This window comes from Lepisosteus platostomus, chromosome 28, assembly GCF_059453375.1.
Source record: "Lepisosteus platostomus isolate fLepPlt1 chromosome 28, fLepPlt1.hap1, whole genome shotgun sequence".
NCBI classification, from domain to species: Eukaryota; Metazoa; Chordata; class Actinopteri; order Semionotiformes; family Lepisosteidae; genus Lepisosteus; species Lepisosteus platostomus.
The window spans coordinates 12,495,403-12,567,491 of NC_142638.1; the positions used below are offsets into that span (position 1 = coordinate 12,495,403).

The window sequence follows — 72,089 nt, forward strand, 5'->3', positions numbered from 1 at the left end:
AGGTGTATTGCAGACATAGGCATAGTACGTAATACAGGCTTTATGAACTCTAATAATATTATTTCGGCTGTGAATTCTTCTTCAGCTGTGAGGGTCTTCAGCTCATAATGAAACACTTGGAGTTTGCAATGTACGGCGCTCTGAACGAGTTCAACTTTAATGCAGGAAAAATGGATTTCCCAGAAGCTATACTGATTCTTATGGAAGCCCGTTTCCGCCAGGGAGTAGAAAAAATGCGCCCTGGTATTCTCTGGGATGCAGTGCAGTTAAAACTGTTCACTGTTACTGACCATACTGCCTGCCTGCGGGCACTTTTCCTTTCCGTGGGGGAGGGTGGACTGTCTTTCATTAGAAGGTTAGCCTATTCTACTCGGAGAATGTAGAGGGGGTGGAAAGTGCCCGCGGTCATTTAATTAGTATTACAATTCGCACTGATTCCCCTGCGAAGATATGGACATAAGAATATTCGTGCGTGGTCAAAAAATGCCATAAAAACGACAAAATGAAGGCTGTGAAAACATTCACAATGTGCTGTATACACAAAGCACGTGGTCTCACAACTCGAGGAGGTTTCGTGAAAACTTTATATCGTCACACAAAATAAAGTTTTTTTGTTTACAAAGACGATTACAAAGAATGTGGACCAGGGTAATACTTTGAGTTTACAGCTTGTCCAAGGTCATTCATTATTAATACTATTAGGGATATCTTCGGTAAAGACTGACAGCAGGAACATTCCTGTTCTTTACTCAGCAGCTTATTAAAAACAGGGTGTTCAAAACGTTTTTTTTACCCAGAAGAGTGACACAGCTTCGCGTTGTGAATCTGTTATTCCGTATTTACAAAGAAAGTGGAATACAGTAATACTACCTGCTATATAGATACATATTTTTAGATATTCAGATCCTTAAATTAATATCATTATTCATTTCTTTAGATACGTGATTCCATACTATATTCCCTATTACAAAACCAATAATTCCAGTCCTGAAATCTGATTGGCTGACACACATTCGAAGAACATACTGTAACACTTAGTTAACATGTCTGGTTTAGTTGAAGAATCGGCTAAGGTAAGTTTCAGGGTTTAATGGTGGGATGGCACCTGTGCTTTTTTCCCCCAACCGTTAGAATATGATTCGCACAAAACCCAAAAGAAATACTGCACAGTTCAAGAACCTAGCAACTGTAAAATAAGCTTAAAAACAACTGAACTGAAATGCAAAAAAGTTCAGAGAAAGGCACAAAATATGTTTACTTGGGGTTTAAAAAATTAAAACTAACTAAAACATTCCAAACAGAAGCCGGCCTACCTTCTTTTCTTTGTACCTGATAAAGATGAGGATGGCTTTAAAGATACAGCTAAACTTTTGCAGAACCATTCAAGCGCATTGTTACTGTTTGCTGTAGAAGCCAAAAATATGAGAATCTCAAAATCTAAAAATCTCATGGCGTCAGAATGTACAACTTTAAAAAAATAAATAATAATAATAATAAACATTAATTTATATAGCGCCTTGAAAGGTGGCTTCTTAATAGAATGACAAAACCAACAACAATAAATAATACACAAGATATGCATGATGACAATACACAGTTAGAGGAGACAGTAGATAGTGGTAATAAACACAGTGAGAGCAGAAGGATAAAGAACAGGGGTGAGTTTCCCGAAAACAACTAATCTTAGAGACTTTCAAGCAACTTTACGATGTACGTATGTACGTATGTAAACAATCGATTGACAATTCTTTCATTATATGGTGTCGGTTTTGGTCCTTCAGTGGGATGAAATAAAGTTGTGAAAAGGAATATGAAGTAAACTTGACATCATAGTTTAAGCAAAAGCATATAGATAGGCACAAAAAGGGACCTTATTGTTTCTAAGAGCAAAGAAAAGAAATGACTGACATGCCGTAAAAGAAAACCAAGATTAACTGCGTGGACAGTGTATGCGTCCCGCACGACGTCCTTGATTTAAAGCAATATTTTTTGGCGCGCTGCCATAGTTAAGAATCAATATTTCATGAGAAAAAACTGTTATTTAGAGTTATTGGGTGTACTGAAACTCAATGGAAACATTAACTACTAAGCTTGGCATGTGTCACTCAACAAATACAGCACCTACTGTATAATCAAATTTAAAAACAAGTAGATCTAAGCTTTACCGTCAACAATCACGACAGAACATCAAACGGTGTTGAACTACGCGGTATCGACCGCGGGTTTGGGTACGGAATGGAGCAGGCGTGGGACTCAGGACTGGGGCTGAACAACACATTTATTAACTCGAATCGGGAAAGGTACACACACAGGGACAGGGGTTACAGCGCTGCACCTTCACTAACACACACACACACCTGAAGGGAAGAGACTGTATCCCAGCCTCCGTCCCGCTATACAGTCCGGTAGAACCCAGGTGCTGTTCTCAGCCCGCCTTGCGTGCGCATGACTAAAGCGCCCTGCGTGGCGCTACATTATAAATACATGTTAGGCCCAATGATTTCACTTAAATAATGCATTGCTGCACTTCATACTGAAAATAATATCATCTAGTCAAGTATAAAAATGAATATGAAATATACCCAAGATGACTCATAAATTCATCACTGTATAAATAAATGTTCTTTTTTCGAATTTCCTCTGACACAGTACAACACAATATCAAAGTCCTTCATATAAACTCTTAGTGTCCTGTATTCCCAGAGGATGCCCCTGCCGTGAAGTGACTGTGCTCTGTCTGGCGATCTCTGGCGCTCAGGGTGGGCAGGAGGAGGCCAGTTTAAGAAGCACTTAGTGATGAACGAGCGGGTCGGGGAGCACGTAGATGACGAAGGATTTAACGTGCTACTTCAGTTACGATGGGTTTTGGGAAACACTCGTCAATTAACGATCGAGCTTAAGAGCGAGTTTACGATGTTCTTAGCGCTACGATGCTTTCGGGAAACAGAATCATAATATCTAGAAGGATTACCATATATAAAAATAGAAAGAATGATATATGATATATACAAGTGATTATATCATATCATATATTATTAACACCATACCCACCATCTATGTACATTCACATGACCACACATATCAGATCAATATCAAATCAATCACAATGATTAGAATGCGCGCAGAAATCGCCCCTTTCTCTTCCCATCTTTCAGCACATTATACGTCCTCTCCACGATACAAGCCGATATCCGTTATCTTACTCTACAATGCACCTTTTCCCGTGTTGTACGTTAACATTTGGTTCATAAAATCGACACACCTGAAATACTAAATAAGAAAGAAAACAATTATAACACAACGGATGACAGAGCCTCTAGAACAGAAAACCCGTTGGCGTCACACACGCTGAATGTCTCTCTCTCTCCTGCTCAGCAAAACACAACATGTGGGTCAACACCGTGTGAGGCATTAAACATCACCTTCGTGCATTACCGCGATTCATCTGGCACACAACTGTACTACTACAGAAATAATATATATAATGTCGCCACACGAATCTGTAATGAAAATAAAATTAAAAATGCCGCTGGCGTCTCACCCGACTGGCGGCCACAGCGCGTCTGAGGGCTCCCCAGAGAAACGAGCCGCCTGTGACCCCAGGGGCACCTTCACAAACCCCAAGGGCTGTCGCAAAGCCAACTCCATACAGAAAAACGGAACTCATCTGGGGGAAGTTCACAAAATAAAATAAAATAAAAGATGACATCATATAACCACGGCTCAACGCAGCTGGCTACACGTGTGAGAAGGTGCAGTACTTGAAGTGCGCTGGGCAAACTTCCGAGGTCAAATTCTTCCAGCACGGTTGTACCTTTAAAGCGGAGACGACGGCACCGAAATTTTTTGGCGCGCCTTCTCTTTAAAGCCCTGGCCAAACATGAAGACAGTACGTACAGTTATAATTCAAACGGAATTAAAAACTACACATCCCAGTTACCATGGTGGTGCTTGTGATCATTGCGTTTAACCAACGAAACAGGGCGAAAAATCAGTCACATGACTTTGGGGCAGAGTTTCGAAAGCTTAACTTATCAGCAACAAAGCGAAATTTACACGATAGGCTACCTCAAACTGTCAGTTACACGACTGTGTATGTCGCTTAAGCCACTCCTATTTGGCATTTTAGTTATGGAGGCGAGAAGACGCCCCCCCCGGGTGTCTGATTTGCCGCCATCTTTAACCGCTTCGTGTCCAAATCGCAGTAGCTACGCGTACGAAATAAAGTTCATCCCAGCTACAAAACATATATATTTTTGTGGTAAGAGGGAGCAAAACATCAGTATTTACTGCTATTAATTAGTGTACGATTTATAGTTGAAATCTGAGCCTAAATATAAAGTTAAAATCTCGACAAAGCAATGTAGGAAATACAGAGAAAATAAATCCTTTCTGACATCTAAAATCAGTTTCGATCAAGGTCTCTAAAACGAACAAGAAAAAGAGGATTTTCGGAGGGCAATTACGCTGTATTTATATAGAATAAGTGATTTATGAGCAATCTAATTTCTTGTTCGTTTAAAACAGTGAAATGTCAGCTGCAAAAGATCGCCCCAGAAACAGCACTCTCTCTGCCTGTCATAGACGTTCAGGAAAGGCTGAATGAAGTCGTGGTGATCAATAATAACAGTTGTAGGACAAGAAACAAAAGATAGTGAAAACTTAAGATTTTTAAGGCTAGAACTCAAATTCATTCTACAAATTAAGGCAAATGAAAATTCAGGACGTTAAAGTGCTAGAGGTGTAAAAAAATACAAAAATGCACATGAGCAAAAAGTTTTAGAAATGGAGCAAACAGAATAAAAGCCATGCCTATAGTGCAGAAGAGGGATGCAGGAACACTTGCTTAGATATACAACAACATTATTTTATTAAACCTTTACAATTTCTTGCATTAGTAATTATCTTTTCGCATACCCCAGCTTGCTCTCCATGAGATACACAGACACACAGATGAAAGAGATAGGGAGAGAGCCTGTGGTCAGAGTACAGGGTCAGCCATTGTACAGCGCCCCTGGAGCAGTTGGGGTTAAGGGCCTTGCTCAGCAGTCCAACGGAGTAGGATTCTTCTGCTGGGTGCGGGATTTATTGTTAAATTATTACTTTAAATGAATACTTTGAGTTACTGAAACAGCCCGCTAATAAAATTGTCGCAATTTTGTTCTCGTTTGGAAGAGAGAATCAAAAATGAGACATAATGATGGTTTCCGGCTTAGACCTTTAAAGGTACCCCCATCACGGAAGAATTTGACCTCGGAACGTTTACCCAGCGTAATATTGTATTTCATTTCACTTTGACCGATTGTCTTTAAATCAATTGTTGTCAGAATATCCCCACCTCCAAACAAGAACAAAATTGCAACGATTTTATTAACTGGCTGTTTCAGTAACTTAAAGTACATATTTAAAGTAATAATTTAACAAGATATGTAAATGTTTTAAGATATGTATATGTTGTGAATGTCTGTAGATTGTATCTTATGATTTAAATACTTTTATTTTTTCACAATCTGGCAATGCCAGACAGAATTCAAATGGCCTTGCAGATCAGAAAATCAAGGAACAAAACAATTATTGCGCCCAGCTCCTCAATGGGATAGCTTTAACTTGCTAATGCGTTGGTGTAACAGTCCGGGTGTGGCAAGCTTCTAATGTCTCCAGACTTCGCGAAAGGAACCCGTCTTTCATAGGCACTCTTTCCCCTAGTTTAACAGTCTGTCCAGAAACAAAACATTCCTGTTAAACAAGAGGAATGTAAAACAAATTGTACAAAAGTAAAAAACAATTACTTTTTGACAATGAAAACTGGTGTGTATCTCTCTCTTTGCTGGCGCGCGGGCGCGGTGGGGTGCTGTACCACCCGCACAGAACATTAAAGTGTCCCTTTCCATTCAATGGGTGTCTGAGTTGCTGTGTCCTATCTTCTGACAGTCGCTGTTGTGAATGTCTGCAGAGTGTATCTTATTTTTAGCATTGTAGCGCTTTCGCCCTGGGGGGCGGCTGAAGAACACCCGGCTGGGGTGCGCGGTGAGGGGCAGGACAGGAGTGGTCAGGGCGGGGTTTAGGTAGGCCGCTGACTATTGCAGCTGCCACACAGTGAAAGGGGCATACGGGCTGGGGAGATTGCCCGTTTTCCATGTAAATAGTTCCCTGGTTCCGCACCCCTCTCTCCCTCCCTCTCCAGATACAGCTGTATGAGCTCCACCAGTCAGGACAAGAGGCTCCACTGAACGCACAGAGGGGTGGTAGAGGGGAACAAGTTGCAAGCCGTGGGGTTGAAGCTGATACCCTGGATCCTCTCCAGACACAGCTGTATGAGCTCCACCAGTCAGGACAGGAGGCTCTACTGTACACAGAGAGGGGCGGGAGGGGGGAACAAGCTACCCAGCCATGGGGTTGAAGCTGATACCCTGGATCCTCTCGAGACACAGCTGTATGAGCTCCACCAGTCATGAAGGAATGCTCTACTGTACACAGAGGGGGGCAGGAGGGGGGAACAAGCTGCCCAGCCGTGGGTTTGAAGCTGATACCCCGCTTGATCCTCTCCAGATACAGCTGAATGAGCTCCACCAGTCAAGACAGGAGGCTCTACTGTACACAGAGAGGTGCAGGGGGGGAAACAAGCTGCATAGCCATGGGGTTGACCCTGATACCATGGATCCTCTCCAGACACAGTTGTATGAGCTCCACCAGTCAGGACAGGAGCCTCAACTGTACAGAGAGAGGTGCGGGAGGGGGGAACAAGCTGCCCAGCCGTGGGGTTGACGCTGATACCCTGGATCCCCTCCAGACACAGCTGTATGAGCTCCACCAGTCAGGACAGGAGGCTCTACTGTACACAGAGAGAGGCGGTGGGGAGAACAAGCTGTAACCCTGGCTTCTCACACAAACCTTAAAATCACGTAATAGGTTTATTCCATGCTGAAAAAAAGAAGAAAGAATACACATTCCATAGGAATCAGTGCCTTTATATAGCGCCTTTAAAGGTGGCTTCTCAAAGCGCCTTATGGGATAAAAACAACAAAAACAAAAACAATATTGTTTTCCATTGCACTTTGACAGATCATCTTTAAATCAATTGTTGATTTAAAGTTTGACAGTAAATGTTTATATTGTAAAGCATACAGCCGCCATTTCTTTCTAAAAATTAAAACAATTGTTTGCGCAGTCTAAGAGGGGGGGGGGTCTGCTGACAATCCCCCATACACTCAAGTGAAATATTAATAACCCCAATGTAAACAGCGTATTTACAATTTGTTGATAATAAAAATGTTAAGTTCTCTAAGACTTTGTGATACTTTACCCAGGGAGCTGTGTAAGCATGCGTGGTGACTATTCATTGTTATTAAAAAATGACTTAGATTCGAACATGTTGTGATATTTAGAAATATAAAAAGTCAATTAATTGTCCATAATATTGCTATTTTATTTTTTCAAAGAAATGCTTGTTAAAAGAAAAGTCATGGCACAGGCTGGATTTGAACAGCCAACCTCTCGCTTACAAGTTCAGCACATGAATAGAATTATATCATTATTAATTTCTTTAGATATGCGATTCCATATTATATTCCCTATTAATCAAATTCTAAAAGTATGCTTGTTTGCTCCTGTATTGAGCGTATTTGCAGAAAAGCTTAAAATTACCACTTTTTATACACACGTTATTTCACATGTTAGTTTAAGACTTCGATGCTTAATATTGTTTAGGGAGAAATGGAATACTGGTGTGTATTTTTGTACCGAGACCAGCCATATACAGTTTACATACTGTAATACTGTATATTTATGTTCCAAAATTAATATCATTTATGGCCTTCACACGCGTTATGCTCCTATTCTTTTTATGCTCAGCTACTAAGATTTCCCTTCAGTGGTAAAATTCCATATAAATATTTAATACTTAAACAGGCACAGTAAAGACATTAAATATACATATACATACTGTATACAGTACAGTTTGCATACAGTAATATGTTTATGTTCTTAAATCAATATCTCTTATGAGCATGCAAAAGGCATGGTGAATTGGAGATTCTCAAAAATGACTGTACTTTGCATGATTGGAAACAAATGCTTGATTGGATCAACGAAATGCTGTGGTGTTACTTTTACAAAGACGGTCAATGAAAAAAAGAATGTGGACCAGGGCAATACTTTGAGTTTACAGCTTGTCCAAGGTCATTCATTAGAACATGTGGTATTATGAGGTACTATGCGAGAATACACGGTATTAATATGGTAACTTGTGTTACACCGCGATAAGCACACCGCTTCTGGGAAAACTGGCCTCAACACTGTATTGGATAAGGCACTTAGAAAACAGATTCATGCGTGGACCACAGCAATGTCCCGTTACTGAGAGCCAGCAATCAACGGATGTGTCTGATCGTGAATGGTTTTCCCTGTTGTTTGTTGTATTACTCGGTGTTGCATTTTAAGCTGTGCATGAGGCAGGACCCGGAGGCTGCTGCTTCTGCTGGGATTGAGGAAGAGCTGAGCGCCATGTAAGGCAAAGACACTGCGTTCCACTTTATCAGGTGCCTGGAGTGTAAGAGCTGCAGATAATATTGAGTCACATTAATCCCAACATATTTCAAATATTATGAAAATTAAATAAATTAAATCAAATAACTTTCATTAAAAAAATCAATCACACTTTACCTTGCTTTTTCAGTTGTTTTAAAGGAAAATTGATGCAGAGAATGTGTGAATACTACTTTTTGATGGTTCCAAGGCCAATGTGACCTGTTCTATTGCCTGCTAATTGTACGTTCCAGGTTGAACAATCATTTTTAGGAGGTCAAGGTGTATGAATGATAAGAACAGCTTGAAATTTATTTTCACGGTCGACACACATTTTCGCAAAGGAAAAAAACTGAAATAACCACAGTTACGCAAACACCAGTCCACCAAAAAAAAATCATTTTATTAAAACAAGGTAACATTTTTTTTATCATCATACGGATGAACTGTGCTAAATATATTTCTAAAAAGAAAAAGCAGGACGTGAGTCGTGAGCCAAGATCATGACTCTTTTACTCTTCTTCACATCAGTTTTCATCTGTGAGGAGGAGGAGGAGGGCGGCTCCTGATGTGCTGACACTTGGGGATGTGCCTCTGTGCCGGCCTGGGGGCAAAGCACGTAGTCGGGGTTTGGATTCGCGGGGGGCTGGGGCAGGTTCACAACCTTCCCTCCTTGCGTGATCACCTGCTGCACCTCCCTGGCCTGTTTGATGCTCCGAATGAAATCCTCGTGCTTCTGCCTCCAGTTGTTCTTTCTCAGCTGGGAACAGGAAATGAAACCAATGAAACAGCTTCCAGAAAAAGTCCAGACTAGCACTGCGTACACAGTCTGGTCGCAAACCATTCACAAGGCAAGAAAATATCAATACAGTAATAATGTAGCTTTCTGGGCCTACCTTTCATGTCATTGGGTAGAGAGTACAATTTAGTTATGGTTTTGTTTCCCGTGAGTGCTATTTGCTTGATATCTCATGTAGATTTTTACAACAGAATTCAGAAGTGACTAAGACCCATTTATTCTGTCTGGCAAATGTGCCTTTGCGGCAGTTTTTCAGAAGAGTACTTCATAAAACACTTATTTATTGTTTACATCGATTTATAAGCTGAGTCTGACTCTAGGAGAAAACAAGGGAAGCTTGGAAAGAGTTTAAGGATAGCCCTTACCACGATTGGCGGTCTAACCTTCTTCTTATGGATGTATGTCTCCAGTTCTGTTCCCTTGGCCCTGTGCTTGAAAGAGTCAAAAACCTTCCTCTTTGAATTCTGAAGCTTCTTGCAGATCTTGCTGTGTTTCTCCAACCTTTCTACAGCAAACTTCCTGTGACACAGTTCACAGGGCACCAGCTGAGGGTTTCCACTCTGGCTATTCTCATATGGAAATTGCTCAGCGGTAGGGCACATCAGACTTGTAGGGGACAAATATCTGTTTTCCACTGACAGAGTTTGTTCATCCAGACATGCGGTGTTATTTCTGAAGTGGGCCTGCGCGGCCTGTGCCGCTGACACGTCACTTTCAGGGAGCCTTGCTTTCTTGAGGTACTTTCTCCTTCCACAGGGGACGTCTTCTAGCCCATGGCTGCAAGGGCTCACTTGACGTCTCTCCTGATGGGAAAGCGCAGAGGGAAAGTGCGATTCTGCGCATCCGCCGTCTTCCATTGGAGAACCATAATCAAGGTTGTCTCCTTTGAAAGGAAGGGCTTTCCTTGGAGTGAAGGCTTTTTGCTTCTCCATTCTGCAGGTCAGAAGAGGCACGGCCTTAGAGCGGTGCTTGGCCCACGGTCCTCTGGGGCGAAGCTCGCTCTGCCTCGCCTGGAGTGTCTTCCTTCGGGTCAGGAGTCCTCTATTTTCCCTTCCGGCCACCTCTCTGGAGTCTTCCATCTCTCTCTGAACCATCCTCAGCTCCTCCTGAGCTCTAAAGAGCTTCGCCTGCATCATGGCCTCCTTCTGGCGAATCTCGTCCTTCATCATGGCCTCCTTCCGGCGCATCACATCCTGCAGACTGGCCTCCCTCCGGCGATGCTCCTCCTTCAGCGCGGCCTCTGCCTCGGCCACTTTTCGTAGCTCCTCTTGCAACTGAAAGTGCTCCTTCCCATTGGCATGAGAAGGGCATTGCCCTGGAGGGGTCGCCACCATGGGGAGGACAGTCCTGTCCTGAGGTTTGCGTACTCTTGAGCCCCTCCTGCCCGGCCTCTCGCAGGGCCTCTCATGACCATCCTGAGGCGGGGTGGGGGCAAACAAGGAATCACTCTGTGCGTCCGGGCGGTCCACAGCCCGAACCTCACCAGGGCCGGAGACTTTCCTGTTACCCATAGGCTTCAGGGGGTAAGACCGATCATACCCCACAATGTTCTTCTCGGGGCCCTGTTGGGCTTGGAAGCGATAGCTGTTCCCCATCTTCTTCTCCGCAGCGTATTTGACATATTGGAAACATTTTCTCATCTTCTGTAGAGCTGCCTCCTGCCGCCGATTGTACATGGCGATCATTTTTTTCTCCTTTTCCTGCATCAGTTTCTCTTGGAAGGTGTCCTTCAGAAGCTGTATCTTGGGAGGCGGGCAGTATGTGGAGATCAGATCCTGTTGCCTTAAGGGCGCGGGTCGATTCGAGTCTGTGTCCTTCGGGGAGGGGGACAGAGCACCAGGCTTAGGACTGGGCTCCATTGGCAAATGAGATATGAGCTTTGTTTCCCAGGTATCTGGAAAAGGCAAAAATGGCAAATAAATGATATCCTGCACAGTCTAGTATGGTCTAATAGAAAAGAATAAAAAAAAACAATTCAGGAAATACACAACTTTTTAATATTAAACCTAATGGTGTTGAATGCTGCATGCTGACTCAGTAGGAGACAGATCCTAAACATAAACATTATAATAAACATTTGTTTCCCAAATAACATTCTCAATGTTCAGAATGCTTAAAGTCATGAGCTTTTTTAAAAATGTTTAACTGAAACCTGGAAATGTGCTATTTCATTTCAAAGCTTGTATTATATCTATGATATAAATGTTTTTTTATATAAAATTAACCCATTATGCAACAGGGGTTTGAGCAAAAGTCACTGTGAATAAGGGAATTTATCAATATTAATTAGCCGTTTCACTACATTATAGATAGCTGAAGGATTATGATACAGTATATCGATTTCGCTACAAATTGACAAGCATATTTGATGACACTTACCAAACAAGTTTTAAACAGCGGAGAAATAGTTCACCACGACGATAGCAATGCAATGTTTGACTGCATCTCCCTATGTGATATATCTGTATTTGGGTATATACAGATCACGTAATTCAGGGAGCACTGTTACGTCAGGTCACCAACCATTATTACGACGCTCATATGTCATAGAGCTCCTTAGGATGTTTGTATAATCTTTATCCAAATTTTCATATGGCCGCAGTTACGGCGTTTATTTTACAGTTAATGTAACAGGGTGTCATTATATTTTTCTGTCTTTATGGTGGCAGACCACTTAAATAAATCTGAGTAGGCGGTTTCTACAAGTGGGTCAGATAAAATATTAAATATACAGTAAAAGCTCACACCTATTCATACCCTTTATGTACTGTATATCTACAATTACGTATACTACGTATACAGTTATCGTATACTATAATACGATAACTACCATTACAAAATGTCTCCCTTTTGATTTGAAGTGGTTCTTTTAAATAAGTAAATTGCAATCACTTAGCCTACATCTGAGCTCCTAATTCATCGCGACGACGGACTGAGACTCCAGTTGGATTTGTGAGAAGTAAAGGGGTGTGCCTGTTTTAAAACCGATTCATACGTCTTAAACACATGGACATAGATAGCAGTCTGTGTTATATAATTTATCTTTTTATTTTATTTAAATTTAAGTATCACATACACATTTTCAAAGTAACTGTACCCCTTTTAATTATGATCCCCATCGCTCACAGCTCCGAAGGTGAGACGAGGGCTACTTCAGATGGGATTTCCAATATTTCTCTCTTAGCTTGTATACCGGTGGAAAGGAGAGGGGTCTTAAAACGTGTTGATAGTAAGATTGGGATGTATTTGCAGTCTAGATATAGTTTTTTTAATGTTCGGAGCCGCCACAGATTCATTTTCTTACGACTGCTTTTCTGGATGACAATGACAATGCAAACGATGGTGTTAAGGCGAGGCTGTGCCTTAAGGCTCTTCTGCTTACAATGTTCAGCGCGTAAATCGCAAACGAGCGCCTCTCTTACGATGAAAATGCAGAAAATAAGACCACGAGATTTAAACCTACGGCTTACAAATTTATGCGTAAACACTAAAACCGTATCTTTAGCAAAACTGGCGAGACAATGTGTTTTATCATTTAAAAAAGTACTGGAAAATAATTAAAGGTTATCACGATAAACAGAGGTTACTGATCTACTACTGTACGCTGTGACCAAAAATGAGAGTCCCCCGATCCTCGCAGCCTTCATGCTTTGGTCTTGGCCTGGCCGTTTTTTTTAAGATAATGGGGTCAAGTTAAGAAATTATGCAAGTTTCTAATCAAATCCAAGGGCGCCTCGATCTCCTAAACATCTTTAGAAGGCCGACGGACCACACTGCACGGTCCGGGTCCGTTCCCTGACCCGGTTCTGGATAATGCCAGCTTAAAGTGAAAAATTCTACTGTACATATTATGTTTCTTATTATGGTATATATGTATAATGTGGCGCGACCGCTTCACGAAGCTAGAAAGAAAGTTATCCGCCATTTTTATTTTACCTGCAATTGAATTTGCCATTAAAATCACGATTAATACCGCAGCTGCTAAATTACTTACCTAAAAGCGTTCAGATACAAAAGCACTTGAGCTGTAATGTTTATATACTGTTGGCCCGATGACCTACTTCAAGAAGAATTGTTACATAGACCGCCAAGGACTGTCATCACACTTTACGTCATAAAGCGCTTTAAAACTTTTGACAAGTTCAACACCTCATATTTTGTACTGTTTATCATGGTAAAAGCAACTCAAAGCAATTCTAAAAATGATCGAAAGGTAAAAATACAAGCTTATACGAGCTGTCGTTTTAACATTTATAACATATATTTAAACAAAACATATATAATCTATTTTAATAAAATAGAAAAGTGTTCTTAGTCTTCACTTAAAAGCTGTTAGAAGCTGCCTTTCTGACAAGAGAGTTCTGTGAGTTCCACACTCTCAGTGCATTAAAGTCAAAACCAGTTGCTTTTTATTTCCTGTTTTACGACAGAGCAAGGAGGGTGTCCACAGACCACTGTGCACCTGCAGACTGATATGGGGGGTAAAAAGTCTAGAAGTTAGTAAATAAGATTTTAACATATGTTCTAAAACACACCGGACACCTGTACAGTGATGCCAACACAGTGATCTGAGCTCCTTCTTTGAGTTAAATCCTAGCATCTGCATTTTTTACAAGTTGTTGCTATGGCAGAGCATGACCAGAGCATAACAGAAACCACCCATTTTCTAACCGCTTCATCCAATTCAGGGTCAGGGGGTCAGGGGGTCGCGGGGCACGGGGGAGCCAGAGCCTCAGAAAGTAATAAGCAGGAGATACCTGGGACTGGATGGTAGTCCAATGCAGGGAAGACACAGACACTCACCAATTATCCCAGAAGCCAATTAACCTACCAGTAGTTCTTTGAACTGTGGGAGGAAGCCGGAGCACCCAAAGCAAACTCATGCAAACATGGGGAGAACATACAAGCTCCATACAGATAGCACCCCAGGTCCAGAAGTGTACCCAGGGCCTCAGCACTGTGAGCTAGCAATGCTAAACGCTGGGCTACTGTGCATGCTAATTTCTAGGCATCAGGTGATCAATCAGGTAGTGTTTCTCAGATAAAAGGACACCAGTAATTTAGTATGAGATTCAAATTGACCTCAGAACAAAATATAACTTATGTTATATAACTTATATAGAACTTACTACAGCATAACTGTCTTATTTGTAGAAAATATTAACAGCATGCCTATTAAACATACAGTATCTAGCAATCAGCAATCAAAATAAAAACATTTCCAAACATGGAAACTGCCCAGTTAATGAAGCATTTCAAAGACATTAATCTATTCAGTAATTACAGTTTCAAGTAGATAACAGATTTATATTCAGATTACGAAAGTATCATAACAACGGCTGCTTGTGTAAGGAATCCATGAATACCACTGTACATGAGAATTTCACACCTATTTGTAATCAATACACAAAATCCTATTGAATTTCAGGTACTTGTTTATTCAGCATTGCTTGACTCCGCGGACTCCTTGTTGTTTCAATATTCTAGCAATAGGACTAATCGCCAATACAGTGCCGTTGTAATCTATTCCTTCTGCCAGCAGAGGACGGTATTCGCACAGTCAGTTCAGGATAAGATACGGTCCTCGCAGTTCACAGTACAACTGGCCACAGCCGTACTCGGAATATGCTCTCGATAACCTCGTTTAGTTTAAGAACGGCCGTATTTCATATCAACCCACAGATGCATTGCATAAACACTAGAATTCTGGTTGTATTTAAATTGACCTTATACGTTTTGGATTATGTTTAACCTTCTTCAATTTCTTTAACCATATTTTGAGATGATTACGTTTACAGAAGCAAATATTATTCAGTGCTTTTTCTTCACTCCTTTAATCAAACCCACATTTCTTTAAGGAGGGCCATTGTGAAACTCCCCAAAGTGAGCTGAATTAATCTTTTATTCTTCACACCTGCGAAGTCATTCCTTCATTGTGTAATATGAAGGCCTTTCATTATTCACGTATACTACAACATCTGAAAATAATGGGTCTTGAAATAGTTGAATGAAAGAAAATCCTGAATAACTCCTCCAAATGCGTGTTACACTTTCATCAGGTACACACACTTTGAATGTGATGAACTATAAAAAGTTATTTTAACCATACCCAATGGAGCTCGGGAGTGCGATTGCATACACAATCATGTTTTCAGTGTTTGGACATCAGCCGTACATCAGAACAATCATTTCACTAACACAGCTCCATGTTGAGTGACTTCCCTCCAAAAACACAAAGTCACTTTCCCTTAGCAATTATTGCATGGACTTAAATTATCTGCCTTCTGCATCAAGCCCTGTATGATATACTGTACAAAGCCAAGCTTTGGGATAGTGCTTTGTTTGGATCCTTGTCTTGATCCTTTTGGATCCCAGGCTGCTCATTTGCAAATGAGTTTTGACAAAATAATTATAGTGACTATAGCAATGAGGTGGCACTGTGGTTCACAGAGCTGGGGTCCTGGGTTCAATTCCTGGGGTGCAGTCTGGATGGAATTGTATGTTCTCCCTTCATTTGTGTGGATTTCTTCCAGGTGCTCCAGTTTCTTCCCATAGTCCAAAGACATACAGTACTAGTAGGTTAAGGTGGAACTACAGTCCCAATTTTGCAGACACAAAAGTATTTAATTTCAGTCACAAAATAAAATCATTGACATTATAGAAAAACTTTACAAACTCAAAATTGAGCACAAAATCATGAATTTTGTGAAAGGACTGTAAGTTACGCCATGTTGTAACAAATTCGCATTCAAGTTCCACACAAATTGCGATGTGATGCAGCCCTTCCTGCTCACTAATCACTGTAATGACTAATGCAATGTGATGTAGGAGAGAAAGGGTATAGGTTATGCAGCAAACATTTCACTGCAAAAAACGTTCCATTCCAAGGTTCTTTATGCAGAGTTAACAATGTAGTATTATTTATTGGCAAAAACGTAAAAAAGTTGAGAGTTATATTTCCATTGGATTAAACGAGATGTATTCACAAGCCTGCTCCTTTACAATGTCATAGGGCCACAACAGATTATAGGAAGTTTTGCTGCCTCGTTCTGAATCGCAGAACATGGTAATTCTTTAACCTTGAAATGTAGTCTATTTTGTGATGTAATGATGCAATGTCCCTTTACTGAGAGCCAGCAATCAACGGATGTGTCTGATCGTGAATGGTTTTCCCTGTTGTTTGTTGTATTACTTGGTGTTGCATTTTAAGCTGTGCATGAGGCAGGACCCGGAGGCTGCTGCTTCTGCTGGTGCTTCTGCTGGGATTGAGGAAGAGCTGAGCGCCATGTAAGGCAAAGACACTGCGTTCCACTTTATCAGGTGCCTGGAGTGTAAGAGCTGCAGATAATATTGAGTCACATTAATCCCAACATATTTCAAATATTATGAAAATTAAATAAATTAAATCAAATAACTTTCATTAAAAAAATCAATCACTCTTTACCTTGCTTTTTCAGTTGTTTTTAAGGAAAATTGATGCCGAGAATGTGTGAATACTGCTTTTTGATGGTTCCAAGACCAATGTGACCTGTTCTATTGCCTGCTAATTGTACGTTCCAGGTTGAAAAATTATTTTTAGGAGGTCAAGGTGTATGAATGATAAGAGAAAAACTGAAATAACCACAGCTACGCAAACACCAGTCCACCAAAAAAAAATCATTTAATTAAAATAAGGTAACATTTTTTTTTCATCATCATACGGATGAACTGTGCTAAATGTGTTTCTAAAAAGAAAAAGCAGGACGTGAGTCGTGAGCCAAGATCATGACTCTTTTGCTCTTCTTCACATCAGTTTTCATCTGCGAGGAGGAGGAGGAGGGCGGCTCCTGATGTGCTGACACTTGGGGATGTGCCTCTGTGCCGGCCTGGGGGCAAAGCGCCGGCCGCAGTGAGGGCAGGGCACGTAGTCGGGGTTTGGATTCGCGGGGGGCTGGGGCAGGTTCACAACTTTCCCTCCTTGCGTGATCACCTGCTGCACCTCCCTGGCCTGTTTGATGCTCCGAATGAAATCCTCGTGCTTCTGCCTCCAGTTGTTCTTTCTCAGCTGGGAACAGGAAATGAAACCAATAAAACAGCTTCCAGAAAAAGTCCAGACTAGCACTGCGTACACAGTCTGGTCGCAAACCATTCACAAGGCAAGAAAATATCAATACAGTAATAACGTAGCTTTCTGGGGCCACCTTTCAGGTCATTGGGTAGAGAGTACAATTTACGTAGTTATGGTTTTGTTTCCTGTGAGTGCTATTTGCTTGATATGTAGATTTTTACAACAGAATTCAGAAGTCACTAAGACACATTTATTCTGTCTGGCAAATGTGCCTTTGCGGCAGTTTTTCAGAAGAGTACTTCATAAAACACTTATTTATTGTTTACATTGATTTATAAGCTGAGTCTGACTCTAGGAGAAAAAAAGGGAAGCTTGGAAAGAGTTTAAGGATAGCCCTTACCACGATTGGCGGTTTAACCTTCTTCTTATGGATGTATGTCTCCAGTTCTGTTCCCTTGGCCCTGTGCTTGAAAGAGTCAAAAACCTTCCTCTTTGAATTCTGAAGCTTCTTGCAGATCTTGCTGTGTTTCTCCAGCCTCTCTACAGCAAACTTCCCGTGACACAGTTCACAGGGCACCAGCTGAGGGTTTCCACTCTGGCTATTCTCATATGGAAATTGCTCAGCGGTAGGGCACATCAGACTTGTAGGGGACAAATATCTGTTTTCCACTGACAGAGTTTGTTCATCCAGACATGTGGTGTTATTTCTGAAGTGGCCCTGCGCGGCCTGTGCCGCTGACACGTCGCTTTCAGGGAGCCTTGCTTTCTTGAGATACTTTCTCCTTCCACAGGGGACGTCTTCTAGCCCACGGCTGCAAGGGCTCACTTGACGTCTCTCCTGATGGGAAAGCGCAGAGGGAAAGTGCGATTCTGCGCATCCGCCATCTTCCATTGGAGAACCATAATCAAGGTTGTCTCCTCTGATAGGAAGGAAGGGCTTTCCTTGGAGTGAAGGCTTTTTGCTTCTCCATTCTGCAGGTCAGAAGAGGCACGGCCTTAGAGCGGTGGTTGGCCCACGGTCCTCTGGGGCGAAGCTCGCTCTGCCTCGCCTGGAGTGTCTTCCTTCGGGTCAGGAGTCCTCTATTTTCCCTTCCGGCCACCTCTCTGGAGTCTTCCATCTCTCTCTGAACCATCCTCAGCTCCTCCTGAGCTCTGAAGAGCTTCGCCTGCATCATGGCCTCCTTCTGGCGAATCTCATCCTTCATCATGGCCTCCTTCCGGCACATCTCATCCTGCAGACTGACCTCCCTCCGGCGATGCTCCTCCTTCAGCGCGGCCTCTGCCTCGGCCTTAGAGCGGTGGTTGGCCCATGGTCCTCTGGGGCAAAGCTCGCTCTGCCTCGCCTCTATTTTCCCTTCCGGCCACCTCTCTGGAGTCTTCCATCTCTCTCGGAACCATCCTCAGCTCCTCCTGAGCTCTGAAGAGCTTCGCCTGCATCATGGCCTCCTTCCGGCGCATCTCATCCTGCAGGCTGGCCTCCCTCCGGCGATGCTCCTCCTTCAGCGCGGCCTCTGCCTCGGCCACTTTTCGTAGCTCCTCTTGCAACTGAAAGTGCTCCTTCCCATTGGCATGAGAAGGGCATTTCCCTGGAGGGGTCGCCACCATGGGGAGGACAGTCCTGTCCTGAGGTTTGCGTACTCTTGAGCCCCTCCTGCCCGGCCTCTCGCAGGGCCTCTCATGACCATCCTGAGGCGGGGTGGGGGCAAACAAGGAATCACTCTGTGCGTCCGGGCGGTCCACAGCCCGAACCTCACCAGGGCCGGAGACTTTCCTGTTACCCATAGGCTTCAGGGGGTAAGACCGATCATACCCCACAATGTTCTTCTCGGGGCCCTGTTGGGCTTGGAAGCGATAGCTGTTCCCCATCTTCTTCTCCGCAGCGTATTTGACATATTGGAAACATTTTCTCATCTTCTGTAGAGCTGCCTCCTGCCGCCGATTGTACATGGCGATCATTTTTTTCTCCTTTTCCTGCATCAGTTTCTCTTGGAAGGTGTCCTTCAGAAGCTGTATCTTGGGAGGCGGGCAGTACGTGGAGATCAGATCCTGTTGCCTTAAGGGCGCGGGTCGATTCGAGTCTGTGTCCTTCGGGGAGGGGGACAGGGCACCAGGCTTAGGACTGGGCTCCATTGGCAAATGAGATATGAGCTTTGTTTCCCAGGTATCTGGAAAAGGCAAAAATGGCAAATAAATGATATCCTGCACAGTCTAGTATGGTCTAATAGAAAAGAATAAAAAAAACAATTCAGGAAACACACAACTTTTTAATATTAAACCTAATGGTGTTGAATGCTGCATGCTGACTCAGTAGGAGACAGATCCTAAACATAAACATTATAATAAACATTTGTTTCCCAAATAACATTCTCAATGTTCAGAATGCTTAAAGTCACGAGCTTTTTTAAATATGTTTAACTGAAACCTGGAAATGTACTATTTCATTTCAAAGCTTGTATTATATCTATGATATAAATGTTTTTTTTATATAAAATTAACCCATTATGCAACAGGGGTTTGAGCAAAAGTCACTGTGAATAAGGGAATTTATCAATATTAATTAGCCGTTTCACTACATTATAGATAGCTGAAGGATTATGATACAATATATCGATTTCGCTACAAATTGACAAGCATATTTGATGACACTTACCAAACAAGTCTCAAACAGCGGAGAAATAGTTCACCACGACGATAGCAATGCAATGTTTAACTGCATCTCCCTATGTGATATATCTGTATTTGGGTATATACAGATCACGTAATTCAGGGAGCACTGTTACGTCAGGTCACCAACCATTATTACGACGCTCATATGTCATAGAGCTCCTTAGGATGTTTGTATAATCTTTATCCAAATTTTCATATGGCCGCAGTTACGGCGTTTATTTTACAGTTAATGTAACAGGGTGTCATTATATTTTTCTGTCTTTATGGTGGCAGACCACTTAAATAAATCTGAGTAGGCGGTTTCTACAAGTGGGTCAGATAAAATATTAAATATACAGTAAAAGCTCACACCTATTCATACCCTTTATGTACTGTATATCTACAATTACGTATACTACGTATACAGTTATCGTATACTATAATACGATAACTACCATTACAAAATGTCTCCCTTTTGATTTGAAGTGGTTCTTTTAAATAAGTAAATTGCAATCACTTAGCCTACATCTGAGCTCCTAATTCATCGCGACGACGGACTGAGACTCCAGTCGGATTTGTGAGAAGGGGTGTGCCTGTTTTAAAACCGATTCATACGTCTTAAACACATGGACATAGATAGCAGTCTGTGTTATATAATTTATCTTTTTATTTTATTTAAATTTAAGTATCACATACACATTTTCAAAGTAACTGTACCCCTTTTAATTATGATCCCCATCGCTCACAGCTCCGAAGGTGAGACGAGGGCTACTTCAGATGGGATTTCCAATATTTCTCTCTTAGCTTGTATACCGGTGGAAAGGAGAGGGGTCTTAAAACGTGTTGATAGTAAGATTGGGATGTATTTGCAGTCTAGATATAGTTTTTTTAATGTTCGGAGCCGCCACAGATTCATTTTCTTACGATTGCTTTTCTGGATGACAATGACAATGCAAACGATGGTGTTAAGGCGAGGCTGTGCCTTAAGGCTCCTCTGCTTACAATATTCAGCGCGTAAATCGCAAACGAGCGCCTTCCCTTACGATGAAAATGCAGAAAATAAGACCACGAGATTTAAACTTACGGCTTACAAATTTATGCGTAAACACTAAAACCGTATCTTTAGCAAAACTGGCGAGACAATGTGTTTTATCATTTAAAAAAGTACTGGAAAATAATTAAAGGTTATCACGATAAACAGAGGTTACTGATCTACTACTGTACGCTGTGACCAAAAATGAGAGTCCCCCGATCCTCGCAGCCTTCATGCTTTGGTCTTGGCCTGGCCGTTTTTTTTAAGATAATGGGGTCAAGTTAAGAAATTATGCAAGTTTCTAATCAAATCCAAGGGCGCCTCGATCTCCTAAACATCTTTAGAAGGCCGGCGGACCACACTGCACGGTCCGGGTCCGGGCCCTGACCCGGTTCTGGATAATGCCAGCTTAAAGTGAAAAATTCTACTGTACATATTATGTTTCTTATTATGGTATATATGTATAATATAGCGCGACCGCTTCACGAAGCTAGAAAGAAAGTTATCCGCCATTTTTATTTTACCTGCAATTGAATTTGCCATTAAAATCATTATTAATACCGCAGCTGCTAAATTACTTACCTAAAAGCGTTCAGATACAAAAGCACTTGAGCTGTAATGTTTGTATACTGTTGGCCCGATGACCTACTTCAAGAAGAATTGTTACATAGACCGCCAAGGACTGTCATCACACTTTACGTCATTAAGCTCTTTAAAACTTTAGACAAGTTCAACACCTCATATTTTGTACTGTTTATCATGGTAAAAGCAACTCAAAGCAATTCTAAAAATGATCGAAAGGTAAAAATACAAGCTTATACGAGCTGTCGTTTTAACATTTATAACATATATTTAAACAAAACATATATAATCTATTTTAATAAAATAGAAAAGTGTTCTTAGTCTTCACTTAAAAGCTGTTAGAAGCTGCCTTTCTGACAAGAGAGTTCTGTGAGTTCCACACTCTCAGTGCATTAAAGTCAAAACCAGTTGCTTTTTATTTCCTGTTTTACGACAGAGCAAGGAGGGTGTCCACAGACCACTGTGCACCTGCAGGCTGATATGGGGGGTAAAAAGTCTAGAAGTTAGTAAATAAGATTTTAACATATGTTCTAAAACACACCGGACACCTGTACAGTGATGCCAACACAGTGATCTGAGCTCCTTCTTTGAGTTAAATCCTAGCCTCTGCATTTTTTACAAGTTGTTGCTATGGCAGAGCATGACCAGAGCATAACAGAAACCACCCATTTTCTAACCGCTTCATCCAATTCAGGGTCAGGGGGTCAGGGGGTCGGGGGGCACGGGGGAGCCAGAGCCTCAGAAAGTAATAAGCAGGAGATACCTGGGACTGGATGGTAGTCCAATGCAGGGAAGACACAGACACTCACCAATTATCCCAGAAGCCAATTAACCTACCAGTAGTTCTTTGAACTGTGGGAGGAAGCCGGAGCACCCAAAGCAAACTCATGCAAACATGGGGAGAACATACAAGCTCCATACAGATAGCACCCCAGGTCCAGAAGTGTACCCAGGGCCTCAGCACTGTGAGCTAGCAATGCTAAACGCTGGGCTACTGTGCATGCTAATTTCTAGGCATCAGGTGATCAATCAGGTAGTGTTTCTCAGATAAAAGGACACCAGTTATTTAGTATGAGATTCAAATTGACCTCAGAACAAAATATAACTTATGTTATATAACTTATATAGAACTTACTACAGCATAACTGTCTTATTTGGCTCTTGTAGAAAATATTAACAGCATGCCTATTAAACATACAGTATCTAGCAATCAGCAATCAAAATAAAAACATTTCCAAACATGGAAACTGCCCAGTTAATGAAGCATTTCAAAGACATTAATCTATTCAATAATTACAGTTTTAAGTAGATAACAGATTTATATTCAGATTACGAAAGCATCATAACAACTGCTGCTTGTGTAAGGAATCCATGAATACCACTGTACATGAGAATTCCACACCTATTTGTAATCAATACACAAAATCCTATTGAATTTCAGGTACTTGTTTATTCAGCATTGCTTGACTCCGCGGACTCCTTGTTGTTTCAATATTCTAGCAATAGGACTAATCGCCAATACAGTGCCGTTGTAATCTATTCCTTCTGCCAGCAGAGGACGGTATTCGCACAGCCAGTTCAGGATAAGATACGGTCCTCGCAGTTCACAGCACAACTGGCCAAAGCCGTATTCGGAATATGCTCTCGATAACCTCGTTTAGTTTAAGTACGGCCATATTTCATATCAACCCACAGATGCATTGCATAAACACTAGAATTCTGGTTGTACTTAAATTGACCTTATACGTTTTGGATTATGTTTAACCTTCTTCAATTTCTTCAACCATATTTTGAGATGATTACGTTTACAGAAGCAAATATTATTCAGTGCTTTTTCTTCACTCCTTTAATCAAACCCACATTTCTATAAGGAGGGCCATTGTGAAACTCCCCAAAGTGAGCTGAATTAATCTTTTATTCTTCACACCTGCGAAGTCATTCCTTCATTGTGTAATATGAAGGCCTTTCATTATTCACGTATACTACAACATCTGAAAATAATGGGTCTTGAAATAGTTGAATGAAAGAAAATCCTGAATAACTCCTCCAAATGCGTGTTACACTTTCATCAAGTACACACACTTTGAATGTGATGAAATATAAAAAGTTATTTTAACCATACCCAATGGAGCTCAGGAGTGCGATTGCATACACAATCATGTTTTCAGTGTTTGGACATCAGCCGTACATCAGAACAATCATTTCACTAACACAGCTCCGTGTTGAGTGACTTCCCTCCAAGAACACAAAGTCACTTTCCCTTAGCAATTATTGCATGGACTTTGATTATCTGCCTTCTGCATCAAGCCCTGTATTATATACGGTACAAAGCCAAGCTTTGGGATAGTGCTTTGTTTGGATCCTTGTCTTGATCCTTTTGGATCCCAGGCTGCTCATTTGCAAATGAGTTTTGACATTAATTATAGTGACTATAGCAATGAGGTGGCACTGTGGTTCACAGAGCTGGGGTCCTGGGTTCAATTCCTGGGGTGCAGTCTGGATGGAATTGTATGTTCTCCCTTCATTTGTGTGGATTTCTTCCAGGTGCTCCAGTTTCTTCCCACAGTCCAAAGACATACAGTACTAGTAGGTTAAGGTGGAACTACAGTCCCAATTTTGCAGACACAAAAGTATTTAATTTCAGTCACAAAATAAAATCATTGACATTATAGAAAAACTTTACAAACTCAAAATTGAGCACAAAATCATGAATTTTGTGAAAGGACTGTAAGTTACGCCATGTTGTAACAAATTCGCATTCAAGTTCCACACAAATTGCGATGTGATGCAGCCCTTCCTGCTCACTAATCACTGTAATGACTAATGCAATGTGATGTAGGAGAGAAAGGGTATAGGTTATGCAGCAAACATTTCACTGCAAAAAACGTTCCATTCCAAGGTTCTTTATGCAGAGTTAACAATGTAGTATTATTTATTGGCAAAAACGTAAAAAAGTTGAGAGTTATATTTCCATTGGATTAAACGAGATGTATTCACAAGCCTGCTCCTTTACAATGTCATAGGGCCACAACAGATTATAGGAAGTTTTGCTGCCTCGTTCTGAATCGCAGAACATGGTAATTCTTTAACCTTGAAATGTAGTCTATTTTGTGATGTAATGATGCAATGTCCCTTTACTGAGAGCCAGCAATCAACGGATGTGTCTGATCGTGAATGGTTTTCCCTGTTGTTTGTTGTATTACTTGGTGTTGCATTTTAAGCTGTGCATGAGGCAGGACCCGGAGGCTGCTGCTTCTGCTGGGATTGAGGAAGAGCTGAGCGCCATGTAAGGCAAAGACACTGCGTTCCACTTTATCAGGTGCCTGGAGTGTAAGAGCTGCAGATAATATTGAGTCACATTAATCCCAACATATTTCAAATATTATGAAAATTAAATAAATTAAATCAAATAACTTTCATTAAAAAAATCAATCACTCTTTACCTTGCTTTTTCAGTTGTTTTTAAGGAAAATTGATGCCGAGAATGTGTGAATACTGCTTTTTGATGGTTCCAAGACCAATGTGACCTGTTCTATTGCCTGCTAATTGTACGTTCCAGGTTGAAAAATTATTTTTAGGAGGTCAAGGTGTATGAATGATAAGAGAAAAACTGAAATTACCACAGCTACGCAAACACCAGTCCACCAAAAAAAAATCATTTAATTAAAATAAGGTAACATTTTTTTTTCATCATCATACGGATGAACTGTGCTAAATGTGTTTCTAAAAAGAAAAAGCAGGACGTGAGTCGTGAGCCAAGATCATGACTCTCTTGCTCTTCTTCACATCAGTTTTCATCTGCGAGGAGGAGGAGGAGGGCGGCTCCTGATGTGCTGACACTTGGGGAAGTGCCTCTGTGCTGGCCTGGGGGCAAAGCGCCGGCCGCAGTGAGGGCAGGGCACGTAGTCGGGGTTTGGATTCGCGGGGGGCTGGGGCAGGTTCACAACTTTCCCTCCTTGCGTGATCACCTGCTGCACCTCCCTGGCCTGTTTGATGCTCCGAATGAAATCCTCGTGCTTCTGCCTCCAGTTGTTCTTTCTCAGCTGGGAACAGGAAATGAAACCAATAAAACAGCTTCCAGAAAAAGTCCAGACTAGCACTGCGTACACAGTCTGGTCGCAAACCATTCACAAGGCAAGAAAATATCAATACAGTAATAACGTAGCTTTCTGGGGCTACCTTTCAGGTCATTGGGTAGAGAGTACAATTTACGTAGTTATGGTTTTGTTTCCTGTGAGTGCTATTTGCTTGATATGTAGATTTTTACAACAGAATTCAGAAGTCACTAAGACACATTTATTCTGTCTGGCAAATGTGCCTTTGCGGCAGTTTTTCAGAAGAGTACTTCATAAAACACTTATTTATTGTTTACATTGATTTATAAGCTGAGTCTGACTCTAGGAGAAAAAAAGGGAAGCTTGGAAAGAGTTTAAGGATAGCCCTTACCACGATTGGCGGTTTAACCTTCTTCTTATGGATGTATGTCTCCAGTTCTGTTCCCTTGGCCCTGTGCTTGAAAGAGTCAAAAACCTTCCTCTTTGAATTCTGAAGCTTCTTGCAGATCTTGCTGTGTTTCTCCAGCCTCTCTACAGCAAACTTCCAGTGACACAGTTCACAGGGCACCAGCTGAGGGTTTCCACTCTGGCTATTCTCATATGGAAATTGCTCAGCGGTAGGGCACATCAGACTTGTAGGGGACAAATATCTGTTTTCCACTGACAGAGTTTGTTCATCCAGACATGTGGTGTTATTTCTGAAGTGGCCCTGCGCGGCCTGTGCCGCTGACACGTCGCTTTCAGGGAGCCTTGCTTTCTTGAGATACTTTCTCCTTCCACAGGGGACGTCTTCTAGCCCACGGCTGCAAGGGCTCACTTGACGTCTCTCCTGATGGGAAAGCGCAGAGGGAAAGTGCGATTCTGCGCATCCGCCATCTTCCATTGGAGAACCATAATCAAGGTTGTCTCCTCTGATAGGAAGGGCTTTCCTTGGAGTGAAGGCTTTTTGCTTCTCCATTCTGCAGGTCAGAAGAGGCACGGCCTTAGAGCGGTGGTTGGCCCATGGTCCTCTGGGGCAAAGCTCGCTCTGCCTCGCCTCTATTTTCCCTTCCGGCCACCTCTCTGGAGTCTTCCATCTCTCTCGGAACCATCCTCAGCTCCTCCTGAGCTCTGAAGAGCTTCGCCTGCATCATGGCCTCCTTCTGGCGAATCTCGTCCTTCATCATGGCCTCCTTCCGGCGCATCTCATCCTGCAGGCTGGCCTCCCTCCGGCGATGCTCCTCCTTCAGCGCGGCCTCTGCCTCGGCCACTTTTCGTAGCTCCTCTTGCAACTGAAAGTGCTCCTTCCCATTGGCATGAGAAGGGCATTGCCCTGGAGGGGTCGCCACCATGGGGAGGACAGTCCTGTCCTTAGGTTTGCGTACTCTTGAGCCCCTCCTGCCCGGCCTCTCGCAGGGCCTCTCATGACCATCCTGAGGCGGGGTGGGGGCAAACAAGGAATCACTCTGTGCTTCCGGGCGGTCCACAGCCCGAACCTCACCAGGGCCGGAGACTTTCTTGTTACCCATAGGCTTCAGGGGGTAAGACCGATCATACCCCACAATGTTCTTCTCGGGGCCCTGTTGGGCTTGGAAGCGATAGCTGCTCCCCATCTTCTTCTCCGCAGCGTATTTGACATATTGGAAAGATTTTCTCATCTTCTGTAGAGCTGCCTCCTGCCGCCGATTGTATATGGCGATCATTTTTTTCTCCTTTTCCTGCATCAGTTTCTCTTGGAAGGTGTCCTTCAGAAGCTGTATCTTGGGAGGCGGGCAGTACGTGGAGATCAGATCCTGTCGCCTTAAGGGCGCGGGTTGATTCGAGTCTGTGTCCTTCGGGGAGGGGGACAGAGCACCAGGCTTAGGACTGGGCTCCATTGGCAAATGAGATATGAGCTTTGTTTCCCAGGTATCTGGAAAAGGCAAAAATGGCAAATAAATGATATCCTGCACAGTCTAGTATGGTCTAATAGAAAAGAATAAAAAAAACAATTCAGGAAACACACAACTTTTTAATATTAAACCTAATGGTGTTGAATGCTGCATGCTGACTCAGTAGGAGACAGATCCTAAACATAAACATTATAATAAACATTTGTTTCCCAAATAACATTCTCAATGTTCAGAATGCTTAAAGTCACGAGCTTTTTTAAATATGTTTAACTGAAACCTGGAAATGTACTATTTCATTTCAAAGCTTGTATTATATCTATGATATAAATGTTTTTTTTATATAAAATTAACCCATTATGCAACAGGGGTTTGAGCAAAAGTCACTGTGAATAAGGGAATTTATCAATATTAATTAGCCGTTTCACTACATTATAGATAGCTGAAGGATTATGATACAATATATCGATTTCGCTACAAATTGACAAGCATATTTGATGACACTTACCAAACAAGTCTCAAACAGCGGAGAAATAGTTCACCACGACGATAGCAATGCAATGTTTAACTGCATCTCCCTATGTGATATATCTGTATTTGGGTATATACAGATCACGTAATTCAGGGAGCACTGTTACGTCAGGTCACCAACCATTATTACGACGCTCATATGTCATAGAGCTCCTTAGGATGTTTGTATAATCTTTATCCAAATTTTCATATGGCCGCAGTTACGGCGTTTATTTTACAGTTAATGTAACAGGGTGTCATTATATTTTTCTGTCTTTATGGTGGCAGACCACTTAACTAAATCTGAGTAGGCGGTTTCTACAAATGGGTCAGATAAAATATTAAATATACAGTAAAAGCTCACACCTATTCATACCCTTTATGTACTGTATATCTACAATTACGTATACTGTATAATACGATAACTACCATTACAAAATGTCTCCCTTTTGATTTGAAGTGGTTCTTTTAAATAAGTAAATTGCAATCACTTAGCCTACATCTGAGCTCCTAATTCATCGCGACGACAGACTGAGACTCCAGTTGGATTTGTGAGAAGTAAAGGGGTGTGCCTGTTTAAAAACCGATTCATACGTCTTAAACACATGGACATAGATAGCAGTCTGTGTTATATAATTTATCTTTTTATTTTATTTAAATTTAAGTATCACATACACATTTTCAAAGTAACTGTACCCCTTTTAATTATGATCCCCATCGCTCACAGCTCCGAAGGTGAGACGAGGGCTACTTCAGATGGGATTTCCAATATTTCTCTCTTAGCTTGTATACCGGTGGAAAGGAGAGGGCTCTTAAAATGTGTTGATAGTAAGATTGGGATGTATTTGCAGTCTAGACATAGTTTTTTTAATGTTCGGAGCCGGCACAGATTCATTTTCTTACGACTGCTTTTCTGGATGACAATAACAATGCAAACGATGGTGTTAAGACGAGGCTGTGCCTTGAGGCTCCTCTGCTTACAATATTCAGCGCGTAAATCGCAAACGAGCACCTTCCCTTACGATGAAAATGCAGAAAATAAGAACACGAGATTTAAGCCTACGGCTTACAAATTTATGCGTAAACACTAAAACCGTATGTTTAGCAAAACTGGCGAGATAATGTGTTTTATCATTTGAAAAAGTACTGGAAAATAATTAAAGGTTATCACGATAAACAGAGGTTACTGATCTACTACTGTATGCTGTGACCAAAAATGAGAGTCCCCCGATCCTCGCAGCCTTCATACTTTGGTCTGGGCCTGGCCGTTTTTTTTTTAAGATAATGGGGTCAAGTTAAGAAATTATGCAAGTTTCTAATCAAATCCAAGGGCGCCCCGATCTCCTAAACATCTTTAGAAGGCCGACGGACCACACTGCACGGTCCGGGTCCGGGCCCTGACCCGGTTCTGGATAACGCCAGCTTAAAGTGAAAAATTCTACTGTACATATTATGTTTCTTATTATGGTATATATGTATAATATGGCGCGACCGCTTCACGAAGCTAGAAAGAAAGTTATCCGCCATTTTTATTTTACCTGCAATTGAATTTGCCATTAAAATCATTATTAATACCGCAGCTGCTAAAATACTTACCTAAAAGCGTTCAGATACAAAAGCACTTGAGCTGTAATGTTTATATACTGTTGGCCCGATGACCTACTTCAAGAAAAATTGTTACATAGACCGCCAAGGACTGTCATCACACTTTACATTATAAAGCGCTTTAAAACTTTAGACAAGTTCAACACCTCATATTTTGTACTGTTTATCATGGTAAAAGCAACTCAAAGCAATTATAAAAATGATCGAAAGGTAAAAATACAAGCTTATACGAGCTGTCATTTTAACATTTATAACATATATTTAAACAAAACATATATAATCTATTTTAATAAAATAGAAAAGTGTTCTTAGTCTTCACTTAAAAGCTGTTAGAAGCTGCCTTTCTGACAAGAGAGTTCTGTGAGTTCCACAGTCTCAGTGCATTAAAGTCAAAACCAGTTGCTTTTTATTTCCTGTTTTACGACAGAGCAAGGAGGGTGTCCACAGACCACTGTGCACCTGCAGGCTGATATGGGGGGTAAAAAGTCTAGAAGTTAGTAAATAAGATTTTAGCACATGTTCTAAAACACACCGGACACCTGTACAGTGATGCCAACACAGTGATCTGAGCTCCTTCTTTGAGTTAAATCCTAGCATCTGCATTTTTTACAAGTTGTTGCTATGGCAGAGCATGACCAGAGCATAACAGAAACCACCCATTTTCTAACCGCTTCATCCAATTCAGGGTCAGGGGGTCAGGGGTCGCGGGGCACGGGGGAGCCAGAGCCTCAGAAAGTAATAACCAGGAGATACCTGGGACTGGATGGTAGTCCAATGCAGGGAAGACACAGACACTCACCAATTATCCCAGAAGCCAATTAACCTACCAGTAGTTCTTTGAACTGTGGGAGGAAGCCGGAGCACCCAAAGCAAACTCATGCAAACATGGGGAGAACATACAAGCTCCATACAGATAGCACCCCAGGTGAGCTAGCAATGCTAAACGCTGATCTACTGTGCATGCTAATTTCTAGGCATCAGGTGATCAATCAGGTAGTGTTTCTCAGATAAAAGGACACCAGTAATTTAGTATGAGATTGAAATTGACCTCAGAACAAAATATAACTTATGTTATATAACTTATATATCGCTTACTACAGCATAACTGTCTTATTTGGCTCTTGTAGAAAATATTAACAGCATGCCTATTAAACATACAGTATCTAGCAATCAGCAATCAAAATAAAAACATTTCCAAACATGGAAACTGCCCAGTTAATGAAGCATTTCAAAGACATTAATCTATTCAATAATTACAGTTTCAAGTAGATAACAGATTTATATTCAGATTACGAAAGTATCATAACAACGGCTGCTTGTGTAAGGAATCCATGAATACCACTGTACATGAGAATTCCACACCTATTTGTAATCAATACACAAAATCCTATTGAATTTCAGGTACTTGTTTATTCAGCATTGCTTGACTCCGCGGACTCCTTGTTGTTTCAATATTCTAGCAATAGGACTAATCGCCAATACAGTGCCGTTGTAATCTATTCCTTCTGCCAGCAGAGGACGGTATTCGCACAGCCAGTTCAGGATAAGATACTGTCCTCGCAGTTCACAGTACAACTGGCCACAGTCGTACTCGGAATATGCTCTCGATAACCTCATTTAGTTTAAGTACGGCCGTATTTCATATCAACCCACAGATGCATTGCATAAACACTAGAATTCTGGTTGTACTTAAATTGACCTTATACGTTTTGGATTATGTTTAACCTTCTTCAATTTCTTTCATTTCTTCAACCATATTTTGAGATGATTACGTTTACAGAAGCAAATATTATTCAGTGCTTTTTCTTCACTCCTTTAATCAAACCCACATTTCTATAAGGAGGGCCATTGTGAAACTCCCCAAAGTGAGCTGAATTAATCTTTTATTCTTCACACCTGTGAAGTCATTCCTTCATTGTGTAATATGAAGGCCTTTCATTATTCACGTATACTACAACATCTGAAAATAATGGGTCTTGAAATAGTTGAATGAAAGAAAATCCTGAATAACTCCTCCAAATGCGTGTTACACTTTCATCAAGTACACACACTTTGAATGTGATGAACTATAAAAAGTTATTTTAACCATACCCAATGGAGCTCAGGAGTGCGATTGCATACACAATCATGTTTTCAGTGTTTGGACATCAGCTGTACATCAGAACAATCATTTCACTAACACAGCTCCATGTTGAGTGACTTCCCTCCAAAAACACAAAGTCACTTTCCCTTAGCAATTATTGCATGGACTTAGATTATCTGCCTTCTGCATCAAGCCCTGTATGATATACTGTACAAAGCCAAGCTTTGGGATAGTGCTTTGTTTGGATCCTTGTCTTGATCCTTTTGGATCCCAGGCTGCTCATTTGCAAATAAGTTTTTACTTTAATTATAGTGACTATAGCAATGAGGTGGCACTGTGGTTCACAGAGCTGGGGTCCTGGGTTCAATTCCTGGGGTGCAGTCTGGATGGAATTGTATGTTCTCCCTTCATTTGTGTGGATTTCTTCCAGGTGCTCCAGTTTCTTCCCACAGTCCAAAGACATACAGTACTAGTAGGTTAAGGTGGAACTACAGTCCCAATTTTGCAGACACAAAAGTATTTAATTTCAGTCACAAAATAAAATCATTGACATTATAGAAAAACTTTACAAACTCAAAATTGAGCACAAAATCATGAACTTTGTGAAAGTACTGTAAGTTACGCCATGTTGTAACAAATTCGCATTCAAGTTCCACACAAATTGCGATGTGATGCAGCCCTTCCTGCTCACTAATCACTGTAATGACTAATGCAATGTGATGTAGGAGAGAAAAGGTATAGGTTATGCAGCAAACATTTCACAGCAAAAAACATTCCATTCCAAGGTTCTTTATGCAGAGTTAACAATGTAGTATTATTTATTGGCAAAAACGTAAAAAAGTTTAGAGTAATATTTCCATTGGATTAAACGAGGTGTATTCACAAGCCTGCTCCTTTACAATGTCACAGGGCCACATCAGATTACAGGAAGTTTTGCTGCCTCGTTCTGAATCGCAGAACATGGTAATTCTTTAACCTTGAAATGTAGTCTATTTTGTGATGTAAATTGGAGGTTTTACAAGTTATTGTGTGTTCCCCTTTAATTGGCTTCTGGGAAAACTGGCCCCAACACTGTATTGGATAAGGCACTTAGAAAACAGATTCATGCGTGGACCACAGCAATGTCCCTTTACTGAGAGCCAGCAATCAACGGATGTGTCTGATCATGAATGGTTTTCCCTGTTGTTTGTTGTATTACTCGGTGTTGCATTTTAAGCTGTGCATGAGGCAGGACCCGGAGGCTGCTGCTTCTGCTGGGATTGAGGAAGAGCTGAGCGCCATGTAAGGCAAAGACACTGCGTTCCACTTTATCAGGTGCCTGGAGTGTAAGAGCTGCAGATAATATTGAGTCACATTAATCCCAACATATTTCAAATATTATGAAAATTAAATAAATTAAATCAAATAACTTTCATTAAAAAAAATCAATCACTCTTTACCTTGCTTTTTCAGTTGTTTTTAAGGAAAATTGATGCCGAGAATGTGTGAATACTACTTTTTGATGGTTCCAAGGCCAATGTGACCTGTTCTATTGCCTGCTAATTGTACGTTGCAGGTTGAAAAATTATTTTTAGGAGGTCAAGGTGTATGAATGATAAGAACAGCTTGAAATTTATTTTCACGGTCGACACACATTTTCGCAAGGGAAAAAAACTGAAATAACCACAGTTACGCAAACACCAGTCCACCAAAAAAAAATCATTTTATTAAAACAAGGTAACATTTTTTTTATCATCATACGGATGAACTGTGCTAAATATATTTCTAAAAAGAAAAAGCAGGACGTGAGTCGTGAGCCAAGATCATTACTCTTTTTCTCTTCTTCACATCAGTTTTCATCTGCGAGGAGGAGGAGGAGGAGGGCGGCTCCTGATGTGCTGACACTTGGGGATGTGCCTCTGTGCCGGCCTGGGGGCAAAGCGCCGGCCGCAGTGAGGGCAGGGCACGTAGTCGGGGTTTGGATTCGCGGGGGGCTGGGGAAGGTTCACAACCTTCCCTCCTTGCGTGATCACCTGCTGCACCTTCCTGGCCTGTTTGATGCTCGGAATGAAATCCTCGTGCTTCTGCTGTAACGCTGCTCTGTAGAGGTGAAAAGGATCCGATGCAGATGCAGGAGTCGCAGGGAGGTAAGTAAACGTACCGAGCAAATCCAGGAGCTGAGTCGTAGTCTGAAGGCGAAGGTAGGTCGAAATCCGGTAAAGGCACTGATGGCGAACAATCCAAAACGTGAGACAGAATCGTGGTCGAAAAGAGAGCTACAGGGTCAAGTCCAAAACAGGCAATGATAGCAAACAATCCAAGGGGCGAGACGAGATCCGAAGTCCGAAGGCAAAAGGTGCAGGCAGAATTCCAGGAAGGCAAAAGAGGGGTAAGAACGCAAGGCTGAGCAACAAGTAGAGAACTCAATACCGAGCAACAGGAATCAGGTAAGAATGGTATAAATAACCCGGCGTGCCGCACGGTAGAGCAATTGCAGGTGTGTTAACTCGTGCGGCGGCGCTTGTTAGTAGTAATCCGCTGCTGGTGCTGATTGGCTCGCTTACGTGTTGATCTCAGCTGGCTGGTGGTCGTGACAGTACCCCCCCCTTCACGGGCGGCTCCCGACGCCCGAGACGGCCGATTAGGATAGTCCATGTGAAAGTCACTGATTAGTGTAAGGTCCAAAATATCCCACTTCTTAGCAAAAGAGGAATCCATAAAATTCCCAGCTGCCCCTGAATCCACCAAAACCGAAAGGGGAAGGTGCGTGTCCATCCAGGAAATCTCAGCTGGGAATAAAGGCCCTGAAGAGGATTGTGAAAAAACAGCACTACTGACACTAACAGTAGGCAGTGGGGGAGCTCGAGGTGGATGTGGGGGTCTCAAAGGACAAGTAGCGAGCAGGTGACCCGACGCAGAGCAGTACAGACACAGCCCCTCCTGACGGCGCCTTTCCTTTTCCTCCAAGGACAGGGGTGCATGTGGCAGGGTGGGCGCCACGAGGGGAGGACCCATGGGGCGCACAGGTCTGCTTCCTGGGTGTCTCTCCGCTCTCCGCAGCCGAATGCGAGTGTCCAATTCAACTACCGCAGCGATAGCCGCCTCTAGAGACCAGGTGGGTAAAGACATGAGCACCAGGTGGTCCTTTAGATCCTCCGAGAGACCCTTAGTGAAGAGGCAAACCAAAGCTTCAGGGTTCCAGGCAGACTCCGTGGCGAGGGCTTGGAATTCAGCCACATAATCTTGCAGTGGTCTGTCGCCCTGGCGAAGAGAGGAAAGCCGAAGGCAAGTCAAATCCGGGTTGCTTTGAGAAAAACGCGCCTGGAGACGGTCAGCAAAAAGCTGAAAGTCAGAGAACAGCTGATCTCCTCTAGCAAGCAATACTGCAGCCCAATCCAATGCTTTGCCTGTGAGCAAGGAAAGTGCGAATCCGATCCTCTCTCGAGAAGTAGAAAAACGCTCAGGCTGCAGCTGAAAAGCCAGGGAGCACTGGGCAATAAAGCCCCTGCAGCCTGCAGGATTGCCGTCATACTTCTCCGGGAGTACAAATGGTAAAGTTGAGGGAGTGGTGGGCGGGGCCGCAGGTGTTGGAGCAGGTGTTTGTAAAAAAGGCGTTGCAGGAATCGGTGCGGGAGCCGGCGAAACAGGGGAAGAAAAAAGCCAGGCGACCTGGTTAGTGAGCAGTTGGAGAGAAGATTGAAGCTGGGCGATGGTTTGGGAATGCTGCGGGAGAAGGGAACGAAGGGTCTGTGCATCTGCGGGATCCATAATCAGGCTCGGTATTCTGTAACGCTGCTCTGTAGAGGTGAAAAGGATCCGATGCAGATGCAGGAGTCGCAGGGAGGTAAGTAAACGTACCGAGCAAATCCAGGAGCTGAGTCGTAGTCCGAAGGCGAAGGTAGGTCGAGATCCGGTAAAGGCACTGATGGCGAACAATCCAAAACGTGAGACAGAATCGTGGTCGAAAAGAGAGCTACAGCGTCAAATCCAAAACAGCCAATGATGGCAAACAATCCAAGGGGCGAGACGAGATCCGAAGTCCGAAGGCAAAAGGTGCAGGCAGAATTCCAGGAAGGCAAAAGAGGGGTAAGAACGCTAGGCTGAGCAACAAGTAGAGAACTCAATACCGAACAACGGGAATCAGGTAAGAAAGGTATAAATAACCCGGCGTGCCGCACGGTAGAGCAATTGCAGGTGTGATAACTCGTGCGGCGGCGCTTGTTAGTAGTAATCCGCTGCTGGTGCTGATTGGCTCGCTTACGTGTTGATCTCAGCTGGCTGGTGGTCGTGACATCTGCCTCCAGTTGATCTTTCTCAGCTGGGAACAGGAAATGAAACCAATAAAACAGCTTCCAGAAAAAGTCCAGACTACCACTGCGTACAGTCTGGTCACAAACCATTCACAAGACAAGAAAATATCAATACAGTAATAACTTAGCTTTCTGGGGCTACCTTTCAGGTCATTGGGTAGAGAGTACAATTTAGTTATGGTTTTTTTCCCGTGAGTGCTATTTGCTTGATATCTCATGTAAATTTTTACAACAGAATTCAGAAGTCACTAAGACCCATTTATTCTGTCTGGCAAATGTGCCTTTGCGGCAGTTTTTCAGAGGAGTACTTCACAAAACACTTATTTATTGTTTACATTGATTTATAAGCTAAGTCTGACTCTAGGAGAAAACAAGGGAAGCTTGGAAAGAGTTTAAGGATAGCCCTTACCACGATTGGCGGTTTAACCTTCTTCTTATGGATGTATGTCTCCAGTTCTGTTCCCTTGGCCCTGTGCTTGAAAGAGTCAAAAACCTTCCTCTTTGAATTCTGAAGCTTCTTGAAGATCTTGCTGTGTTTCTCCAACCTCTCTACAGCAAACTTCCTGTGACACAGTTCACAGGGCACCAGCTGAGGGTTTCCACTCTGGCTATTCTCATATGGAAATTGCTCAGCGATAGGGCACATCAGACTTGTAGGGGACAAATATCTGTTTTCCACTGACAGAGTTTGTTCATCCAGACATGCGGTGTTATTTCTGAAGTGGGCCTGCGCGGCCTGTGCCGCTGACACGTCACTTTCAGGGAGCCTTGCTTTCTTGAGGTACTTTCTCCTTCCACAGGGGACGTCTTCTAGCCCACGGCTGCAAGGGCTCACTTGACGTCTCTCCTGATGGGAAAGCGCAGAGGGAAAGTGCGATTCTGCGCATCCGCCATCTTCCATTGGAGAACCATAATCAAGGTTGTCTCCTTTGAAAGGAAGGGCTTTCCTTGGAGTGAAGGCTTTTTGCTTCTCCATTCTGCAGGTCAGAAGAGGCACGGCCTTAGAGCGGTGGTTGGCCCACGGTCCTCTGGGGCGAAGCTCGCTCTGCCTCGCCTGGAGTGTCTTCCTTCGGGTCAGGAGTCCTCTATTTTCCCTTCCGGCCACCTCTCTGGAGTCTTCCATCTCTCTCTGAACCATCCTCAGCTCCTCCTGAGCTCTGAAGAGCTTCGCCTGCATCATGGCCTCCTTCTGGCGAATCTCATCCTTCATCATGGCCTCCTTCCGGCACATCTCATCCTGCAGACTGACCTCCCTCCGGCGATGCTCCTCCTTCAGCGCGGCCTCTGCCTCGGCCACTTATCGTAGCTCCTCTTGCAAATGAAAGTGCTCCTTCCCATTGGCATGAGAAGGGCATTGCCCTGGAGGGGTCGCCACCATGGGGAGGACAGTCCTGTCCTTAGGTTTGCATACTCTTGAGCCCCTCCTGCCCAGCCTCTCGCAGGGCCTCTCATGACCATCCTGAGGCGGGGTGGGGGCAAAAAAGGAATCACTCTGTGCTTCCGGGCGGTCCACAGCCCGAACCTCACCAGGGTCAGAGACTTTCCTGTTACCCATAGGCTTCAGGGGGTAAGACCGATCATACCCCACAATGTTCTTCTCGGGGCCCTGTTGGGCTTGGAAGTGATAGCTGTTCCCCGTCTTCTTCTCCGCAGCGTATTTGACATATTGGAAAGATTTTCTCATCTTCTGTAGAGCTGCCTCCTGCCGCCGATTGTATATGGCGATCATTTTTTTCTCCTTTTCCTGCATCAGTTTCTCTTGGAAGGTGTCCTTCAGAAGCTGTATCTTGGGAGGCGGGCAGTACGTGGAGATCAGATCCTTTTGCCTTAAGGGCGCGGGTCGATTCGAGTCTGTGTCCTTCGGGGAGGGGGACAGAGCACCAGGCTTAGGACTGGGCTCCATTGGCAAATGAGATATGAGCTTTGTTTCCCAGGTATCTGGAAAAGGCAAAAATGGCAAATAAATTATATGCTGCACAGTCTAGTATGGTCTAATAGAAAAGAATAAAAAAAACAATTCAGGAAATACACAACTTTTTCATATTAAACCTAATGGTGTTGAATGCTGCATGCTGACTCAGTAGGAGACAGATCCTAAACATAAACATTATAATAAACATTTGTTTCCCAAATAACATTCTCAATGTTCAGAATGCTTAAAGTCACGAGCTTTTTTAAAAATGTTTAACTGAAACTTGGAAATGTACTATTTCATTTCAAAGCTTGTATTATATCTATGATATAAATGTTTTTTTTATATAAAATTAATCCATTATGCAACAGGGGTTTGAGCAAAAGTCACTGTGAATAAGGGAATTTATCAATATTAATTAGCCGTTTCACTACATTATAGATAGCTGAAGGATTATGATACAGTATATCGATTTCGCTACAAATTGACAAGCATATTTGATGACACTTACCAAACAAGTTTTAAACAGCGGAGAAATCGTTCACCACGACGATAGCAATGCAATGTTTGACTGCATCTCCCTATGTGATATATCTGTATTTGTGTATATACAGATCACGTAATTCAGGGAGCACTGTTACATCAGGTCACCAACCATTATTACGACGCTCATATGTCATACAGCTCCTTAGGATGTTTGTATAATCTTTATCCAAATTTTCATATGGCCGCAGTTACGGCGTTTATTTTACAGTTAATGTAACAGGGTGTCATTATATTTTTCTGTCTTTATGGTGGCAGACCACTTAACTAAATCTGAGTAGGCGGTTTCTACAAATGGGTCAGATAAAATATTAAATATACAGTAAAAGCTCACACCTATTCATACCCTTTATGTACTGTATATCTACAATTACGTATACTGTATAATACGATAACTACCATTACAAAATGTCTCCCTTTTGATTTGAAGTGGTTCTTTTAAATAAGTAAATTGCAATCACTTAGCCTACATCTGAGCTCCTAATTCATCGCGACGACGGACTGAGACTCCAGTTGGATTTGTGAGAAGTAAAGGGGTGTGCCTGTTTTAAAACCGATTCATACGTCTTAAACACATGGACGTAGATAGCAGTCTGTGTTATATAATTTATCTTTTTATTTTATTTAAATTTAAGTATCACATACACATTTTCAAAGTAACTGTACCCCTTTTAATTATGATCCCCATCGCTCACAGCTCCGAAGGTGACACGAGGGCTACTTCAGATGGGATTTCCAATATTTCTCTTAGCTTGTATACCGGTGGAAAGGAGAGGGCTCTTAAAACGTGTTGATAGTAAGATTGGGATGTATTTGCAGTCTAGATATAGTTTTTTTAATGTTCGGAGCCGCCACAGATTCATTTTCTTACGACTGCTTTTCTGGATGACAATGACAATGCAAACGATGGTGTTAAGGAAGGCTGTGCCTTAAGGCTCCTCTGCTTACAATGTTCAGCGCGTAAATCGCAAACGAGCGCCTTCCCATACGATGAAAATGCAGAAAATGAGAACACGAGATTTAAGCCTACGGCTTACAAATTTATGCGTAAACACTAAAACCGTATGTTTAGCAAAACTGGCGAGACAATGTGTTTTATCATTTGAAAAAGTACTGGAAAATAATTAAAGGTTATCACGATAAACAGAGGTTACTGATCTACTACTGTATGCTGTGACCAAAAATGAGAGTACCCCGATCCTCGCAGCCTTCATGCTTTGGTCTGGGCCTGGCCGTTTTTTTTTTAAGATAATGGGGTCAAGTTAAGAAATTATGCAAGTTTCTAATCAAATCCAAGGGCGCCTCGATCTCCTAAACATCTTTAGAAGGCCGACGGACCACACTGCACGGTCCGGGTCCGGGCCCTGACCCGGTTCTGGATAATGCCAGCTTAAAGTGAAAAATTCTACTGTACATATTATGTTTCTTATTATGGTATATATGTATAATATGGCGCGACCTCTTCACGAAGCTAGAAAGAAAGTTATCCGCCATTTTTATTTTACCTGCAATTGAATTTGCCATTAAAATCATTATTAATACCGCAGCTGCTAAATTACTTATCTAAAAGCGTTCAGATACAAAAGCACTTGAGCTGTAATGTTTATATACTGTTGGCCCGATGACCTACTTCAAGAAGAATTGTTACATAGACCGCCAAGGACTGTCATCACACTTTACATCATAAAGCGCTTTAAAACTTTAGACAAGTTCAACACCTCATATTTTGTACTGTTGATCATGGTAAAAGCAACTCAAAGCAATTATAAAAATGATCGAAAGGTAAAAATACAAGCTTATACGAGCTGTCATTTTAACATTTATAACATATATTTAAACAAAACATATATAATCTATTTTAATAAAATAGAAAAGTGTTCTTAGTCTTCACTTAAAAGCTGTTAGAAGCTGCCTTTCTGACAAGAGAGTTCTGTGAGTTCCACAGTCTCAGTGCATTAAAGTCAAAACCGGTTGCTTTTTATTTCCTGTTTTACGACAGAGCAAGGAGGGTGTCCACAGACCACTGTGCACCTGCAGACTGATATGGGGGGTAAAAAGTCTAGAAGTTAGTAAATAAGATTTTAGCACATGTTCTAAAACAAACCGGACACCTGTACAGTGATGCCAACACAGCGCTCTGAGCTCCTTCTTTGAGTTAAATCCTAGAATCTGCATTTTTTACAAGTTGTTGCTATGGCAGAGCATGACCAGAGCATAACAGAAACCACCCATTTTCTAACCGCTTCATCCAATTCAGGGTCAGGGGGTCAGGGGGTCGCGGGGCACGGGGGAGCCAGAGCCTCAGAAAGTAATAAGCAGGTGATACCTGGGACTGGATGGTAGTCCAATGCAGGGAAGACACAGACACTCACCAATTATCCCAGAAGCCAATTAACCTACCAGTAGTTCTTTGAACTGTGGGAGGAAGCCGGAGCACCCAAAGCAAACTCATGCAAACATGGGGAGAACATACAAGCTCCATACAGATAGCACCCCAGGTCCAGAAGTGTACCCAGGGCCTCAGCACTGTGAGCTAGCAATGCTAAACGCTGGGCTACTGTGCATGCTAATTTCTAGGCATCAGGTGATCAATCAGGTAGTGTTTCTCAGATAAAAGGACACCAGTAATTTAGTATGAGATTCAAATTGACCTCAGAACAAAATATAACTTATGTTATATAACTTATATAGAACTCACTACAGCATAACTGTCTTATTTGGCTCTTGTAGAAAATATTAACAGCATGCCTATTAAACATACAGTATCTAGCAATCAGCAATCAAAATAAAAACATTTCCAAACATGGAAACTGCCCAGTTAATGAAGCATTTTAAAGACATTAATCTATTCAATAATTACAGTTTTAAGTAGATAACATTCAGATTACGAAAGTATCATAACAACGGCTGCTTGTGTAAGGAATCCATGAATACCACTGTACATGAGAATTCCACACCTATTTGTAATCAATACACAAAATCCTATTGAATTTCAGGTACTTGTTTATTCAGCATTGCTTGACTCCGCGGACTCCTTGTTGTTTCAATATTCTAGCAATAGGACTAATCGCCAATACAGTGCCGTTGTAATCTATTCCTTCTGCCAGCAGAGGACGGTATTCGCACAGCCAGTTCAGGATAAGATACGGTCCTCGCAGTTCACAGTACAACTGGCCACAGCCGTACTCGGAATATGCTCTCGATAACCTCGTTTAGTTTAAGTACGGCCGTATTTCATATCAACCCACAGATGCATTGCATAAACACTAGAATTCTGGTTGTACTTAAATTGACCTTATACGTTTTGGATTATGTTTAACCTTCTTCAATTTCTTTCATTTCTTCAACCATATTTTGAGATGATTACGTTTACAGAAGCAAATATTATTCAGTGCTTTTTCTTCACTCCTTTAATCAAACCCACATTTCTATAAGGAGGGCCATTGTGAAACTCCCCAAAGTGAGCTGAATTAATCTTTTATTCTTCACACCTGCAAAGTCATTCCTTCATTGTGTAATATGAAGGCCTTTCATTATTCACGTATACTACAACATCTGAAAATAATGGGTCTTGAAATAGTTGAATGAAAGAAAATCCTGAATAACGCCTCCAAATGCGTGTTACACTTTCATCAAGTACACACACTTTGAATGTGATGAACTATAAAAAGTTATTTTAACCATACCCAATGGAGCTCGGGAGTGTGATTGCATACACAATCATGTTTTCAGTGTTTGGACATCAGCCGTACATCAGAACAATCATTTCACTAACACAGCTCCATGTTGAGTGACTTCCCTCCAAAAACACAAAGTCACTTTCCCTTAGCAATTATTGCATGGACTTAGATTATCTGCCTTCTGCATCAAGCCCTGTATGATATACTGTACAAAGCCAAGCTTTGGGATAGTGCTTTGTTTGGATCCTTGTCTTGATCCTTTTGGATCCCAGGCTGCTCATTTGCAAATGAGTTTTGACATTAATTATAGTGACTATAGCAATGAGGTGGCACTGTGGTTCACAGAGCTGGGGTCCTGGGTTCAATTCCTGGGGTGCAGTCTGGATGGAATTGTATGTTCTCCCTTCATTTGTGTGGATTTCTTCCAGGTGCTCCAGTTTCTTCCCACAGTCCAAAGACATACAGTACTAGTAGGTTAAGGTGGAACTACAGTCCCAATTTTGCAGACACAAAAGTATTTAATTTCAGTCACAAAATAAAATCATTGACATTATAGAAAAACTTTACAAACTCAAAATTGAGCACAAAATCATGAATTTTGTGAAAGTACTGTAAGTTACGCCATGTTGTAACAAATTCGCATTCAAGTTCCACACAAATTGCGATGTGATGCAGCCCTTCCTGCTCACTAATCACTGTAATGACTAATGCAATGTGATGTAGGAGAGAAAGGGTATAGGTTATGCAGCAAACATTTCACTGCAAAAAACGTTCCATTCCAAGGTTCTTTATGCAGAGTTAACAATGTAGTATTATTTATTGGCAAAAACGTAAAAAAGTTGAGAGTTATATTTCCATTGGATTGAACGAGATGTATTCACAAGCCTGCTCCTTTACAATGTCATAGGGCCACATCAGATTACAGGAAGTTTTGCTGCCTCGTTCTGAATCGCAGAACATGGTAATTCTTTAACCTTGAAATGTAGTCTATTTTGTGATGTAAATTGGAGGTTTTACAAGTTATTGTGTGTTCCCCTTTAATTGGCTTCTGGGAAAACTGGCCTCAACACTGTATTGGATAAGGCACTTAGAAAACAGATTCATGCGTGGACCACAGCAATGTCCCTTTACTGAGAGCCAGCAATCAACGGATGTGTCTGATCGTGAATGGTTTTCCCTGTTGTTTGTTGTATTACTCGGTGTTGCATTTTAAGCTGTGCATGAGGCAGGACCCGGAGGCTGCTGCTTCTGCTGGGATTGAGGAAGAGCTGAGCGCCATGTAAGGCAAAGACACTGCGTTCCACTTTATCAGGTGCCTGGAGTGTAAGAGCTGCAGATAATATTGAGTCACATTAATTCCAACATATTTCAAATATTATGAAAATTAAATAAATTAAATCAAATAACTTTCATTAAAAAAATCAATCATTCTTTACCATGCTTTTTCAGTTGTTTTTAAGGAAAATTGATGCAGAGAATGTGTGAATACTACTTTTTGATGGTTCCAAGGCCAATGTGACCTGTTCTATTGCCTGCTAATTGTACGTTCCAGGTTGAAAAATTATTTTTAGGAGGTCAAGGTGTATGAATGATAAGAGAAAAACTGAAATAACCACAGCTACGCAAACACCAGTCCACCAAAAAAAAAATCATTTTATTAAAACAAGGTAACATTTTTTTATCATCATACGGATGAACTGTGCTAAATATATTTCTATAAAGAAAAAGCAGGACGTGACTCGTGAGCCAAGATCATGACTCTTTTACTCTTCTTCACATCAGTTTTCATCTGCGAGGAGGAGGAGGAGGGCGGCTCCTGATGTGCTGACACTTGGGGATGTGCCTCTGTGCCGGCCTGGGGGAAAAGCGTCGGCCGCAGTGAGGGCAGGGCACGTAGTCGGGGTTTGGATTCGCGGGGGGCTGGGGCAGGTTCACAACCTTCCCTCCTTGCGTGATCACCTGCTGCACCTCCCTGGCCTGTTTGATGCTCCGAATGAAATCCTTGTGCTTCTGCCTCCAGTTGTTCTTTCTCAGCTGGGAACAGGAAATGAAACCAATAAAACAGCTTCCAGAAAAACTCCAAACTAGCACTGCGTACACAGTCTGGTCACAAACCATTCACAAGGCAAGAAAATATCAATACAGTAATAACTTAGCTTTCTGGGGCTACCTTTCAGGTCATTGGGTAGAGAGTACAATTTAGTTATGGTTTTGTTTCCTGTGAGTGCTATTTGCTTGATATCTCATGTAGATTTTTACAACAGAATTCAGAAGTCACTAAAACCCATTTATTCTGTCTGGCAAATGTGCCTTTGCTTCTTCTTATGGATGTATGTCTCCAGTTCTGTTCCCTTGGCCCTGTGCTTGAAAGAGTCAAAAACCTTCCTCTTTGAATTCTGAAGCTTTTTGCAGATCTTGCTGTGTTTCTCCAGCCTCTCTACAGCAAACTTCCTGTGACACAGTTCACAGGGCACCAGCTGAGGGTTTCCACTCTGGCCATTCTCATATGGAAATTGCTCAGCGGTAGGGCAGATCAGACTTGTAGGGGACAAATATCTGTTTTCCACTGACAGAGTTTGTTCATCCAGACATGAGGTGTTATTTCTGAAGTGGGCTTGCGCGGCCTGTGCCGCTGACACGTCGCTTTCAGGGAGCCTTGCTTTCTTGAGATACTTTCTCCTTCCACAGGGGACGTCTTCTAGCCCACGGCTGCAAGGGCTCACTTGACGTCTCTCCTGATGGGAAAGCGCAGAGGGAAAGTGCGATTCTGCGCATCCGCCGTCTTCCATTGGAGAACCATAATCAAGGTTGCCTCCTCTGATAGGAAGGGCTTTCCTTGGAGTGAAGGCTTTTTTCTTCTCCATTCTGCAGGTCAGAAGAGGCACGGCCTTAGAACGGTGGTTGGCCCACGGTCCTCTGGGGCGAAGCTCGCTCTGCCTCGCCTGGAGTGTCTTCCTTCGGGTCAGGAGTCCTCTATTTTCCCTTCCGGCCACCTCTCTGGAGTCTTCCATCTCTCTCTAAACCATCCTCAGTTCCTCCTGAGCTCTGAAGAGCTTCGCCTGCATCATGGCCTCCCTCTGGCGAATCTCGTCCTTCATCATGGCCTCCTTCCGGCGCATCTCATCCTGCAGACTGGCCTCCCTCCGGCGATGCTCCTCCTTCAGCGCGGCCTCTGCCTCGGCCACTTTTCGTAGCTCCTCTTGCAACTGAAAGTGCTCCTTCCCATTGGCATGAGAAGGGCATTGCCCTGGAGGGGTCGCCACCATGGGGAGGACAGTCCTGTCCTTAGGTTTGCGTACTCTTGAGCCCCTCCTGCCCGGCCTCTCGCAGGGCCTCTCATGACCATCCTGAGGCGGGGTGGGGGCAAACAAGGAATCACTCTGTGCTTCCGGGCGGTCCACAGCCCGAACCTCACCAGGGCCGGAGACTTTCCTGTTACCCATAGGCTTCAGGGGGTAAGACCGATCATACCCCACAATGTTCTTCTCGGGGCCCTGTTGGGCTTGGAAGCGATAGCTGTTCCCCGTCTTCTTCTCCGCAGCGTATTTGACATATTGGAAACATTTTCTCATCTTCTGTAGAGCTGCCTCCTGTCGCCGATTGTACATGGCGATCATTTTTTTCTCCTTTTCCTGCATCAGTTTCTCTTGGAAGGTGTCCTTCAGAAGCTGTATCTTGGGAGGCGGGCAGTACGTGGAGATCAGATCCTGTCGCCTTAAGGGCGCGGGTTGATTCGAGTCTGTGTCCTTCGGGGAGGGGGACAGAGCACCAGGCTTAGGACTGGGCTCCATTGGCAAATGAGATATGAGCTTTGTTTCCCAGGTATCAGGAAAAGGCAAAAATGGCAAATAAATGATATCCTGCACAGTCTAGTATGGTCTAATAGAAAAGAATAAAAAAAACAATTCAGGAAATACACAACGTTTTAATATTAAACCTAATGGTGTTGAATGCTGCATGCTGACTCAGTAGGAGACAGATCCTAAACATAAACATTATAATAAACATTTGTTTCCCAAATAACATTCTCAATGTTCAGAATGCTTAAAGTCATGAGCTTTTTTAAAAATGTTTAACTGAAACCTGGAAATGTACTATTTCATTTCAAAGCTTGTATTATATCTATGATATAAATGTTTTTTATATAAAATTAACCCATTATGCAACAGGGGTTTGAGCAAAAGTCACTGTGAATAAGGGAATTTATCAATATTAATTAGCCGTTTCACTACATTATAGATAGCTGAAGGATTATGATACAGTATATCGATTTCGCTACAAATTGACAAGCATATTTGATGACACTTACCAAACAAGTTTTAAACAGCGGAGAAATCGTTCACCACGACGATAGCAATGCAATGTTTGACTGCATCTCCCTATGTGATATATCTGTATTTGGGTATATACAGATCACGTAATTCAGGGAGCAATGTTACGTCAGGTCACCAACCATTATTTCGACGCTCATATGTCATAGAGCTCCTTAGGATGTTTGTATAATCTTTATCCAAATTTTCATATGGCCGCAGTTACGGCGTTTATTTTACAGTTAATGTAACAGGGTGTCATTATATTTTTCTGTCTTTATGGTGGCAGACCACTTAACTAAATCTGAGTAGGCGGTTTCTACAAATGGGTCAGATAAAATATTAAATATACAGTAAAAGCTCACACCTATTCATACCCTTTATGTACTGTATATCTACAATTACGTATACTGTATAATACGATAACTACCATTACAAAATGTCTCCCTTTTGATTTGAAGTGGTTCTTTTAAATAAGTAAATTGCAATCACTTAGCCTACATCTGAGCTCCTATTTCATCGCGATGACGGACTGAGACTCCAGTCGGATTTGTGAGAAGGGGTGTGCCTGTTTTAAAACCGATTCATACGTCTTAAACACATGGACGTAGATAGCACAGTATGTGTTATATAATTTATCTTTTTATTTTATTTAAATTTAAGTATCACATACACATTTTCAAAGTAACTGTACCCCTTTTAATTATGATCCCCATCGCTCACAGCTCCGAAGGTGAGACGAGGGCTACTTCAGATGGGATTTCCAATATTTCTCTCTTAGCTTGTATACCGGTGGAAAGGAGAGGGCTCTTAAAACGTGTTGATAGTAAGATTGGGATGTATTTGCAGTCTAGATATAGTTTTTTTAATGTTCGGAGCCGCCACAGATTCATTTTCTTACGACTGCTTTTCTGGATGACAATGACAATGCAAACGATGGTGTTAAGGCGAGGCTGTGCCTTAAGGCTCCTCTGCTTACAATGTTCAGCGCGTAAATCGCAAACTAGCGTCTTCCCTTACGATGAAAATGCAGAAAGTAAGACCACGAGATTTAAACCTACGGCTTACAAATTTACGCGTAAACACTAAAACCGTATCTTTAGCAAAACTGGCGAAACAATGTGTTTTATCATTGAAAAAGTACTGGAAAATAATTAAAGGTTATCACGATAAACAGAGGTTACTGATCTACTACTGTACGCTGTGACCAAAAATGAGAGTCCCCTGATCCTCTCAGCCTTCATGCTTTGGTCTGGGCCTGGCCGTTTTTTTTAAGATAATGGGGTCAAGTTAAGAAATTATGCAAGTTTCTAATCAAATCCAAGGGCGCCTCGATCTCCTAAACATCTTTAGAAGGCCGACGGACCACACTGCACGGTCCGGGTCCGGGCCCTGACCCGGTTCTGGATAATGCCAGCTTAAAGTGAAAAATTCTACTGTACATATTATGTTTCTTATTATGGTATATATGTATAATATGGCGCGACCGCTTCACGAAGCTAGAAAGAAAGTTATCCGCCATTTTTATTTTACCTGCAATTGAATTTGCCATTAAAATCATTATTAATACCGCAGCTGCTAAATTACTTACCTAAAAGCGTTCAGATACAAAAGCACTTGAGCTGTAATGTTTGTATACTGTTGGCCCGATGACCTACTTCGTGTGTGGTCTGACGCAGTGGTGGCAGCTGTGTGATGCAGTGGTGGCTGGGCACGGTGAGGTGCGCTGGCAGCTGTGTGACGCAGTTGTGGTCTGGTACGGTGAGGTGCGCTGGCAGCTGTGTGACGCAGTTGTGGTCTGGTACGGTGAGTTGTGCTGGCAGCTGTGTGACGCAGTGGTGGCTTGGCACGGTGAGGTGCGCTGGCAGCTGTGTGGTGTGACGCAGTGGTGGCCTGGTATGGTGAGGTGCGCTGGCAGCTGTGTGACGCAGTGGTGGCCTGGCACGGTGAAGTACGCTTGCAGCTGTGTTGTGTGACGCAGTGGTTATCTGGCATGGTGAGGTGCGATGGCAGCTGTGTGACGCAGTGGTGGTCTAGCACTGTGAGGTGCGCTGGGATCTGTGTGGTGTGACGCAGTGGTGGCCGGGCACGGTGAGGTGCGCTGGCATCTGTGTGACGCAGTGGTGGCCTTGCATGGTCAGGTGCGCTGGCAGCTGTATGATGAAGAGGTGGCGGGTACGGTGAGGTGCACTTGCAGCTGTGTGGTGTGATGCAGTTGTGGCCGGGCAGGGTGAGTTTCGCTGGTAGCTGGGTGACGCATTGGTGGCCTGGAACGGTGAGGTGCGCTGCCAGCTGCGTGGTGTGACGCAGTGGTGGCCTGGCACGGTGAGGTGTGCTTGCAGCTGTGTGACGCAGTGGTGGCCTGGTACGGTGAGGTGCGCTGGCAGTTGTGTGATGCAGTGGTGGCCGGGCACAGTGAGGTGCACTCGCAGCTGTGTGGTGTGACGCAGTGGTGTTCATCAGGCACAAGTTCATCAGTGAAAAGACCACTGGCATTTTTCTTCCCCCTACATTCTCAGAGCAGAATCGAATTTAATATTAGCATAATTTATTACAGTGCTAAGTTTAATATTATTTATTACTAATAGTTTATGCTAACACCTAACTTTTTTAACGCGAGAAGTACTAATGTAAGTACCTACTGTACTGTACTTAAGTACTACCATAAGAAGTACTGCTGCATGCAACAAAAAAAAAGGAGTGGCGAAACAGCCCTACTCATACAGTATCAGTATCAAAAGACATTGTATCAGTATCAGTTCTTGCTTTGTGCTGGGTTTAGCAGTTTTCCAAACATAGTCTTTCAGCGAATGCCATACCATCTCTCTTGGATTTAAATCTGGAGATTCGGCTGGAGTTTTCACCCAGTTCACTCGTTCTTCTGTAAGCCTCGCCCTTGCTGCTTTGTGTTTCGGATCGTTGTCTTGAAAGAGACGGTGCCTTGATCCAATGTGCTCCCTGATATATGGGGCGGCATGCTGTGTGACCACGACTTCCTCGAAGAATTCCCGATCCATAATTCCTTCGAAATAAAATTGTTTTTCAAGCAATGTAATGCAAGGTGCTTTCTAACGTTGGGCAATGTGTTTTTTATCGAAATTTTGTTTCGAGAGACTAGATAAGTAATTCAAGTGTTTATGATATGTCGCTGTTGTGAATGTCTGTGGAGTGTAGGACTACAGTAAACAACACTTTTTACTAAAGTAAATGAAATTGTTCATTAAACAAGACACATTGTTTTAAATGTATGCAATACGACAACACTAAAAACAACACTGAAACTTTTCATTGAAATACTGGACGAGATTGTGCATATTCAATGGATTTCTCCTGGTGCTTTTTTTCATCAGTCTTTTCATATTCTTGTTCTCTACTCAGGTGTCTCCTGTTCCTTTGGTGATGTCTGCTGTACACACATGGCATCATACACTTGAGCAAAGTGTGATACCACCGTTTGTTCTTCTCCTAAAATAAAGATGAATATTGACAAAAGTCAGAAGCACTCTTTTCTTTGACAGACGAACAAAACAATGCAAGAATAACCATACTCTCTGTTCCTTACTCATTTCTACCTACCTGTTTGACCACTTTGTCTGCTTCAGTCAGGACAGGGTGCTGGGGCTGACTCTGAGCAATCTGAGAAGAGCTCTCTGTGATCTTCTCCCCTACAGTGGCTACATTGTACTCTGTTTGAAATCCAGGTATCGCCTCCGGTAAGTTCCTCGGTCCTTTTTGGGACTTGAAAGGGTAGAATCATTTTGTGACTACATTTCATTGTCATGCACTGATATGTTCTGGTTTGTGTTCGATTACTGCAGGCGTTCAAGTACTTTCTTTTTGTTCTAGATTGGCAGTGTTTGAGATGGTAGGAACTTGTCATATTCTCAACTTATTTTCTCTATGAGACTCTGAATGCTCTGTAAACATACTATTTTAGCAATTCTTAGAAATCTGAAAGCAGTGTTACCTGTATCATTTTTTGTCTTGGTAGTAGTATTGCAGCTCCAACATCAGCACTTAAATAATGGTTTGTGATGTTACTTGTCCTTGGAGTTAGTATACTCCTGAGAAGTCAAGAGAAATCTTACGTAAGCATTAATTATGTTTCACTTTTGAAAGCAAAGTACGTGTCAAGTACTTTGAAGGCATTTGTTGATACTTTTAAGCACTTTCGTTGATTATTATTATCCTTCAATTAGTTATTACAAGTCCAACATTCTTACATGATCTCACTCCATATTCAGAATGTGGGAACACAGTTGTTTTAAGGAAATGCCACTGAATAGATAGGAGCTGCACTCTACAAAGATGAATTTGCTAATTAATCAGTCAGGGACACAGCTTATACTTCAGTAGTCTTAGATCATGTAATGATGATTATTGTACTTTATAACTAGCAAAATCCCCATATCCTGTTCATTGCCCCTTTTTCAGTCATGTGGATTGACTTATGCCTGAGGTGGTTAATTCTCACCTTGACATCTCATAGAACAACTGAATCTCTACCAAGGGTGAATGTGTCCTTCCTCTTAATGTCTAAAAGAAAAGGTTAAAATTCATTGAAGCAAAATGCAACAACCCAAAATGTTGGGGAGGTCGTTTCCACAGTTATTTCATATGACAGTGCTTGGAGTGAAACTACATGACCATGGTGAAGAAGAAAAAACACTTTACCTTTTTCCTCCTGACTGATGTCCTTATGCGTGTTTTGCACAGTTGAGCGTTTTGTGTCTTGTCGTCTGTGTAGGCCCTCTTCCCCGGGATAGAACTAGATGATATTTAGACACGTTAATTTGACTTCTCCATTGCTCACATTGATGTGGATATGATTGTAATGCTCGGTTTTGTGGGCTTCCCAAGAAAACAATAAATCCCTTACTACTTGTTCGAAATGCAGTAGCACAGATCCTAACAAATACAAGAAAGAGAATATCATTCCTGTTTTGAAAAAACTTCACTGGTCACCTGTATTATCTAGGATAAATTTGAAAGTTCTTTTACTTGTTTTTAAAGCTAGCACGTCTGTACCTTACTGAATGTCTGTCTTCATATGTTCCTATACGTGACCTGAGATCTGCACATACTGGCCTACTGCAAATACCACATGTGAAATGCAGAAAGAGTGGAGAGGCTGCTTTTCGTTTTTATGCTTCTAAATTATGAAACTCACTTCAACTTTTTATTAGGCAGTCAAGCTCGGTACATTGTTTTAAAAAACATTTGAAAATGTTGCTTTTAGTTAAAGTGGTTCTTTGTTCTTTCTATTTATGTTTCTTTTTTCAGTTCTCTTTAATTGTTCTTATTTTATTACGACTTTCCTAATTTTTATTTATTTAATTGACATGTATGTTGCTTTACTGTATTGCTGTATTTTCCTTTACAACTGAAAGTATATCTCTCAATTTTAATATTTTATTTTTACGCTTGTTTTTTAAAGCACCAAAGCACTATTTGTATGAAAGGTGCTCTATAAATAAAGTTTATTATTATTATTTTTAATATTATTATTATACTTTGTTACATTTTTGGTTAGGACAAAGATTCTAGTAGAGGTGGCCTCTTTTACCCCGTTCCAAAAAATTGGAAAACTACCTTCAGAATACACTGACAATGACCATCTACTGTCTCCTCTAACTGTGTATTGTCATCATGCATATCTTGTGTATTATTTATTGTAGTTGGTTTTGTCATTCTGTAAAGAAGCCACCTTTCAAGGCACTATATAAAATAATGTTTGTTATTATTATTTACATTTTTCATCGTCAAATCTGGCGAAGAGTCTTAAGAGAATATCAAAGAACACGTTGCTCTTACCTTTCCATTCCAAGAAATGCCCTCAGCTTGGATTGCAGAGATTGACCTCTCTGTCTCAAATTCTGAGAAACATAGACTCGATTGAAAAATGACCATTTCCTAAGATTCACATAACATCACCAGTCAACATTTGCCACTTGACATCAATAGAAACCATAGAGTACATGACATTTCCAATCAGTTTTCTTTCAAGGTACAATAGCAATCGCCTTGCCAGAAGAGTTATACTGCGGTAGATAAATATTACAAATGTCAGATACACGCAGAGTTGTTTGGATTACTATGAAAAGATTGGCAAATATATTTATGTTCATTGATGACACTGATGTGGCTGTCTCTATTCTATCTAATTGCATCTCTGACATAAAAATTTGGATGACTCAAAACTTCCTTCATCTTAACTGTGACAAGACTGAAGTCATGCTTATTGGTACCCCCCATCAACTTCGCAAAGCCAGTCCTGTAACCCTGTCTGTAGATGGCTCTGTACTTGAGCTCCAATCAAAATTGAAAAACCTTGGGGTTATATTCGATTCTGGCTTAACATTCGACCCACATGTACAGCATACTGTCAAAACATCTTTTTTTCACCTTAGAAATATCGCAAGACTACGCCCTATGCTATCATTAACTGTGGCTGAAAAGCTGATCAACATATTTGTATTCTCTCGAATTGACTACTGCAATGCTCTGCTCCCTGGGGTATCTAAATCTACTCTGAACAAGCTGCAGTATGTCCAAAATTCAGCAGCCAGAATCCTGACCAGATCTAGTGCAAGTGTTCACATTACTCCTATCCTGGAGTCCTTGCACTGGCTTCCGGTCAAATTCCGCGTAGACTTTAAAATCCTCATGCTCACCTACAAGGCTTTACATGGCTTGGCACCTCAATACCTGTCTGAACTTTTATCGCCCTACTCCCCACCTCGCAACCTCCGCTCTTCAAATTCTGCCCTCCTTACTGTCCCCCAAGCCCGTCTACATTGTATGGGCGACAGGGCCTTCTCCTGCTATGCCCCCAAGCTCTGGAACTCCTTGCCCAAGGATATTAGAGAGTCACCTTCTCTAAACTCCTTCAAATCCAGACTCAAAACCCTCCTTTTCAGAAAAGCCTTTACTTAACTGGTTCCATTCTTCACCCCTCTGCTCTTCTTAATACCATCTTCCACGGTCTCCTCTATTGTTATTGTTGTATTGCTGTAATTATAATTGTGTCCTGTCTTGTGAAATTTTTCTTATTTATTGTTGTAGTCTTCTTATTTATTGTTATTGTCATCCTGTAAAGCGCTTTGAGAAGCCACCTTTAAAGGCGCTATATAAAATAAAGTTTATTATTATTATTATTATTATTATTATTATTATATTTCTTGGAGTGACAGAGCTAAAGAGAAAAAAATACTTACCTTTATCTCTGCAGACAGGATTGCAAGGGATTCCCTTATACTGGGTTCCTATATAACAAATAATACATTATTCAAAAAACATGATATTTCTCTGTCCATTGGCAGCATGATTGTTTATCATTACAGTTTTAGTTAGCTTTAATTTTGTAAACCCCAAGTAAACATAGTTTGTGCCTTTCTCTGAACTTTTTGGCATTTCAATTCAGTTGTTTGTAAGCTTATTTTACAGTTGCTAGGTTGATGAAGTTCCTGAACTGTGCAGTATTTCTTTTGGGTTTGGTGCGAATCATATTCTAGCGGTTGGGGGAAAAAAGCACAGGTGCCATCCCACCATTAAACCCTGAAACTTACCTTAGCCGATTCTTCAACTAAACCAGACATGTTAACTAAGTGTTACAGTATGTTTCAAAGTGTGTATTTTAGCAAACACAACTGAAGTTCTGTTGTCTCCTTGGAGACACCTGGAACTGGTGTGATGCTGGTTCTATGACATCAATCGTTCTAAATGTAAATGCAGGTATTGGCACAACATAGTAAATTGATGTAAAGTTATGGATCCATTTATGATTTTCACTCAGTTTGAAAGAGTTCCTGTCGTGTGGTTAAACTTTGTGTTACGGAGGGTTAACTGGGGTTCTGGCTACTAGTTAGGCTTGGTCATTCAGTCATCTGGTTCATGAAATAGGAAGCAAAGAGATCTGTGTTTTAGTTTTACTGTTTGTTTTTGTTCCATAGAATAAGAAATGTTTCATTAATATTAGTAATAGAGTAGATGTTTCTCTAAACAGTGTGTGTCAGTTTGCACTGCAGGTGTGCCAGGTAGAGACCATTTAAGAACCAAAACATATGCTGTCATTTACTGCCGTGGCTAATTTCTGTTAACCTTGTCTCTCACTTACTTTGATGAGCAAAATGTTCATACATAAAGCATACATTTCTGATTGGTCAGAAGAAGCTTCTTAACATATAAGGTATAAAGAAAGTCAGAAAGTTAGGCACTTAGGTCAGCCTTAGGCAGTTAACCAAGACCATAATCCGATAAGAAGCTATTCCCTTTCATGTTGCTAAATCACATGTAGGATACATGAGTTACACCTCCACTTAAGAGACCTTAAAGAGACCTTGGCCAGCCAAGAGTGTAGAAAACCGTAAAACAGTACTTGAGGACCTAATTGTTAACTCTTAACAGGCAAAGGTTCCTTCAGTCCTATGAGAAATATTTTAGAATTGAACTAAAGTGTGTTTCCGATACAGGAGCATATGTCTGTCAGGGCCTGTTGGAGAGGCCCTGCGTGAGAACCCCTGGCTGCAGTTCCACATCCCCCTGAAAGTAAATAGAGCCATAAGCACGGAGCTAAGGACACTGCTCCAGGACATGCTGGCTGTCGATCCTGACCAGCGACCAGAAGCCATCCAGCTGAAGAAGCAAGTCAGGCAAGCCATGGCACGAGAGAAAACATCTTTGTAGTGACTGATAGCAAGATGTCCGTGACCAAGGGCAATTGGGCATTTTTATGTCCCGAAAGGCCACTGCCTTTGTGCTGTAGATTTCTGATTTAGATGGGCATTTCTATGGACAACTTTGACTTTTCTGTGGGTCCAATGAAAATAAGTTTTTTAACTTATTCTTTGTTACAGTTTTCGAAAGTTTAAAGACATTCACTGAGTTGACGATAAAGGAAAAGTTTCATCTTTCACCTCTTCGATGGTAGGCTGGTCAGAGGTATATGTGTCTACATGTCTTCATTCTCCATGTTTGTAAGTATGGAGATTTTGTATTGTGTGTTTTTTCTCTGTTCTGCTTTATTGAAAGAAATCAGATGCTCTTCCTGAAGTCTGAATTTTTGGTGGGGGATTTAAAAACTTTTTTACAATTTTAACTGTTTCAAAACATTTTAAGGTATAATACCATTCATCTTGCCAGAAAATATATACTCCAGTAGATTAAACGTAGAAATGTCAGATGCATGTAGAGTTTGTTTATACAGATGCAGCCATTCAGAGTTTGCGGTACAAACCCGTACCGCTGGTATCTACGCCCTACCGCGGTACGTGATTGGCTGGCCAAAATGACCGACGGGCACTCGTGGTGCGTTGGTCGGTCGTGGAAGGATCTAATCATATAATGTCTTTACTGTGAATTTTTTTATCCGCTTAGTATTGAGTATTTATATGGAATTGTACCACTGTAGGGACATTTTAGTAGCTGAGCATAAAAAGAATAGGAGCATAACGCATGTGAAGGCCATAAACAATATTAATTTTGGAACATAAACATATTATGTAAACTGTATATGGCTGGTCTCGGTACATTAAAGAAAAAATACACAGCAGTCTTCCATTTCTCCCTAAACATTTTAAGCATCAAAATTTTCAAAAATGGTCCCCAAATATGCGATTGCTGTATAGAATGAATTTTAATTTAAAAAAATTATTTAACACGAAAATTAAGCTTTTTACGTTCCTCCGCCTGAGAATATAGTCCCTTGTTGCTGCGCAACGCAGAAACACAGCCACGAGTAACTAGCAAAGAGAGGACACTAGCTAGCCAATATGATAAAGGAATAAACTACTTTTTTTATTTCTTCAGCACATTTATTTGAACATTTCCATCAATTCTACAAGCACTGAAAAACTGTCCAATCCCTAGTTCGTGAGGAATTTTCTTTTACCATAACAGACATAAAAACTTCCTTGCTTTTAACAGAGCATTTCATAATTTCTAACAACGCAAATGATTTACACTGCGACACTTATCATTCAACGAGAGCTCAAAATATCACAAGTATCCTCAAGAATGCAACAGACAGCAGCAAAAGATACATGAGAATCCAAGGTTTTTTATCTACGCTAAGACGTAGTCTTAAAGATTTCTTTATCAAACAGTGAAGTCAAAATTCCGGTGTGTGCGTATATTAGAGAATATAGCACTCCTTCGAATGTGTTTCAGCCAATCAGATTTTAGGACCGGAATTATTGGTTTTGTAATAGGGAATATAGTATGGAATCACGTATCTAAAGACATGAATAATGATATTAATTAGGATCTGAATATCTAAAAATGTGTCACACAATGTGCCACAAAAGTTTCACACAACAAGGCAAGACTGTGAAAGGTCAATAGGCCTGACTAGTGTGCACAACACGGTGCAGTGTGCTGGCAGCTGTGTGTTGTGACGCAGTGGTGGCCTGGCACGGTATGGTGCGCTGGTAGCTGTGTGATGCAGCTGTGGCCGGGCACAGTGAGGTGCGCTGGCAGCTGTGTGATGCAGTGGTGGCCTGGCACAGTGAGGTGCACTGGCAGCTGTGTGGTGTGATGCAGTGGTGGCCTGGCACAGTGAGGTGCACTGGCAGCTGTGTGGTGTGACGCCGTGCTGGCCTGGCACGGTAAGGTGCGCTGGCAGCTGTATGACGCAGTGGTGGCTTGGTACGGTGAGGTGCGCTTGCAGCTGTGTGGTTTGACGCAGTGGTGGGCTGGCATGGTGAGGTGCGCTGGCAGCTGTGTGGTGTGACGCAGTGGTGGCCTGGTACGGTGAGGTGCACTGGCAGATGCGTGACGCAGTGGTGGCCTGGCACAGTGAGGTGCGCTGGCAGTTGTGTAGTGTGACGCAGTGGTGGCCTGGCACGGTGAGGTGCGCTGGCAGCTGTGTGGTTTGACGCAGTGGTGGGCTGGCACGGTGAGGTGCGCTGGCAGTGGTTTAGTGTGACGCAGTGGTGGCCTGGTACGGTGAGGTGCGCTGGCAGCTTTGTGATGGAGTGGTGGCCTGACACGGTGAGGTGCGCTGGCAGCTGTGTGGTGTGATAGAGTGGTGGCCTGGCACGGTGAGGTGTGCTGGCAGCTGTGTGGTGTGAAACAGTGGTGGCCTGGCACGGTGAGGTGCGCTTGCACCTCTGTGACGCAGTGGTGGCCTGGCACAGTGAGGTGCGCTGGCAGCTGTGTGATGCAGTGGTAGCAGGGCACAGTGAGGTGCACTGGTAGCTGTGTGGTGTGACGTAGTGCTGGCCTGGCACGTTGAGGTGCGCTGGCAGCTGTGTGACGCAGTGGTGGGCTGGCACGGTGAGGTACGCTGGCAGCTGTGTGACGCAGTGGTGGCCTGGCACAGTGTGGTGTGCTGGCAGCTGTGTGGTATGACGCTGTGGTGGCTTTGCACGGTGAGGTGCGTTGGCAGTTGTGTAGTGTGACGCAGTGGTGGCCTGGCACGGTGAAGTGCACTGGCAGCTGTGTAGTATGTCGCAGTGGTGGGCTGGCATGGTGAGGTACGCTGGCAGCTGTGTGACGCAGTGGTGGCCTGGCACAGTGTGGTGTGCTGGCAGATGTGTGGTATGACACACTGGTGGCCTTTCATGGTCAGGTGCGTTGGCAGTTGTGTAGTGTGACGCAGTGGTGGCCTGGCACGGTGAAGTGCACTGGCAGATGTGTGATATGTGACGCAGTGGTGGCCTGGCACTGTGAGGTGCGTTGGCAGCTGTGTGATGCATTGGTGGCTGGGCACAGTGAGGTGCTACTGGCAATTGTGTGTGTGACGCAGTGGTGGCCTGGTACGGTGAGGTGCGCTTGCAGCTGTGTGGTTTGACGCAGTGGTGGGCTGGCATGGTGAGGTGCGCTGGCAGCTGTGTGGTGTGACGCAGTGGTGGCCTGGTACGGTGAGATGCGCTGGCAGCTGTGTGATGCAGTGGTGGCCGGGTACAGTGAGGTGCACTGGCAGCATGTGTGGTGTGATGCAGTGGTGGCCTGGCACGGTGAGGTGCACTGGCAGCTCTGTGATATGTCATGCAGTGGTGGCATGGCACTGTGAGTTGCACTGGCAATTGTGTGGTGTGAGGCAGTGGTTGCCTGGCACGTTGAGGTGCGCTGGCAGCTGTGTGACGCAGTGGTGGCCTGGTACGGTGAGGTGCGCTGGCAGCTGTGTGATGCATTGGTTGCCTGGCACAGTGTGGTGTGCTGACAGCTGTGTGGTATGACGCAGTGGTGGCTTTGCTTGGTGAGGTGCGCTGGCAGGTGTGTGACGCTGTGGTGCCTGGTACGGTGAGGTATGCTGGCAGCTGTGTGACGCAGTGGTGGCCTGGCACAGTGTGGTGTGCTGGCAACTGTGTGGTATGACGCTGTGGTAGCTTTGCACGGTGAGGTGCGTTGGCAGTTGTGTAGTGTGACGCAGTGGTGGGCTGGCATGGTGAGCTGCGCTGGGAACTGTATGACACAATGGTGGCCGGGCACGGTGAGCTGCACTGCCAGCTGTGTGGTGTGACGAAGTGGTGGCCGGGCACGGTGAGGTGCACTGGCAGCTTGGTGATGGAGTGGTTGCCTGGCACAGTGAGGTGCACTGGCAGCTGTGTGGTGTGAAGCAGAGGTGGCCTGGCACGGTGAGGAGCGCTTGCAGCTCTGTGACGCAGTGGTGGCGTGGCACGGTGAGGTGCGCTGGCAGCTGTGTGATTCAGTGTTGGCTGGGCACACTGAGGTGCACTGCCAGCTGTGTAGTGTGTCGCAGTGGTGGGCTGGCATGGTGAGGTGCACTGGGAACTGTATAACGCAGTGGTGGTCTGGTACGGTGATGTGTGCTGGCTGCTGTGTGGTGTGACGCAGTGGTGGTCTGGTACGGTGAGGTGCGATGGCGGGTGTGTGATGCAGTTGTGGCCGGGTACGGTGAGGTGCACTGGCAGCTGTGTGATATGTTATGCAGTGGTGGCCTGGCACTGTGAGGTGCGCTGGCAGCTGTGTGGTGTGACGTAGTGCTGGCAAGGTAAGGTGCGCTGGCACTTGTGAGACGCAGTGGTGGCCTGGTATGGTGAGATGCACTGGCAGATTTGTGATATGTGATGCAGTGGTGGCCTGGCACTGTGAGTTGCACTGGCAATTGTGTGGTGTGAGGCAGTGGTGGCCTGGCACGTTGAGGTGCGCTGGCAGCTGTGTGACGCGGTGGTGGCTGGGCACAGTGAGGTGCACTGGCAATTGTGTGTGTGACGTAGTGGTGGCCTGGCACGGTGAGGTGCGTTGGCAGTTGTGTAGTGTGACGTATTGGTGGCCTGGTACGGTGAGGTGCGCTGGCAGTTGTGTAGTGTAACTCAGTGGTGGCCTGGTACGGTGAGGTGCACTGGCAGTTGTGTAGTGCGACACAGTGGTGGCCTGACACAGTGAGGTGCGCTTGCAGCTGTGTGATGAATTGGTGGCTGGGCACAGTGAGGTGCACTGGCAATTGTGTGTGTGACGCAGTGGTGGCCTTTCATGGTGAGGTGCATTGGCAGTTGTGTAGTGTGACGCAGTGGTGGGCTGGCATGGTGAGGTGCGCTGGCAGTTGTGAAGTGTAACGCAGTGGTGGCCTGGCACGGTGAGGTGTGCTGGCAGTTGTGTAGTGCGACGCAGTGGTGGCCTGACAGAGTGAGGTGCGCTTGCAGCTGTGTGATGCATTGGTGGCTGGGCACAGTGAGGTGCACTGGCAATTGTGTGTGTGACGCAGTGGTGGCCTTTCATGGTGAGGTGCATTGGCAGTTGTGTAGTGTGACGCAGTGGTGGCCTGATACGGTGAGGTGCGCTTGCAGCTGTGTGGTTTGACGCAGTGTGGGCTGGCATGGTGAGGTGCGCTGGCAGCTGTGTGGTGTGACCCAGTGGTGGCCTGGTATGGTGAGGTGCACTCGTAGATGTGTGATATGTGATGCAGTGGTGGCCTGGCACTGCGTGGTGCACTGGCAGTTGTGTGATGGATTGGTGGCTTGGCACAGTGAGGTGCACTATCAATTGTGTGGTGTGACGCAGTGGTGGCCTGGCACGGTGAGATGCGCTGGCAGCTGTGTGATTCAGTGGTAGAACGATCACAGTGAGGTGCACTGGCAACTGTGTGGTGTGAGATAGTGCTGGCCTGGCACGTTGAGGTACGCTGGCAGCTGTGTGGCTTGATGCAGTGGTGGCCGGGCACGGTGAGGAGCGCTGGCAGCTGTGTTACGCAGTGGTTGTCTGGCACGGTGAGGTGCGATGGCAGCTGTGTGACGCAGTGGTGGCCTAGCACGGTGAGGTGCGCTGGGAACTGTGTGGTGTGACGCAGTGGTGGCCGGGTACGGCGAGGTGCGCTGGGAGTTGTGTGACGCAGTGGTGGCCTGGCACGGTGAGGTGTGCTGGTATCTGTGTGACGCACTGGTGGCCTGGCACGGGGAGGTCTGCTGGCAGCTGTGTGGTGTGACGCAGCTGTGGCCGGGCACGGTGAGGAGCGCTGGCAGCTGTGTTACGCAGTGGTTGTCTGGCACGGTGAGGTGCGATGGCAGCTGTGTGACGCAGTGGTGGCCTAGCACGGTGAGGTGCGCTGGGAACTGTGTGGTGTGACGCAGTGGTGGCCGGGTACGGCGAGGTGCGCTGGGAGTTGTGTGACGCAGTGGTGGCCTGGCACGGTGAGGTGTGCTGGTATCTGTGTGACGCAGTGGTGGGCTGGCACGGTGAGGTCTGCTGGCAGCTGTGTGGTGTGACGCAGCTGTGGCCGGGCACGGTGAGGAGCGCTGGCAGCTGTGTTACGCAGTGGTTGTCTGGCACGGTGAGGTGCGATGGCAGCTGTGTGACGCAGTGGTGGCCTAGCACGGTGAGGTGCGCTGGGAACTGTGTGGTGTGACGCAGTGGTGGCCGGGTACGGCGAGGTGCGCTGGGAGTTGTGTGACGCAGTGGTGGCCTGGCACGGTGAGGTGTGCTGGTATCTGTGTGACGCACTGGTGGCCTGGCACAGTGAGGTGCGCTGGCAGGTGTGTGGTATGACGTAGTGGTGGCCTGGCACAGTGAGATGCGCTGGGAGTTGTGTGATGCAGTGGTGGCCTGGCACAGTGAGGTGAGCTGGCAGCTGTGGTATGACATAGTGGTGGCCTGGCATGCTGAGGTGCACTGGCAGCTGTGTGATGCAGTGTTGGTCTAGCACAGTGAGGTGCGCTGGTAGCTGTGTGACGCAGCTGTGGCTGGGCACGGTGAGGTGCGCTGGCAGCTGTGTGATGTAGTGGTGGCCTGGTACGGTGAGGTGTGCTGGTATCTATGTGATGCAGTGGTGGCCTGGCATGGTGAGGTGCGCTGGGAGTTGTGTGACGCAGTGGTGGCCTGTCACAGTGAGGTTGGATGGCAGGTGTGTGGTATATCGCAGTGGTGGCCTGGCACTGTGAGGTGCGCTGGCAGCTGTGTGATGGAGTGTAGGCCTGGCACAGTGAGGTGCGCTGGCAGCTGTGTGACGCAGTGGTTGCCTAGCACGGTGAGGTGCGCTGGTAGCTGTGTGGTGTGACTCTGTGGTGGCCTAGCATGGTGAGGTGCGCCGGCAGCTGTGTGAAGTGACGCAGTGGTGGCCTGGTACGGTGAGGTGTGCTGGAAGCTGTGTGGTGTGACGCAGTGTTGTCCTTGCACGGTAAGGTGCGCTGGCAGCTGTATGATGCAGTGGTGGTCTGGCAAGGTGAAGTACGCTGGCAGCTGTGTGGTTTGATGCAGTGGTGGTCTGGCACGGTGAGGTGCGCTGGCAGCTGTTTGACGCAGTGGTGGCCTGGTATGGTGAGGTGCGCTGGCAGGTGTGTGACGCTGCTGTGGCCGGGCACAGTGAGGTGCGCTTTCAGCTGTGTGACGCAGTGGTGGCTTGGCGCAGTGAGGTGCACTGGCAGCTGTGTGACGCAGTGGTGGCCCAGCACGGTGAGGTGCGCTGGCAGCTGTGTGACGCAGTTGTGGCCGGGCACGGTGAGGTGTGCTGGCAGCTGTGTGACGCAGTGGTGGCCTGGCACAGTGAGGTGAGCTGGCAGGTGTGTGGTATGATGCAGTGGTGGCCTGGCACGTTGAGGTGCGCTGGCAGCTGTATGATGCAGTGGTGGCCTGGCACGGTGAAGTTCGCTTGCAGCTGTGTGGTTTGATGCAGTGGTGGCCTGACACGGTGAGGTGCGCTGGGAGCTGTGTGACGCAGTGGTGGCCCAGCACGGTGAGGTGCGCTGGGAGCTGTGTGACGCAGTGGTGGCCCAGCACGGTGAGGTGCGCTGGCAGCTGTGTGGTGTGACGCAGTGGTGGCCCGGCACGGTGAGGTGCGCTGGCAGCTGTGTGGTGTGACGCAGCTGTGGCCGGGCACGGTGAGGAGCGCTGGCAGCTGTGTGACGCAGTGGTTGTCTGGCACGGTGAGGTGCGATGGCAGCTGTGTGAGGCAGTGGTGGCCTAGCACGGTGAGGTGCGCTGGGAACTGTGTGGTGTGACGCAGTGGTGGCCGGGCACGGTGAGGTGCGCTGGGAGTTGTGTGACGCAGTGGTGGCCTGGCACGGTGAGGTGTGCTGGCATCTGTGTGACGCACTGGTGGCCTGGCAAAGTGAGGTGCGCTGGCAGGTGTGTGGTATGACGTAGTGGAGGCCTGGCACAGTGAGATGCGCTGGGATTTGTGTGACGCAGTGGTGGCCCGGCACAGTGAGGTGAGCTGGCAGCTGTGGTATGACATAGTGGTGGCCTGGCATGCTGAGGTGCACTGGCAGCTGTGTGATGCAGTGTTGGTCTAGCACAGTGAGGTGCGCTGGTAGCTGTGTGACGCAGCTGTGGCTGGGCACGGTGAGGTGCGCTGGCAGCTGTGTGATGTAGTGGTGGCCTGGTACGGTGAGGTGTGCTGGTATCTATGTGATGCAGTGGTGGCCTGGCATGGTGAGGTGCGCTGGGACTTGTGTGACGCAGTGGTGGCCTGTCACAGTGAGGTTGGATGGCAGGTGTGTGGTATATCGCAGTGGTGGCCCAGCACTGTGAGGTGCGCTGGCAGCTGTGTGATGGAGTGTAGGCCTGGCACAGTGAGGTGCGCTGGCAGCTGTGTGACGCAGTGGTTGCGTGGCACGGTGAGGTGCGCTGGTGTGACTCTGTGGTGGCCTAGCACGGTGAGGTGCACTGGCAGCTGTGTGGAGTGACGCAGTGGTGGCCTGGTACGGTGAGGTGTGCTGGAAGCTGTGTGGTGTGACGCAGTGTTGTCCTTGCATGGTGAGGTGCGCTGGCAGCTGTTTGACGCAGTGGTGGCCTAGCATGGTGAGGTGCGCTGGGATCTGTGTGGTGTGACGCAGTGGTGGCCGGGCACGGTGAGGTGCGCCGGCAGGTGTGTGACGCTGCTGTGGCCGGGCACAGTGAGGTGCGCTTTCAGCTGTGTGACGCAGTGGTGGCCTGGCACAGTGAGGTGAGCTGGCAGGTGTGTGGTATGACGCAGTGGTGGCCTGGCACGTTGAGGTGCGCTGGGAGTTGTGTGACGCAGTGGTGGCCTGACACGGTTAGGTGCGCTGGCAGGTGTATGATGCAGTGGTGGCCTGGCACGGTGAAGTTCGCTTGCAGCTGTGTGGTTTGATGCAGTGGTGGCCTGACACGGTGAGGTGCGCTGGGAGCTGTGTGACGCAGTGGTGGCCCAGCACGGTGAGGTGCGCTGGCAGCTGTGTGGTGTGACGCAGTGGTGGCCCGGCACGGTGAGGTGCGCTGGCAGCTGTGTGGTGTGACGCAGCTGTGGCCGGGCACGGTGAGGAGCGCTGGCAGCTGTGTGACGCAGTGGTTGTCTGGCACGGTGAGGTGCGATGGCAGCTGTGTGACGCAGTGGTGGCCTAGCACGGTGAGGTGCGCTGGGAACTGTGTGGTGTGACGCAGTGGTGGCCGGGCACGGTGAGGTGCGCTGGGAGTTGTGTGACGCAGAGGTGGCCTGGCACGGTGAGGTGTGCTGGCATCTGTGTGACGCAGTGGTGGCCTAGCACGGTGAGGTGCGCTGGTAGCTGTGTGGTGTGATGCAGTTATGGCCGGGCAGGGTGAGTTTCGCCGGTAGCTGGGTGACGCATTGGTGGCCTGGAACGGTGAGGTGCGCTGCCAGCTGTGTGGTGTGACGCAGTGGTGTTCATCAGGCACAAGTTCATCAGTGAAAAGACCACTGGCATTTTTCCTTCCCCCTACATTCTCAGAACAGAATCGAATTTAATATTAGCATAATTTATTACAGTGCTAAGTTTAATATTATTTATTACTAATAGTTTATGCTAAAACCTAACTTTCTTAACGCGAGAAGTACTAATGTAAGTACCTACTGTACTGTACTTAAGTACTACCATAAGAAGTACTGCTGTATGCAACAAAAAAGGAGGAGTGGTGAAACAGCCCTACACATACAGTGTCAGTATGAACAGAGATTGTATCAGTATCAGTTCTTACTTTGTGCTGGGTTTAGCAGTTTTCCAAACATTGTCTTTCAGCGAATGCCATACCATCTCTATTGGATTTAAATCTGGAGATTCGGCTGGAGTTTTCATCCAGTTCACTCGTTCTTCTATAAGCCTCACCCTTGCTGCTTTGTGTTTCGGATCGTTGTCTTGAAAGAGTCGGTGCATTGATCCAATGTGCTCCCTGATATATGGGGCGGCATGCTGTGTGACCACGACTTCCTCGAAGAATTCACGATCTATAATCCCTTCGAAATAAAATTATTTTTCAAGCAATATAATGCAAGATGCTTTCTAACATTGGGCAATGTGTTTTTTCTCGAAATTTTGTTTCGAGAGACTAGATAAGTTATTCAAGTGTTTATGATATGTCACTGTTGTGAATGTCTGTGGAGTGTATCTTATTAGCCTGTCCTGACTGGTGGAGCTCATCCAGCTGTGTCTGGATATCTTGGTTAAATATTCAGCTAGTGTGTACTGTGTTTAGGGTTCTGTAGCATTCCACAGGGCTGGGCAGCTTGTTCTCCCCTCCCACCCCTCTCTGTGTACAGTAGAGCCTCCTGTCATGGCTGGTAGAGCTCATCCAGCTGTGTCTGGCTAATATTAAAGCCAGTACTTTAATATTGTTTTATGTATGTTTATCAATAGTGGGTAGTGGCCTAATTCAGTCCTGCACCCGTTGTTAGGTGTTTTTTAGGTGTTGTTAGGGCTTCTACCAAATATTAACAAGTGCTCTTCCTGAAACTTACCTTAGCTGATTCTTAGGCTAAACCAGACAGACTTCTCAAATTCTCAAATATTATCAAATCTTGTTGGTGCAGAGGTGGTGGAGCCCTATACCAACAGACTCACAGCTGAAATTGCTGTGAAAAGGGCTTCTACCAAATATTAACATGTGGGTGAAAATGTATACAATTGTAATATTTCCTTTTTTCCCATTGAAAGTATAACATATGTGGTGTGAGAAAGAGGTCCTCATTTAATTGCATGAAACTCTGGCACTGGCGCAACAAACTGAACAAAGTTCAAGGGGGTATACGCTTTCTGTAGACACTTTATTTCCTCTTTTTCCATAGTCTAAGAAATGATTTGGGAAACCTGTGGGACACTGGAGGTCATTATCCATGAGCCTCTTTCTGCACCTTTTAAGCCATTGAAACCTAGTTGCCTTGTTACAAGGTCTAATATTACAGTAGATGTGGTTTCCGTCTCCTAATTTCTGAGAATGATCAAATTGGGGAATAAGGTGTAGGGAATACCACTCTTGCACTTCTAAGAAAAGACTATCTCAAATGAAACTCGCTATAGAAAGACATCTTGTTGAAAAATTCTTTTTTTTTTTTGAAATTTCTAAAGAAAAAACATTCATCAAGTCCTTCACAAATGTTTTGTTTGTGACTTTCTCTGTTGTTCCCTTTCACACTCAACTGAACTATGTGTTATGTCTTGTAAACGTAATCAAACATTTCACTTAGGTGTGTGGGTTAACACAAACCCATATTGTATGAAACATTCAGTTTTTCATTCCCGTTTTTTCTAACAATTGCATCCATGCTAGGACTACAGTAAACAACACGTTTTACTAAAGTAAATGAAATTGTTCATTAAACAAGACACATTGTTTTAAATGTATGCAATACGATGACACTAAAAACAACACTGAAACTTTTCATTGAAATACTGTACGAGATTGTGCATATTCAATGGATTTCTCCTGGTGCTTTCTTTCATCAGTCTTTTCATATTCTTGTTCTCTACTCAGGTGTCTCCTGTTCCTTTGGTGATGTCTACTGTACACACATGGTATCATACACTTGAGCAAAGTGTGATACCACCGTTTGTTCTTCTCCTAAATTAAAGATGAACATTGACAAAAGTCAGAAGCACTCTTTTCTTTGACAGACGAACAAAACAATGCAAGAATAACCATACTCTCTGTTCCTTACTCATTTCTACCTACCTGTTTGACCACTTTGTCTGCTTCAGTCAGGACAGGGTGCTGGGGCTGACTCTGAGCAATCTGAGAAGAGCTCGCTGTGATCTTCTCCCCTACAGTGGCTACTGTACTCTGTTTGAAATCCAGGTTTCGCCTCCGGTAAGTTCCTCGGTCCTTTTTGGGACTTGAAAGGGTAGAATCATTTTGTGACTACATTTCATTGTCATGCACTGATATGTTCTGGTTTGTGTTCGATTACTGCAGGCGTTCAAGTGCTTTCTTTTTGTTCTAGATTGGCAGTGTTTGAGATGGTAGGAACTTGTCATTTTCTCAACTTATTTTCTCTATGAGACTCTGAATGCTCTGTAAATATACTATTTTAGCAATTCTTAGAAATCTGAAAGCAGTGTTACCTGTATCATTTTTTGTCTTGGTAATAGTATTGCAGCTCCAACATCAGCACTTAAATAATGGTTTGTGATGTTACTTGTCCTTGGAGTATACTCCTGAGAAGTCAAGAGAAATCTTACGTAAGCATTAATTATGTTTCACTTTTGAAAGCAAAGTACGTGTCAAGTACTTTGAAGGCATTTGTTGATACTTTTAAGCACTTTCGTTGATTATTATTATCCTTCAATTAGTTATTACAAGTCCAACATTCTCTACATTATCTCACTCCATATTCAGAATGTGGGAATACAGTTGTTTTAAGGAAATGCCACTGAATAGATAGTAGCTGCACTCTACAAAGATGAATTTGCTAATTAATCAGTCAGGGACACAGCTTATACTTCAGTAGTCTTAGATCATTTAATGATGATTATTGTAGTTTATAACTAGAAAAATCCCCATATCCTGTTCATTGCCCCTTTTTCAGTCATGTGAATTGAATTATGCCTGAAGTGGTTAATTCTCACCTTGACATCTCATAGAACAACTGAATCTCTACCAAGGGTGAATGTGTCCTTCCTCTTAATGTCTAAGTCATCTTGTCTTGTCGTCTGTGAAGGCAACAGCCCTCTTCCCTGGGATAGAACTAGATGATATTTAGACACGTTATTTGACTTCTCCATCGCTCACATTGATGTGGATATGATTGTAATGCTCCGTTTTGTGGGCTTCCCAAGAAAACAATAAATCCCTTACTACTTGTTCGAAATGCAGTAGCTCAGATCCTAACAAAGTTATTTCTCCAATGTTTAGGAGGATATCGCCATAATAAAGGCATGCTTGTCATATGCTAAAAGAATAGCTTATAACAGGAAAGGCAAAGTCTGTTTTTTTTAAAAAGCTCCTTTAAAGCCTGTGCCCCAGAAGGTCCATTTATGTTGAGCTGTGAAAGTGCTTTACAGTTAAAACCTTGTGTAAATGGTTAAAAGCAATGATCCAGGGACCAAAGGTGATTCAGGAGCCTAGAACCAATATTTGTGTGCTCGGTGCAGTCGGATGTTGAAATTTGTTCCCCGTTTTTGAAAACGTCCCACTGTATGCTGTTCCTTTTATTTACAATAAGAATCTGGGAACCTCTAGAAGAAATCAACTGCAAAGTGACATGACTGAGAGCCTCTTGAGTCCTGCAGATACAGGGTACCTCATAATTTAAATGAAATCAAATGTGTACTGTACGTGTAAAACTGAAGCTGACCTAACAACCATCCCCTTTTCTGCAGAGCGTGTTTAATTGTACTGTTTCAGCACATCAGTTTTTTTTTTAATTTTTTAAATAAAGCCTTAAGACAATTAGGAGGTACTGGTATTCACAAGGTAGAAGGTGGTGTTTTCAGAGGCCTAAAAGGAAACTGTTATACCTAATGATTAAATACTTGATGAGACATTTTTTTACTGCATTGTTTATGTATGATCTGTGTATCTCAGCTGAAAAGCTGAGATAAAATAAGATGTTTGCATCTAAATAACTGGACATCAAATAGCAGACCTTATGAGCAATACTGTGTGTATTTATTTAAAATATTTATAGCTCCTCTGGAAAGTTGTTGGGGGAAAAAAACCTTACTCGCACCAAACAAATTAATACAGATGCAGCCATTCAAAATGTGCAGGCGATACCGCATTATTTTCCGGTACGCTGTACGCAATCTATCGCAAGCTACCGTTAAATACCGCGAGTTACCGGTAAATACCGCGAGTTACCGTAAATTCTCCTATAATACGACAAGCAAAATAATAGTATCCGGAATTTCCGCAAGGTGGAGCTAATAAAGCTCAACCTCTCATGTTTGAGCTGTCGCCATCAAAGTCTTTAACGAAGATATTACTAATAGTATTAATAATGAATGACCTTGGACAAGCTGTAAGTGTAAACTCAAAGTATTGCCCTGGTCCACATTCTTTTTTTCATTGACCGTCTTTGTAAAAGACGCATTTTTTTCCAGTCAAGCAAACTACAGTAATTTTTGAGAATCGATTCACCATGCCTTTCACATGCTCATAAAAGAGATTGATTTAGGAACATAAACATATTACCGTATGCAAACTGTACTGTATATAGTATGTATATGTATATTTAATGTCTTAACTGTGCCCGTTTAAGTATTGAATTTTTATATGGAATTTTACAACTGAAGGGAAATCTTAGTGCATGAGCATAAAAAGAATAGGAGCATACTGCAACGCGTGTGAAGGCCATAAACGATATTAATTTTGGAACATAAACATACAGTATATGGCTGGTCTCGGTACTTTAAAGAAAACATACACGAAACATGGTTTCATTATGACCAGAATCGGTCTTGAGATATTTTTAACTTGATTGATAGTTTTTGAGAGGTATGTCTTAGCACCGATACTACAGTACGTAAATACTGCTCACGTATATGTTTATAGGTTTATATTATGCATTTCATACGGTCAAATTAGTGATAGTGAAGACTTAAGATTTTTAAGGCTAAAAGTCAAATTCATTCTACAAATTAAGGCAAATGAAAATTCAAGACGTTAAAGTGCTAGAGGTGTAAAAAAATACAAAAATGCACATGAGCAAAAAGTTTTAGAAATGGAGCACACCGAAAAAAGCCATGCCTATAGTGCAGAAGAGGGATGCAGGAACACTTGCTTAGATATACAAAAAAATCACAAAAAGGTGTATGTTACAAAAGAACATGCAAACATGTTCATCATGTACATCAATTTCCCTTCGCGATCAATAAAGTCTTATCTATAAACATGAAACAGAGTGAGGAATCAGAAAATTAGCATGCATAAAAAACAGCAATTCTGTCAGTGAGCCCTAAATGAATTAATAGCAACCATGGTTTCATGGAGGGCTTCTCAGATAGTTGGGCATTCAGGTAGATTGCCAGGTGAAAGGATTTGTAAACATACTTTGTTAAAGCAAGTCAGTTTTTTCCGCAACACATAAAATACATTTTTCCAAGAAAGTTTAGCCTTTGTCACTAATGAAACCACTAAATAAAGACATAAATATAGAAATCATAAGATTTTTTTTATTCAATGTTGGTAGCAGGATGAACTGTGCTAAGTGTATATATCACTCCAAGAAATATAATGAACATAAATATATTTTGCCAATCTTTTCATAGTAATCCAAACAACTCAGGGAGTGTCCAAGGAGACAACAGAACTTCAGTTGTGTTTGCTAAAATACACACTTTGAAACATACTGTAACACTTAGTTAACATGTCTGGTTTAGTTGAAGAATCGGCTAAGGTAAGTTTCAGGGTTTAATGGTGGGATGGCACCTGTGCTTTTTTCCCCCAACCGCTAGAATATGATTCGCACCAAACCCAAAAGAAATACTGCACAGTTCAGGAACTTCATCAACCTAGCAACTGTAAAATAAGCTTACAAACAACTGAATTGAAATGCCAAAAAGTTCAGAGAAAGGCACAAACTATGTTTACTTGGGGTTTCCAAAATTAAAGCTAACTAAAACTGTAATGATAAACAATCATGCTGCCAATGGACAGAGAAATATCATGTTTTTTGAATAATGTATTATTTGTTATATAGGAACCCAGTATAAGGGAATCCCTTGCGATCCTGTCTGCAGAGATAAAGGTAAGTATTTTTTTCTCTTTAGCTCTGTCACTCCAAGAAATATAATGAACATAAATATATTTTCCAATCTTTTCATAGTAATCCAAACAACTCTGCGTGTATCTGACATTTGTAATATTTATCTACCGCAGTATAACTCTTCTGGCAAGGTGATTGCTATTGTACCTTGAAAGAAAACTGATTGGAAATGTCATGTAAACAATTTGTAAACTCAAAGTATTGCCCTGGTCTATGTTTCTCAGAATTTGAGACAGAGAGGTAAATCTCTGCAATCCGAGCTGAGGGCATTTCTTGGAATGGAAAGGTAAGAGCAACGTTTTCTTTGATATTCTCTTAAGACTCTTCGCCAGATTTAACGATGAAAAATGTAAATAATAAAAACAAACATTATTTTATATAGTGCCTTGAAAGGTGGCTTCTTTACAGAATGACAAAACCAACAACAATAAATAATACACAAGATATGCATGATGACAATACACAGTTAGAGGAGACAGTAGATGGTCATTGTCAGTGTATTCTGAAGGTAGTTTTCCAATTTTTTGGAACGGGGTAAAAGAGGCCACCTCTACTAGAATCTTTGTCCTAACCAAAAATGTAACAAAGTATAATAATAATATTAAAAATAATAATAATAAACTTTATTTATAGAGCACCTTTCATACAAATAGTGCTTTGGTGCTTTACAAACCAAGCGTAAAAATAAAATATTAAAATTGAGAGATATACTTTCAGTTGTAAAGGAAAATGCAGCAATACAGTAAAGCAACATACATGTCAATTAAATAAATAAAAATTAGGAAAGTCGAAATAAAATAAGAACAATTAAAGAGAACTAAAAAAAGAAACAGAAATAGAAAGAACAAAGAACCACTTTAACTAAAAGCAACAATTTCAAATGTTTTTTAAAACAATGTACCAAGCTTGACTGCCTAATAAAAAGTGGTAGTGAGTTTCATAATTTAGAAGCATAAAAACAAAAAGCAGTGTAGCGGCGAGGCGTATTAATAAGAAAGAATTAAGTGTTCTGAGCCTTCCCAAATGAGGCCCCATTTCTCTGTTCATCTCTGTGGTGCAGCCACAGAGAAACCATTCATGCAAGATGTTTTCTTTTGATAAGGACAGCTCCCAAAGGGGGATGCACTTAGCTAAGCCTGGCTATCATGATCAATGGTCATCTATTGGCGCCTATCTGTCTAGGGAGTGCCAGTTGGATATCTGGACTGCATTACTAAGTGTCAGGACTAAGTGACTCATATCTCACCTTGATCAA

The 72,089-nt window shown here is 43.4% G+C and overlaps 2 protein-coding genes and 1 long non-coding RNA gene across 3 annotated transcripts; all 3 read right to left on the reverse strand.

The window, feature by feature from the left end:
* Nucleotides 1-6,061: 6,061 nt before the first annotated feature.
* Nucleotides 6,062-11,771, reverse strand: LOC148638901 (uncharacterized). Its single transcript, XM_088622610.1, has 3 exons — nucleotides 11,702-11,771; nucleotides 10,301-11,216; nucleotides 6,062-6,086 (listed from the first exon to the last, which is right to left on the reverse strand). Exons 2-3 carry the CDS (start codon nucleotides 11,179-11,181, stop codon nucleotides 6,062-6,064), a joined length of 906 nt encoding a protein of 301 aa, XP_088478736.1. The 5' UTR covers nucleotides 11,182-11,216; nucleotides 11,702-11,771.
* A 5,192-nt stretch (nucleotides 11,772-16,963) lies between these two features.
* On the reverse strand, nucleotides 16,964-18,285 carry LOC148638902 (uncharacterized). Its single transcript, XR_015930978.1, has 2 exons — nucleotides 17,770-18,285; nucleotides 16,964-17,366 (listed from the first exon to the last, which is right to left on the reverse strand). It is a non-coding gene; the product is annotated as an uncharacterized LOC148638902 (long non-coding RNA).
* A 6,987-nt stretch (nucleotides 18,286-25,272) lies between these two features.
* Nucleotides 25,273-27,193, reverse strand: LOC148638903 (uncharacterized). The gene is made up of 2 exons (XM_088622611.1): nucleotides 26,077-27,193; nucleotides 25,273-25,673 (listed from the first exon to the last, which is right to left on the reverse strand). The coding sequence occupies exon 1, from the start codon at nucleotides 27,191-27,193 to the stop codon at nucleotides 26,669-26,671; it is 525 nt and encodes a 174-aa protein (XP_088478737.1). The 3' UTR covers nucleotides 25,273-25,673; nucleotides 26,077-26,668.
* Between the last annotated feature and the right edge of the window lie 44,896 nt (nucleotides 27,194-72,089).

What these genes read in the sequence shown, in the direction of transcription:
- LOC148638901 (XM_088622610.1), bottom strand. Translation starts at nt 11,181, where the DNA reads ATGGAGCCCAGTCCTAAGCCTGGTGCTCTGTCCCCCTCCCCGAAGGAC. An exon ending in GAGCTTCGCCCCAGAGGACC is followed by an intron (nt 6,087 to 10,300) that starts GTGGGCCAAGCA and finishes ACTGTGTGGCAG; the next exon opens with CTGCAATAGTCAGCGGCCTA.
- LOC148638903 (XM_088622611.1), bottom strand. Translation starts at nt 27,193, where the DNA reads ATGGGTAACAAGAAAGTCTCCGGCCCTGGTGAGGTTCGGGCTGTGGAC.